This window comes from Lactuca virosa, chromosome 3 (assembly GCF_052849685.1).
Source record: "Lactuca virosa cultivar CGN04683 chromosome 3, Lactuca_virosa_CGN04683_v6, whole genome shotgun sequence".
NCBI classification, from domain to species: Eukaryota; Viridiplantae; Streptophyta; class Magnoliopsida; order Asterales; family Asteraceae; genus Lactuca; species Lactuca virosa.
In genome coordinates this window covers 52,126,980-52,199,068 of record NC_136428.1, presented here as the reverse complement: position 1 = coordinate 52,199,068, position 72,089 = coordinate 52,126,980, and the positions used below count along the sequence as shown (strand labels likewise).

Here is a 72,089-nt window from a genome sequence, read left to right as displayed (position 1 = left end):
AGCAAGTATTATATCAAGTATACACTTAAGTTGATTCTTAACGAGGAATGCAACCAGACCAAGTTAGTAAGTGAGATCAAACTTAGTGATTAAGTCAAGACTGACTTGCTCCGAAGAGACAACGATATTAGAATCTGAAGATCTTTAAGGTGAGATAGTAAGATGGAGATGTGAGATTCAAGATGCGTAGAGAGATGTGTATTTAATCAGAAAGAGAGAACTCTATTTATAGAGTCTCGAAGATTACAAAAGTCCTATCTGTTGAGAGTTGCCACGCAGGGCACATTGGATAAAAGAAAGTACTTTAAGAAAAACAGATAAAAGACTAAGACTAAGTGCTGATGATGATTATGACTGCGGTTGCGGTGCTTGACTGCTGATGAGAAAGTGGTTGCGGATAAGATAGTGGCTGCGGTTTGGATTAGGTTTAAGAGGGCCACTTCTATGTTTCAACAATTTCCCCCTAAGTGACCTCTTCAACTTTTCTTTCATGAGTTGAGCTTGAGAAACTTGATGAGAATCCATCAGAACTTCCTGACTTCCTTAAGACACGCAATCCTCCTTGAGGTTTCAAACTTCACCTCAGCAGTTGTGTGTTTTGATTTGTTGACTACGGTTTGAGTGATCTCTAATTGCTTCCTGGTCATGCGGTTCATGGCAGTCATTGGAATGAAGTATTTTGTTTCATCATTCAAGCGTTTGAAAATGACTCAAAGATCTGGGAAGTTAGTTGCTCTAAGAGATCTTTCTTGAAAGCCTTCAGTCAGGACCGGAGCTGGTTCAAGAGGAGGAAGGTTAAAATTCTGAGCAAGTACTGGGTGGATGTCCGCATCAATCCTTGAAAAATCACGCACAGTCTCCTTTAAAAAGGTACATGCCCTTTCATATGCAGTCTTCATCTTCGGATGTTTTTCAGACTTGTTCTGAAATACCTTTGCAATCAGGAAGATTTCTTCCGGGTTCATGCAAGGGAAATCAGCTTGAGTTCGGATGTAGTCTGAATTCCTTCTGGTTAGGGTATATTGGATGAATTCTGCCTTCATGAATTTCCGGGGCTTGTAGTTTTTGACTGCAGTGGGTCTATCGTTGGACCAGATTTTCTCAATAGAAGACCCATGCTTGGCATGAAAGCTGTTGAGTCTTTCAAACTCTAAGGGCAACCTTTTATCGTCGAGAAGAATGCGGTCAAAGGGTTCAAATACAATGAAGTATTTTGCATTGGGAGAGATGGGAATGTCCCTATAACCATCCTGAGGAGGTTCTGCGTATGTGAGATAAAGTTTGTAATCGTCATCAAGTAATCTTCTGTGCGGATTGACCCAGGAGTTGATGAGGGATTCATCCATTGTGATATCAAGGCCATTTTCCCTCCAGATCAACTCAGCAAATTTAGCTGATCTCCAGTCAACTTTCTTCTGTTTGGTTGCGGGAGAGTCGATGGAGTGTTCGTGTGACATCCCCAATTTCACGGCCAGAAAAGACCGATTTCGTTTATGCTTTTTAAAATAAAATCAGAGAAATTTTTTTAAAAGATGTTGCGGAATTTGTTCCCAAAACAAAACATGATAAAAATTTATCAAAACCTTTCTTTAAGAAATATATAATTTCCTTTTATATCAAAACCTAGGGTTGTCATGTTCCGATACAGATCAAAAGCATAAACAAGACATTATAAGCCTTACAACAATTATTTACAACTACTGGCCTATAATCCATAAATCACTCATCATCATCCGACTATGCTCGGGGTCCACTACCTGTAATATAAAAAGCTGAGTGGGTCAGGCTTGGAAGCCTGGTGAGCATATAGAGTTTTCAACCCACAATAAATAATAAACTTATTAAGTTCTCAATCAAAAATAAATTTATTAATTTCATCAACCAAAAATAACCCTAATTACCCATTCCCATTATCCTCACTATACGTCCCTAAAACAACTATCACAAGGGACCTAGCCAAAGGATTTTTATTAGGGGTGACAACATTGTTTTTCCTCAACAATTTATGTCAAATAAGGCAAACATTGGGGTGACAACATTGCTTTCCCTCAGCAATTTATGTCAAATAAAACAAACATCGGGGTGACAACATTGCTTTCCCTCAGCAATGACAACATTGCTTTCCTTCAGCAATTTATGTCAAATAAAACAAACACCTGGGTGACAACATTGCTTTACCTCAACAATTTATGTCAAATAAAACAAACACCGGGGTGACAACATTGCTTTCCCTCAGCAATTTATGTCAAATAGGCACGAAGTCACATCGTCGCCAAGGTTTATACAACAGGCACTACGTCACATAGTCGGCAGGGTTTATACAATAGGCACTACGTCTCATAGTTGCCAGGGTTTATCTAATAGGAACGAAGTCACATCGTCGCCAAGGTTTATACAATAGGCACTACGTCTCATAGTCGCCATGGTTTATCTAATAGGCACTACGTATCATAGTCGCCAGGGTTTATCTAATAGGCACTACGTCTCATAGTCGCCAGGGTTTATCTAATAGGCACGAAGTCACATCGTCGCCAAGTTTTATACAATAGGCACTACGTCTCATAGTCGCCAGGGTTTATCTAATAGGCACTACGTCTCATAGTCGCCATGGTTTATCTAATAGGCACGAAGTCACATCGTCGCCAAGGTTTATACAACAGGCACTAAGTCCATAGCTGCCAACATACTAAATCCGTAGCTACCAACGTACATCTATACTGTACTAAATTCATAGCTACCAACGTACATCTATACTGTACTTCTATCCCTCATACTTTATCTACCCATGTTTTACCCAACATATTTGAAGATAAAATATATATACATTTTAAATCATTTTAAACATGTATAAAACATTCATTCAACATCCATCTCAAATAAACAAACAACATATATACACATATCACGTATTTTATATAAAATACTTCATATCTATGTGTAAGATGAAAGTGACTACACACTCACCTGATTTAATGAAAATTGGGCAGCAATTCGTTTCCTAAAACGATCGTTTCTAATAAAACCGGGAGTTTTATTGAGAAACCGGGCTCTGCGAAGGGTCGGGCTTCGAAACCGAAAAGATTAATTTTCCGGGTCTTCGAGCACTTCGGAACGTATTTCGGGCTTTAGAAATGATACCGGGGCTTCGGGGGAAGTCAAAATGATAAAAAGGATGAAAAATGGGTGAAAAGTGGCAAATTTCGGATTCTACCCGGGAAGTCTCGCAGCCACTACTATATATAGTAGCGAGGCTTGGATCCGAACCGAGGAGGGAAAGGCACGCGTCTGCGAGGCTCGGACCAGGTGGCAGCAGGGCGAGGCTCGGATTGGTCAGCTGCGAGCTTCGGATTGGTCAGCAGCCTCGGTCCAATCAGGAGGCTACACGTATGCGAAGAGGTGTCCGAGGAGCATCCGCGGGGTGTCTCCTGCGAGGCTGTCCGAATGCGAGTGGACCGCAGACTTGGTTCAATCAGAAGACGACACGCGAAGCTCGGTCCTATCAGGAGGTGCCACATGGAGGCCTCGCATGCGAGGGATGACGTGTCCGAGGTGACTCAGCGAAATTTCCCGGTTTTGGGGATTTTTCTCGTTTTTCGCGCCAAAACTTCTAAAATCCATAACTTTCGCATACGAGCTCCGTTTTTGACGTTCTTTATATGCACGCGTAGGTAAAATTACGTTCTACAACTTTCGTTTAGACTTCGTTGGCTAATTTTGACTTTAATTTTTATATTATTATTTTTAACAGACCGAGACAGGAAATCCGTTAAAAATTCATAACTTCTTCATCCGACGTCCGTTTTCGTCTGTATTTTTACCGTTGTGCTACAAATGACGAGACCTTCGATTCTCGTTTAGGTTGTGTTGGCTAAAAATCACTCGATCTAAAATTCGAGTTTTTAGCTGTCTACTGCTAAGCTGAAACTTCGAAAAATCATAACTTCCTCATACGAAGTCAGATTTGGGCGTTCTTTTTATCGAACTTCTCGGTTTAACGAATACTACGAGTTTCATTTAGATCACTAACGCTAAAAAGTAGTTTATCAAAAACTCACTTTTTACGACATTCGGCACCGTGCCGGTTTTGTCGCGAAACTTCGACAGGTCATAACTTCTTCGTTATAACTCGGATTTCAACATTCTTTATATATCCGGAAACCTTGAGACATATACTACAACTTGGTTAAGATTAATCCTTCTAAATAATCTTCCATCAAAAAGTCATTTTTGATGCTTATCGTCTCTAAATTGACTAACCCGGATCTACAGGCGTTACAATTCGGATGACATATAATAAGCTAAGTTTTTGAAATGAGGGGGAGTTACGGGTCGCTCGGGAGAAAGATGAGAAGGAACAAGTGTTTTCTTCTGTGGAGATGGTTGTGGTGAAGGTTGTGGAGTAGGAACTTTTTCATGAATGATGGGGGAGTTTATATGTTGGTGCGGATGAGAATGCTGATGAGAGATTTGATCCGAGTTTTGGTCTTCACTTCTCCCTATTGAGGGAGGAGCAGTTGGTACTTCCTCAAGCCATTGCTTAAGACCATCAATCTTTCCACAAACTGCGTCAAATTGAGCCTTTAGTGCATCAACAAGCTGTTGGTTGTTTGGGATTGCGGTGTTAAAGAGTAATCTGTGAATCTCCTTGGTGAGGCGCAAGATTTCTGGACCATGAAAGTTGGAGGATAATGATCTGCGGAGGCTGTTGATAGTTGACTGTAGGACCGAAATGGTAGATTCATACGCATTGTGCGTTTCATCAACAAGTTTCTGGGACTGAGCAGATTGATCCGAAATGATGGATTGAAGATCAGATTTGATGGAGGATACTTCAGAGATAAGTTTTTCGGCGGTGGTGATGAAATGTTGATGATCAGCATTGCGATTGTTATCAAGGGCTCGGAGGCCCATTTCCACCTTAAGAGAGATGCGTTCTGCGGCAAGACGCTCTCTGGCTTCAAGTCTTTCGATGCGGTCGATGAGAGACTGCGGGCCAGGCAAGTCCTCAGATTGTGGTTGGGAGGATTTCACCCCAACAAGAATTTGATCCACTTTGTCTTGCAGAGACAGGAATTCTTTTCTGGAGACTGCTAACTTCTTTTTCTTCTTTTTGTTCTTGGGTTTAGAAGTGAAATGCTGGGATCCGCTCGGCTCTTCTTCTTCATCGAAGATCATCATGACATCATCTTGTTGGATTAGTGTCTAAGCCCATAATTGTTTTGGTATGTACTTGACCCGATTCCGGGCATGGTCCTTTTGGGTTGCCTTCACCAAAGCAACTTGATAGGATGATTTGTGGAGAAAGAGATTAATTATGATTTATTAATATATTATATGAATAATATATTAAAAGAGAAATCATATTGTTTAATTAATATTAGTCAAGAATTAAGCAGAATTAATTTTGTGGCTAAAGGACATTAATTAAATAAAGGGGACTAGAACTGTCAATTGTGTGATAGTTGGATATTGGGCTAATGGACTCCATAGAGGATGTAGTGGACGAAATCTATGAGGAAACCCATTAGAATTCGTCCAAGGCCTCTAGAGGAGGAGTCCATGGGCTGCTTAGGGCCTAAGTAGTGAAATTAGGGTTTCCTAGTTCAAAACCCTAATAGCCTCACATATCCCTAGGGCACTAAAAACGTGGCTAACTGATTCCTTAGGGTTTCTAGACGTTTTTGGTGTCTTCTCTCTCATCCTTCTTCATCCTTGTTGCTTATGGTGTTTGTGACTCCATTAGAGGTGTGACACTTGTGACACTAAGCTTTCAGAATCCAATTACAAGAAGGAATTGAGATTGTTATTGCTACATAACAATCAAGGTAAGATCTAAACCCTAATTCATATATTATTTGATTATCACATGCTAGATCTAGGGTTTATGGCTTTGGATGATTATTGCATGTTCATTAGACAAACTAGATCCAAAGCTTTAGGGTTTGCATGTACACCATAGGAATGTTGTAGTGCTCAAAACCCATCAGTGGTATCAGAGCCTTAGGTTGTTTGTTGATGAATTGATGCATATTTGATCATTGCTTGCTTGAAAATCGAATTTTTTTTGGGTTCTGACTAGCAGACTCGCCGAGTCGATGAATGGACTCGACGAGTAGGTCCTACTCGACGAGTTCCATTGTGGACTCGACGAGTCCAGGGCTCTGGTGCCGGGATTTTCTAATTTTCTGCCAGATTTTGTTGAGGATAATTGCCAAAACTCGTTTTTCTTGCCAAAATCCGAATTTTTAAGTTTGGAATGATTATCCTCATCAAAATTGATGGATTTGGTTAAATATGGATAATATAGGATTATTATTAGTCAAATATTTGACCTAGTAAGTTTGAAAAGTTTCAATTTTCACCCCTTAGGTTTTATAGTTTAAATTTGAACTTTAAAAATTTTAGTTTTGAAATTTAAATAGTTAAACCCGAATATTTTGAAAAGTTTCAAAATTTGTCCTCAAGTTTTGGAATTTAAATTTTTGATTAAAAGGTTAATTTGGAAATATTTAAATTCTAAACCCTAATGTTTTGAAATGTTTCAAAACTTGCCCTCAAGTTTTGGAATTTAAATTTTTGATTAAAAGTTTAATTTTTGAAATTTTAAATTCTAAAACCCTAGTTTTGAAAAGGTTCAAATTACACCCTTATGGTTTTATTAAGTTAATTAATAGTATAATTAAAAGAGAGCTAATAAATCCATAATCATATGGTTTATATTTAATTAAAAGTGTAATTTCTAAAATTAAACCACCTAGTATTTTAAAAGTGTAAAATACACCCTTATACTATATATAACATTAAAAGTCTAATATTATATATATGTATAACTTAAACTGCTAGTCTTACCGTTAGTAGGCCTCATTCACAAAGCCGATCTATAAGGGGGGTATAAGGTTATGGCCTATAAAATGGCCGTTTAATGGGTGTCCATTCTCACCCACCGCTTCCTTGATTGGTGGAGGGTTGTTAGCCGAACGGGTAGGATAGGGAAAACCCTCTCCTCATTAAAAGTATAATGAATAAAGTAACTAAATGTTTTACAAAATTCGCAATCTTAGTTACTTTAGGAAAAAATGAAATCGGTTCAATTCCATGGAATTACACTTTGTACCCTTGTCGAGACAATTAGTGGAGCGTGTGTGGTTAACTGTCACACTAAGTTAGGTTTGGCATTGGTAGCGAAGGGTGACTCGATGTTTGTCATAGATTGATGGAGCGTGTGTGGTTAACCGGCACGTCGATTAGGTGACTGTAACATTGAGGGCACCACGTACATTCGCAAGGTTATTCAAACCTTATTTGTGATCCTCGGCATCCCAGTCACAAATGAAGGGCATAATCGAGATTAAACATGACATTGAAAAGTTCAATGAATCTCAAAAGATCTAGGAGTTTCAATTCATTTAAAACTTAACCTTCTTTCGGCTTTCATGGTGGAAATTGGTAAATCGTCATTTACCTACCTTCAAATGTTCTGCGAGTTGGATTACGGCATCCCTCTTCCAATTTGTAGGATATTGTGTTGGGTCCTAGCCTTAATATCTCATTTGGGTGTTTTATTAAGGACTCAATCAACTAAACTTGAATTTTCTCCCGTTTCATAGATGTCAAAGTCTGACGACTATGGTCTTCCTAAACCCATTGGAAAAAGTTTTCCACGTGAAGATGATGTTCCACGATTATATTGTGGAAATGGAAATCGTGCTTCATTTCCTCCACCTCCTCCAATAATTCTCCCTGGCCCACGTGTTCGAAGACTTGAAAAGTTCAAGGTCACTTAAGTCCTATTGGCAAAAGACATGAAAATGGAAAGTCTATATGTGCTCATGTCTTAGATAAAAGGTTACATATTGATAGATTGGGATTGGTGGGTTTCGATATTTAAAGGAAGTTGGCTGTGGACTTGGTTCTTCAGTCACTTCCCGAATCATATGGTAAGTTCGTTAGAGAGTACCATATGATGGACCACGACATGACCCTTATTGATTTGACTTATTTGCTTATTGCTGCTGAATCAGAAATGATTTGGCGCACTGGTCAACAAATTTGTCTGGTAAATCAATATCCCAACCCTCTATGGGCAATGGTAACATTGGAAGTCCAGAAAAATTTTCTCTACGCAAGAGAAAGGTTGAGTCTGAGATAGTCCTGTGTACCATTCCATAAGAATCCATGCGTTTCTACTGCTAAAAGAAGGGGTATTGGTTACGAAGCTGCCCTGACTACCTGAGAGATCTAAGAGATGGGAGAGTCAAGATGTATGACTCTGCTTCAGGAAATATCCACTATCTAACTCTATTAAGTTCCTATTTGGAGATTCTTAATACATGATGTGATAAGATTACATTTCGATGTTTTGAAGGATCAAAGAAAGGAAAGGAAGCTTAAAGGAAGGAGCAAGTTGAGTCTGATCGCGAAGAAATGGATTTTGATCGCATGATTCAAGGATCAGATATTTAAGCTACTACTTTAGAGTTAGGATAAATTGCTAAGTAATATTTACATAGTTTTCATTTGTAATCGCATTGTAAGGACAATATTTTTCCGCAATAAAATAAATTTTGATTTATCTTATTTATGTTTTCTTGCGATGAATTTTATGAAAATTGGTGTTTGAATGGTTCTATTATTAGCAATATTGTGAATGGATTTGATTCTTAGTTATGTTATTTGTGGTAATGTCAGAAATTTACCAAATGGGGAAAGATTCTCATCGCCCAAGTTTCAACTGGATAGAAACTTGGAATTATGCAACTGGTATTGTGTGACGAATGAGAACCTTCGTATTTGGAAAATTGAGACTAATTCCTTGTTCACATAAATATGTGAGTCAAGTGAAGGATAATGAGATCTGGTACACAATGTTGTGCACTAGTCAAGTCCACCACAAAGAACGATAAAATGTTCGTTATGATTTGCTAAAAGATTAGTAAATATGATTATACTTAAAAGATTAAGTATGATTCTGAATCATTGAAAAGTTTCAATGAATGGCAGAACGAATAAGAAGAATCAATTAGGCAAGAAAGATAAAAGTTTCTCCAATCTAAGAAGAAGGGAGAATACTTTTGTATCATGTTTATGATTGTCTTAAGAACCATATTACAATTCATCCTCTAAGGACACCTTAGTGCACTAGTATGGCTAAGAAGAGGAGTCGAGAATTGTCCAAATGGGTTAAGTCAATAAGATGAATCATACTTTGTTCCAAAATCAAGTTTTAGAGTCGTACTCCAAAATTGTGATTTGAGTGACATCATCTTAAGAAATTTAACACACTCATCAATTGTAAAGTAGGAATGTTCTTACACTAGCACATTTTGGTAAGTTGTGATGTCTTGGATAAGATAAAGACCACCTAGTACCAAATTGTGTGTAGGTTTGTCTTGATAAAGACACACACTAACTCTTGAGTATTTGTTTGTCAAGAAATGTTTCTTGACAAGAGAATCTTATATGTCAAGAGGTCAGTGGGAGTCTAAAGATATTGAAAAGTTTCAAGAACTAATCAAGAAGTAAACCTATTAAACACTAGCACACGACTTGAGGATTGTAACCTATCGTGTTGACAAAATTTTATTTATGTGCCAATCCAGTTGAGTGATTATGCATATGAGTTCTACGAGTTCTCAATTGAATGCATAAGGGCAAACACCTTGATTAATGAAAGTACATTGACCGGCATAGGTGAGCTGCTAAATAACTTGGAAGCAATGGTGGGACCCTTGATGACAAGAAATTAAGAATGAACAAGTTCTGTTTATAAGAGGTTGAATTTATCACAAACATTATCTTACGATTATGCTTATGACAAATTTGCATGGATAGGAACACATGCACCATAAAATCTAAGTGTCATAAGGTTTCTATCCTTCATGAAAATTATTGCGAGGAAAAGCTTTCACTAAGAGAGATTTTAAGGAGATAGCGATTATGTAAATTGCATTCTCAAATTCGATTATGATTACGATATCCCTCTTCATAGTTCGAATTGTGAGATTTGGCAGTTAGTCTGAACATTTAGGACTTAGTAATATAAGTTCTGAATTAGTTTAGACACACATGTGAGCTATCTAAGGAAAGGTGTGTGAATTTGAGAAGCTTAGATAAAGGCTTATCGAAGCACATCGTATTGGAAATATGAACTTAAGAAATTCAATAAGCATTGTTTTCTAGAAGTTCAACTGATTTCTGAATACATGTCAAAGCTTATGGGAGCATAAGTGTTATGCTAGTAAGGAGATAATCATCATGTGAGTGGGAGCATGATTATTATTGCAAGTTAGAAATATTAATTATAGAAAACAAAAGTTTCACGTTGCAAAGTTGCATAGGTTGAAAAGTTGTTTTGCTATAATTAAGGGAGAGAATATTATACTTAGTTTCAAATCTAAAGGTTTAGATCGATAAATTTTAATCAAATTTAGTCAAAAAGATATATGAATGTTATGTTGAAAGGATTCAACATAAGAGAATTCTATATATGGAAATAATTGTTGCGTTCTCACACTCGATTATGATTACGACATCCCTCTTCATAGCTCGAATCGTGAGAACATGGCAAATAGAAATAGAAATATTATAGAAAAAGACTAGTAAAGTATCATGTCATTGTAATATTCGACCGTTCTAAAAGTTTCCAAATGCCTAGGGCATTAAGAGGGAAAGAGGACTAGAATCGGATTTGACTGAATTAGTTAAACAACTGTCAAGGATAATATAAGGTTCGCCAAGGATTAGTCACTTGTGGACAGTTAGAAGTATAGTCATGGATGGACCATATTGACATTATTATGAATAGATAAGATTCTATTTAAAATGAGTTGTCATATGGAAAATATGGAAATGTTTCCATATTGGGAGTTGGACGTTAAGAGTTTATGTCTAGATTAGAAACTTTTATGCAAGAAGGACGTTCAAAGGAATGTACTTTGAATGTGAGACTTCACATCTATGGAATTGTCTTGTAACAATCTCCAATATAGCATTTTGTAATTTCATTGGCTGAGTCTTGGTGACTTTTGTGCCGTGACATTACGAAAGGACCGTTGCATAAAGTGTTAGAATCTAACATATTCTATAAGTGGCAAGAATTGGGAATTGTGAAATGAGTGTGATTGAAAATGTTATTCAATTATACTATTTCACAAAGTAAGGACCATAAGTAAACATAGTGTGCATGCTAAGGACATGGGACAATTGTCGTTATAATTCAAATAAGAAGTTGATTACCCGAAACAACAAATAATGAGTAATCAATATGGTGATTAATAAAAGTGTTTTATTTATACTCAAAAGTTTGGGGCCATATAAGATTAGTATTATTCTTGTGTTTCAATTTGCATGTTTTGACGTCCTGAATAATAAGATTATTCGAACGTTCCACAGTCGCTCATACTTTGGAAGTAGGCATGAAAGAAGATTGTCATGAATTGGTGTGTAGATTGTCTAAAGTGTATTAGACATAGCAAAAGTTTGCTACAACGTTCATGAGTGCTTATGAATATTATTTGAGCATTGGATTAAACCCACGCTCACTTGGATTGCTTCATGGATTTTATCACGAGTGATTGGTGAGACGATAATATCTTATATTCTTGAAACCGAGATGTGTGAGTTGTATCTTGCGAGTCGGTTACACATTGATAATATGTAAACGCACCAGTAACTTGGTGTTGTAAAACGTATTGTTGTGTGTGATTCGGTGAGTAAGTACAAGCGAGCATTGAGTCGAATTTTATCCGTTCCTTTTACCCAAAGTGGATAAAAGTGAGATCTGTGGGCCCCTCGATGGTTTAGTGATGACAAACATAAAGTGCTCGGCCGGGCCAGGACTGATTTGATTTGTGCAATTGGTCAGTCGTCATAAATCGGAAATTGGGAAACAACATATAGACTGAGAGAATGATTTCAATCCATGTCTCACGTCTATACGATATCTAGAATGGAGGAATATATGATGCCTTATCTAAAGGACGTGTATATGATAAGATCAGAGTTGACAGCGGCTTTTGAAAGCTACGATTGCTGATCAGGATCTGAAGTCATATGCATAATAGTTATTAGACTTATCCAAGTGGGAGACTGTTGGATTAGTGTCTAAGCCCATAACTGTTTTGGTATGTACTTGACCCGATTCTGAGCATGGTCCTTTTGGGTTGCCTTCACCAAAGCAACTTGATAGGATGATTTGTGGAGAAAGAGATTAATTATGATTTATTAATATATTATATGAATAATATATTAAAAGAGAAATCATATTGTTTAATTAATATTAGTCAAGAATTAATCAGAATTAATTTTGTGGCTAAAGGACATTAATTAAATAAAGGGGACTAGAACTGTCAATTGTGTGATAGTTGGATATTGGGCTAATGGACTCCATAGAGGATGGAGTGGACGAAATCTATGGGGAAACCCGTTAGAATTCGTCCAAGGCATCTAGAGGAGGAGTCCATGGGCTGCTTAGGGCCTAAGCAGTCAGATTAGGGTTTCCTAGTTCAAAACCCTAATAGCCTCACATATTTAAGGATCCCTAGGGCACCAAAAACGTGGCTAACTGATTCCTTAGGGTTTCTAGACGTTTTTGGTGTCTTCTCTCTCCTCCTTCTTCATCCTTGTTGCTTATGGTGTTTGTGATTCCATTAGAGGTGTGACACTTGTGACACTAAGCTTTCAGAATCCAATTACAAGAAGGACTTGAGATTGTTATTGCTACATAACAATCAAGGTAAGATCTAAACCCTAATTCATATGTTATTTGATTATCACATGCTAGATCTAGGGTTTATGGCTTTGGATGATTATTGCATGTTTATTAGACAAACTAGATCCAAAGCTTTAGGGTTTGCATGTACACCATAGGAATGTTGTAGTGCTCAAAACCCATCACATCTGACTGTTTCGGTTGATTGACCTCATTCATGTCGAAGTCATCGAAGCCAAAGGTTGGTGCGGAACTGACTTCAGTTGCGGTTCCGTCATCTTGAGAGTTCTTAGCAGCAGTTGTTGGAGGGGGCCTGGATGAACCTGCACCATCTGGATTGGACTGAGCTTTGCGTATGGTTTCAGCCATTTCAGCCATTCAGTTCTGGACTTTTAGAATTGTAGCTACCGTGTTGCCATTGCTTATGGCATCGGCCCAGTATTTGGCTACGGTTTGAATGTCCTGCTACTTTTGTTGAAGTTGCTTGGTTTGTTGATATTTTCTTGCTTGAAATGCCCTAAGGAAAGCGACATACTTCTTGGCTTCGGATTCTGTGATTGGTTTGTAATGCCTCGAGGAATCATTAGATTCATCACCGTCAAATCCTTGAAAAGGCACCGAGGTGTCCCTCGGGTTCACAGATCCTTGCACATTTGTGCTCACTGTGCCTAAACCACCTAGAAAAGATGTAAGCAGAGTAGGATTTCTGGAGTGTCCTTGGTCTCCTTGACCCATGGTCAAGTGTGGCCTCGACTCCGTTCTGGCATGGGCTGAAGAATCGCCCTGCGGTTGGGTAAGTGTATCGAGTGTTTGGATTACAAGGTTTAGAATAGAGCGCAACTCCGGTTCTTGAAAGAAATGAAGTCTGGAAGCCCTAGAGACCTTAGGGCGAGAAGAACCAATTAAATCCTCTTGGGATCTAGTTGGGGGTGAGTCTCCATGGTGAGATGAAACGATCACACTTGCTGTGTTTGAGTAACTGGATAGGGTAGTAGCAAATGGGTCTGCGGCAACCCCAAGGACTACCAGAGCCTTTTGAGAGACGGTGGTATCAGTCCGGTCACACATTTGGCTAGAGGGTTTGGTTTTCCTTTTCTTGAGGATAGCGATAGGAGCAGAGTCGAGATCAGAATCATCAGAAGATTGATTGGACTCGGAGTCATCATCTGATGATACAACATGTTGGAGTTTTCGCTTCTTCGAGGGTTCTGCTTCCTTGGAAGCTTTGGCTTTCTTGGATGCTTTACTTTTCTTGTGAGTTTCACCCGTTGTATGTGTTATTCCTTTGCCGCGGGGGCCTTTCTTTGGAGAAACCAACTATTTGAGCCTTGAGGCTAAGGGAATATGGGATAGAGTAGTAGAAGATGGAGCTGTGGATCACTCTGGTTGATTGGGTGCGGTAGAGGCTAATATGTTCTGACTTGGGAGAGGCGGGGTAGAAAGGTATGGGTCAATACCTTCCGTAGCCTTAATGTGATCAGTGACGATTTGGGTCTCAAGTCTAACCGTAGTCAAGATATGAATGGGTAAACGTCTGATTGGTCCAAAGATAGATTGATCTTTAGAAGGAGCGTACCTTTTGAGATCGCGTGTGATAAATAAGTTGATGTCGTTGCCCATACTGAGGTTGGCGTCTTGATGAAGATCTGAGATGCAGAGTGCCCAAAACCTTGCAAAAGTAAGCTCGTTTGGATTTTCCTTTGGAGTCTCCTTAGGGATGTACTGGAGAAAATCATCCCATAGGATTTGGCCGTAGTTTACATCATGACCCGTGAAGATGTTCCATACTAGCTCAAGTAATTTGAGGCCCATGTTGTATGTTCCTCCGGTTCGTCCAGATAGACTGCAGATCACGAAATGGCACACAAACTGCCATACCGCAGGCAACTGGTTCTTCTTGAACTCTCCAATACCCTTGATCTGCTTTTGGTATCCCATTTGATACAGAGTGGAGGTGATGTCTGTGACACTTGGTGAAAAGAACTTGGTCGAGGGATGCACCAGGAGATTGATCGCAGTAAGAAACTTATCTTTGGTCAAGATTACCAAAGAGTCATCCACCAAGTTCAGATGAACTTCTTGCAGATTATCGAGAGGGCGATATGCTGAAAATACACATTTGAACAATGTAGAGATGGGAACCACATCAATGAATGCGTCGAATGGTCCAAAGAGTGGATGATTGGGGATGAACTTGATCATGAGACGAATCAAGTCATTGTAAGAAGGATAATCCTCGAAAATTGCTAGATGCAGTTGTAGGCGATTGGTTTCGTGTAGCAGAATCGGAACCAGTCGGTTGAACAAAGGCTGATGCTTTTGATTGCTTCTTTGAGATTCCTGATTTCATCATTTTGAAAAAACTTGAAGAACTTGCAAAAAACCTTGAAGTGCAAGAGGGAAGAAGATGAAGTTGTTCGTCTTTGAGAGATCAGAAAGCGTAAAGCTTTCTTGGGAATAAAGGAGGGTTTTTATAGTGGCGGATTTCAAATCATTATTGTTTTTACCCTAAAGAAAAGCGGTTAAGGGTAAAAACCTTTGAGTTTTTTTTAATTAACGAAATCATTATCAGCCACAAAAACATTTAACGAAAAGTATTTTTTGTTAATTTTCAAAAAGATGGCATTTAATGAAATGTCAGGCCCAATACCCCATGTGTGAAGAACGTGTGGTGAGGGGCGATAATCCGTTGAATAAATGTGGAATTTGTAACGGATTTGATGTTTTGGGGGTAAGAGGAAAAGACAGTTTAAGGAAAAGATTTTCTAAAAAGATTTCTTTTATTGGAAACTAATTTATTTTGGCATTACACCTAAAATAGGTCTGAAAAAAGGTTTATTTGAAAGGAAAAACTGAAACGATCATATGCGACAAAACGAATATTTTTGAGAATGTTTTTCTTATTTACTGAAGGATCATTAAATAGCACACAATGTTTCAAGAATTTATGAAGTAGTTGAAAGTTCAATCACTGAGATTGCGGTTTGAAACTTCATTGTGGATTAAGACTTCATTGCGGATGAATGGTTAGACAACTGTGGTAGAAGAAGCTGAGAAGAACACTTGAGCACAATCAGAAATAACAATCAATAAGGACCCTTGAAATATAGGTATGATACATGGTTACGGTATATATACGGTATATTGCGGTACATAAGATGTACTGCAGTACACAAGATATACTGAAACGATGTAAGATAGATATATTTAGTTAGGACCGCAATGGTGACCAAGAGTGGTCTACGATACCTATCAATTCAAGAAGAATTGAGGGTCCGGATTCATCATTCCTAACATTTGTAAGAAACTGTTGAGTTTTTTAGAGTCAAGTGCCTTTGTGAATACATCAGCAATCTCTTCATGAGTATGGACAAAAATTAGTTCAATGTTACCTTTCAGGATGTGGTCTTTAATGAAGTGGTACCATAGTTCAATATGCTTCGTCTTAGAGTGGTGAATAGGATTATGAGAAATCGCTATGGCACTCTCTGAGTCACAGTAAATCAGTATCCTCAACATCCTCTATCCGTAGTCCATAAGCTACGTTTTCATCCATAAGACTTGTGAGCAACAGCTGGCTGCTGCCACATATTCAGCTTCTGCGGTAGACAGTGAGACACAAATTTGTTTCCTTGATGACCAGGTGATGAGTCTTCCACCAAGAAATTGACATCCACCGGAATTGCTTTTCCTGTCCAATCTACATCCAGCATGATCCGCATCAGTGAATGCTTGTAGGCTGAAGTTGTTCCCTACGGGATACCAGAGGCCTAAAGATTTGCTGCCTTTTAAGTATCTGAGAATCTGCTTGGCTGCAGTCATGTGAGATACTTTCGGATCGACTTGATATCTTGCGCATACTCTTGTTGCAAAGACAATGTCTGGTCGGCTTGCGGTGAGGTACATCAACGAGCCAATTATTCCTCTATAAGTTTTGCGATCTACTGATTCTCCGGAAGGATCAGCAGAAATCTTATATCCGAAGGCCATGGGGACCTTGGCTGAGGAACAGTTGTCCATTGAGTATTTCTTCAGCAGTTCAGAGGTGTATTTTTCCTGATGGATGAATATCCCTTGAGGGACTTGTTTCACTTGAAGTCCTAGAAAGAAATTAATCTCTCTATTCATGCTCATTTGGAACTTGTTGGTCATGAGCTTTTAAAATTCATCCACTATCCCCTGATCAGTTGATCCGAAGATGATATCATCCACATAAATTTGTACAAGCATAAGGTGATTACCATTTGCCTTTCTAAATAAGGTGGGATCAATCACTCCTCTTTTGTATCCAGACGAGACAAGAAATTCAGAGAGAGTCTCGTACCACGCTCTTGATGCTTGCTTTAGACCGTAGACTGCTTTTTCAAGCTTGTAACAGTGATCTGGGAATTCAAGACATTCGAAGTCCGGAGGTTGCTGAAGATAAACCTCCTCTTTCAATTCACTGATATTCTTGTGAGCAGCATACGCTAGGAAGATGCGTATGGCTTCCATCCTGGCTACTGGGGCGTATGTTTCATCATAATCAACACCTTCAAGTTGACTACACCCATTAGCGACTAGTCTTGCTTTGTTACGGACTACCGCACCGGATTCATCCAATTTGTTCTTGTACACCCATCTGGTACCAACAATAGTGTGACCTTTTGGCTTCGGAACGAGTTACCACACTTTGTTTCTTTTAAACTCTTCCAGTTCCTCTTGCATTGCTGTAATCCAATCTGGCTCCATTAATGCTTCTTTGATAGTTCGGGGCTCGACCGAACACATAAATGTTGCATAGTGACAGTGATAAGATAAGTCTTGTGAGGATCGAGTTTGGATGCCTGCTGATGGGTTTCCGATGATTTGACCCGGTGGGTGATCCTTCGTCCATACGTGTTGTCGCACCCCCAAACCAGAACGGCGGAAACGTTCGGGGGCGGAGGACTTAAGGTAAGTATCACAACACATGTAACATAGTAATCAAAGTACAAACAACCATTGCATTAATAAGTATAAGTTTTACATAAGTGTTTAAACATTACATATTCAAACACTAAAGTAGGTACAGTAGAAGACAAGAGCCGCAGTACGGTACTAGGTAGTCTTCTCAAACGCTTCTGGAGTGTACCTGTCTACTGGATTCCTGAGAATACAAGTTATTTGGAAAGAGTAGATCAGCATTTAAGCTGGTGAGTTCATAAGTATTTTAGTTCTGTTAAGTATACCCTAAGTTCTTTGAATAAGTTCGCTGGTTTCTCCAGGAAATCCTATATTTCCTGAGGTGATTAACTGATAACCTCAATAGTTTCCCTCTGTAATTACTTAGTTTATACTGATTATACATAACACCATATCAAATGGACAGTCAATTGGGTGTATCTGCCCTAAGCCCACAACCAAACAAGGAACAGGAAGTAAGGCGGAAGTCACACACTTCACTGTCAATCGAACATTACTTATGTATAACTATGACGTAATAACTAAGGAATTATAGAATTAACCACTAAAGGTCTTTTATGTTACACTAGTTTACCGAGATTAAGTGACTACGTTCCATTGGATAAGTGGTTTAATCCCATAAACCGTTCTCTTTGTATTACTGTTTTATATTTGTATTCCTTTATGAAAACTTGAAACTGAGAGTGTGCCTGGCTCCACCAGGTGTTATGAGAACTGTATTAAACCATTGTATTTTGTATTCTACAAACTGGTACTTTGAAGGTGTACTTTCGTTTATTTTTTTATACACTAACGTATTATTAATACCTTTTTAATGAGTAGTTTTTATTATAACCATACTATGACTGATGGCCTGAAACAAACGCTTTGTGGGCGTTTAAACTGGTGATAATAATTGTTACTCATCTAACTGTAGCTAGCAGCCTGAGTGCGGGGTTGTCAATCCCGATATAGATCTACACACACTTGTTTCGATCCCCGGCTGGAGATTCTGGTTATAATGTCAGGACTTTCCTATGTTGTCTAAAATGAATTAAACAACCTGAATATAGAGTCTCATAAAAATCATATTAAACGTTACATGTATATTAGTTTTGAAAACCCAATCATTCTGAAATAATGATTGACAGTATATTCTTAGTTTTCCAAACATGTATTTGATAAGTGTAAACCCTTGATTTGTTTTGAATCAAAACCCTGGTTTCTTGTAAAACAATGTATTCTAGTATACTTGAATTATGAATTATTACCTCGCGTTTGCTAACTCGGGTACTCTGTATAATACCTTTGCTAATGCAAACCCGGCAGAATGTATTATTACCTCGTGTTTGCTAACTCGGGTACTCTGTATAGTACCTTTGCTAATGCAAACTCGGCAGGATGTATTATTACCTCGTGTTTGCTAACTCGGGCACTATGTATAGTACCTTTGCTAATGCAAACTCGGCATTACCACGTGTTTGCTAACCCTGGTACTCTGTATAGTACCTTTGTTAATGCAAACTAGGTATGATGTATCTTTACTTCTTTAATATGTTGTTCGTATATTAAAGGTATTATACATATCTTGGTATAGTTGAATGTATTTTGGTAATTTCCTTGGAAAGTATACAGTCGTGAATCATACTTGTATATTTAGTTTTGAATCATAAATTATACCTATTATAATTTATATGTTCTATCTGATTAGCATGAATTCTCATGGAATATCACCTTTGCTCAGCCTGATACAAAGGTAATGATACTAAAAGGAGTAACCTTTTAGACTCATATATGGATAATATATATATATATATATATATATATATATATATATATATATATATATATATATATATATAATTAAGAAGGAAACGACCTTCGGACAAATAACACAACCTTAATTCCACATCCAAACAAGGAAAAGGATATAAGATAATTCATTAGTCCTAAGCCCTTCAAGTCTTATTTATATATTTATACATATATAAACATGATTTTTGGCATTTATAATTTGAAATAGTTTATAAAACATTTTTCAAAGAATTTAACATGGCTTTACGTTATTTTGGAAGTATTTGGTAATTCTTAAAAGCATACGGAAACTTTCTGTGTGATTATTATCACACACAGTTATTAACACAATTTATTATTGTGCTAAACTTGTATCCCCCCCTAAAAAGCATTTAAAAACCATTTAAAAACCATTGAAAAGGTAAATTATAAGGGTATGAACTCACTTTGATAAGCGGTGATTCGGGCAGCGTTTCGTTTCCCGGAAAAGAGTTTGTTTGACGAAAAACCGGCTCAAACCGGGCAGAGTTTCGATAGGAGAGAGGATGAATTCTCGAGAATTCCAGGGCTCCGGGGCTTGCTTCGGGCTTTAGACGTGATACCGGGGCCTTGGGGGTTGTTTGTGAAGTTATGGAAGTGAGAGGAGTGAAAAATGGCCAAAAATGGGGTGAAAAATCCTTCTATCCGAGAAGGCTCGCACCCTTTATATAGGGGTGCGAGGGTTCGGCCGAAGCTACTTAGTCATCGGACAGGTGGCGATGCGAGACATGAGTCAGCAGCACACGCGTCGGAAGGAGCGAAGCCCACGTGCGAAGGTTAAGGCGGTGGAGCTTCTGATCCAGTGTGAGGCACGTGCCTCGGACAGATGGAGGCTTCGGATTTGACCATCCTTCGGTCCAATGGGAGACTGACACGCATGCGAAGGGGGTGTCTCCGGGGTGTCCGATGGGAGGCTGTTCGCTTCTTAGTGGACCTCGGCTGCGGTCCAATCAGGAGGTGCCACGCAAGGTTCGGTCATATCAGCAGGTGACACATGGAGGTTCGCACGTGATGATGACGTGTCCGAAGAGTGACATGCGAAATTTCTTGGTTATCCACAATTTCTCGATTTTCGTGCCAAAAACTTGCGAAAATCATAACTTCTTCATCCGACGTCCGTGTTCGTCTGTCTTTTTACCGTTGTGCAACTTTTGACGAGACCTTCGATTCTCATTTAAGTTGCATCGGCTAAATATCGATCGATTTATATTTCGAATTTTTAGCTGTCTACTGCTAAACCGAAACTTCGAAAAATCATAACTTCCTAATACAAAGTCGGATTTTCACGTTCTTTTTATGAACGTTCTACGTTTAACATATTCTACAACTTTTATTTAGATTGTTAAGGCTAAAGAGCTTTTTATCGAAAATTCACTTTTTACACTGAACAGTGTTTTGCCGGTTTTACCGCGGATTTTCGATTGGTCATAACTTCTTCGTTATAACTCGGATTTCAGTGTTCTTTATGTTTTTGGAAACCTTGTTACAAACTCTACCACTTGGTTCATCCCAATTATGATTATTGATCAATTCATTTTTGACCAAAATTTGACTGGTGTCACATTATCCCCCCGTTAGAGGGAATTTCGTCCCGAAATTAAGTCTAAAGTGATACTCATGGACTAGGTCTAATATTTTCTATCCCAAGTGAATTCAGGTCCCTGGTTTGTAATCCAGTGAACCTTCACTAACGGGATGAGACTTAGCGTGGTTCTTTAGATTTGCCTATCCATGGTTTTTATTGGTTCTACTACAGAGTGTAGACTTTTATTTAACTTGATTTCGTAGAGTGAAATAACAAGTGTTTCAGCGGGTAGACACCTCTTTAGATTAGATATGTGAAAGATGGGATGAATGTTATTAAGTTGTTGTGGTAGTTTAAGTTTTAAAAGTACAAGACCGATTCTGGTAAGAACCTCAAATGGTCCTATGTACTTTGAGTTTTGTATTTCACGCTTTCTCAAGCGCATCTTGTCCTTCCTGAGTGAGACCTTCATATGACAAGGTCATCAATCCTGGAATTCCAAGGGTTTTCTTTTATCGAAGCCGTAGCTTCTCTGGTTAACTCTGGAAGCTTTATGGCGTTTCCCGATTCGAATTTTGTTTTTGGTAGTTTCTCGGATGAATTCCAGATCAGCGAGGGTGCTGTGTGGAAATTGGATCTCTAGCTAGTTGCGTATTACCTACTTTAGTCCAGTGCAGATAGAATCTATACTTGTGACCACAAAAGGTTTCGAATGGAGCAACTTGAATGCTAGCGTGTTAAAGGACTAGACTAATTGGTAAACGGATATCCCATTCTTTACCATAGCCGATCCCATAGAATCATGACTACTCTGGTTCCTAGAGGTTTTTGAGTGACGGCCTGAACTGGGAGATGATTCTATTATTTTAGTGAAGATAACAGATATTGGCATACCGTGCACTCACACGTTCTAGTTATCTTCTCTACTTGCCACATTTTCAGGTTTCAAGGCTTCCTGTTGAGCCTCCTTACTTTGTGTGGAGAGATTTGAATGGGTTATCTGTTGGATTAATGTCTAAGTCCATAACTATAATTGGTAAGACTTGACCCGACCCGGCATGGTCCATTTGGGTTGCATGGCATCATGCATTTGGATAGACTATAATGAGAGAAATAACACTTAAGGTTGGTTAATATATTATAAGTTCTAATATATTAATAAGGTTATTTAATTAGTATTGATCAATAATTAATTTGGAATTAATTAAGTGATCAAAAGGAGACTAATTAAATATATGGGTTGATTGTGTAAATCATTCATTCTTATATATGTGGGCTTGTGATCCAAGATTCCTTATGTTGGACTAAGTCCATGGGGTGACCCATGGATACTCCATGGAGGTTAAAATCCATGGAGCATAAGGAATGGGTAAAGTTATGAGTTACATGGTGTAACCCTAATAGCCACCATATAAAAGAATCCCATGGCTCAAGAAATCGTGCACTAATGTGTGAGTGTGAGGGCTAGACGATTTCAAGGAGTGTTCAAGTTTCTCTCAAGTTATTCCAAGTGTATTTGGTGTTGTGTGAACCATTTGAGGTGTCACACTTGGGGCACTAGGCACTCAAGCTTCATGAAGACATTCTACATCAAAGAGGTATGTATTCTATCTTGTTATATTTATTATTTTGTATGCTAGATTAGGATAATACCTTGGATGTTCATAATTGTATGTATAATAGAGAAAACATAGATCCAAGGTATTTAGGGTTGCATGTACACTTAGGAGTGTTAGAATGCTCATAACCCAACAGTGGTATCAGAGCCTAGGCTTGTTTTCTTGTTATACTTGCAAAAGTAGCTGAAAAATCGAGTTGGATGCATATATTCGATTGTTTTGGCTGGAATTGGACTAGGAACATTACCCTAAGATGTTTTTGGACTTATAAACTTATTTTTGATGTGGTAATGTTCATGCTAATCCAATTTCTAAGATAATTGTCATAATTTCAAGATTTGTATTAGTTTGTATGTTCATGCTAATTTCTTGAAGATTGATGATTTGAATTATCTTGTTCTTATGAGGTTCTTAGATTAATAGAAAAGTTGTGTGAAATAGTTGTTTTTAATCTATTTTAATCTAAGAGTTGATTCCAAAGTGTGTTTTTGTAACTTGTCCTCAAGTTATATGAAAAGTCACATTTAAGAATCATAAAACTCATAAAAGTTGGCAAAGGTTACAAAATGAAGAGTCTCTTCATTAAATTAAAAAAAAAAGTGTAACCTTAATTAGTTCCATAAGTTACAATAAAAAAAAAGGTTATTTTTTTTTATTAATTAGTTTAAAGTCTTCCATAACTTGTCCTCAAGTTATGGAACTTGAAGAGTTTTTTTTAATTAAAACTACTTTAAACTCATAAGTTATGGAATTAATTAGTTTTGAATAGTTTCAAAAACTTGCCCTCAAGTTTTGGAATTTGAAAAGATTTCACTATGAATACTTTAATTCCAAGTTAGCCCTTAGAATTTTAAAAGTTAAAATTCAACCCTTATACTTTATAATATTATAAGTTAATAATATTTATATATATGTATAAGAGTAAAGTCAGTCTTACCGTTAGTAGGCCTCATTCACGAAGCCGGTCTATAAGGGGGGTATAAGGTTACTGCCTATAAAATGGCAGTTTAATGGGTGTCCACTCTCACCCACCGCTTCCTTGACTGGTGGAGGGTCGTTAGCCGAACGGGTAGGACAAGGACTATAATTCTCCTTTCATTAAAAGTATTAATGATAAATACTAAGTAACTAAACTCTTATTAATACCCAATCTTAGTTACTTAGGAAAATGTGAATTTGGTGCTAACCCATGAAATTACACTTTGCACTTTGCTTAAGTTGTTAGTGGAGCGTGTGTGGTTAACCGGCACACTAACCTGGACTTAAAAAGGTAGGCAAAGGGTAACTTAATATTTATCATAGTATCGGTGGAGTGTGTGTGGTTAACCGGCACACTAATTAAGGGGTAAATATTAAGGGTACCAAGTATATTTGCATGGTTATTCACACCTTGTTTTGTGATCCTCGGCATCCCAGTCACAAAACATGAAGGGCACACTCGAGATTGAAACATGCCTTTGAACAGTTCAATGAATCTCAAAGATCTAGGACTTTCAAATCCAATTAAAACCTAATAAATTATTTCGTTTTTCATGGTGGAAATTGGTGAATCGTCATTCACCTACCTTCAAATATTTTATAGCTTGGATTACGGCATCCCTCTTCTAAGTTATAAAATAGTTTGTTGGGTCCTAGCCTTAATATTTCATATTGGGTGTCATATTAAGGACTTTAAATCAACTATCTTGAATATCTCCCAAAAAGATGTCTGGTCTAGACATTTATGATCTTCCCAAATCTCTTGAAACAAGCTTTCCTAAATGAAGATGATGTCCCATGGATATCATACTTCTTTCACCTCCTCCAATTATTCTCCCTAACCCACAAGTTCCTAAAAAGTTTAAGGTCACTCAAGCCCTATTGGCAAGGCAAGGTCTAGGTGTGATCACATCTTGGAGATGTAGTCACAAATTGACAAGCCGGGAGAGTTGGGTGTCAAAGTCTTGAGAAAGTTGGTGGCTCAACTACTTTCTAAGTCACATAGTGAGTTCTTTTGGGAATCCTATGAAACAGACTAAGACAAGACCCTTAATGATCTTATCTATTTGCTAAGATCAACATCCTAAAACGCTATGGACATTGACAATGATGACATTAGATATCCAGTAAAGCTCTCTCTTCCTAATGGAAAGGGATCGGCCATAGTCAACTCGGTTGACCCAATGGTAAAGAGAGAGGCGAAGTCTGAGATAGTCACATTATCAAGGGTCCATAGGTAACTATTGCCAAAGGAAGGGGCATTGGTTACGAAGCTGCCAAATTTACCTAAGGATGTTAAAGTCAATAAGTTTGGCTCTACTTCAGGTAAAGTCCATTGTCTAACTCTATTAAGTACATGCTGATTCTGATCGCGAAGATGGATTTCAATCGCATGGTGCGGTGATCAGAATTTTGGGCTATTACTTAAGAGTTATGATATTTATATTGCTTAGGAATAGATAACAACAAGGTTTTCATATGGATTGTAAGGATAAGTTTTTCCGCAAAGTTTTAAAATAAAAGAAAAAGGTTTTGATTTTATTTATTTTAAGTATCCTTACAATGGCATTTGTGAAAAGTTGTTGCTTATAAGATTCCATTGATAGCAATATTGGAAAAATGGATTTGATTCTTTCGGTTGTGGTAGTGTCTAATATTACCAAATAAGGAAAGATTCTCATCACCCAAGGTTCAATTGGACCGAAACTTGGAATCATGCAAGTTGTATAGTATGATGAATGAGAACTTTCAGCTTGGAAAATTAAGACTAATTCCTTATGTGAATAAGGAAAGGACTAAGGGATCGAGTACACATTATTGTGCACTGGTCAAGTCCACCACAAAAGATCAAGAAGACTATTCGTCATGATTTACTTAAGTTCAGTAAATATGGTTATACTTATAAGTTTAAGTATAAGTCTGTAGCATTGGAGAAGTTTCAATGTGAGACAGAACGAATAAGAAGAATCCAAGTATGGTAGAAAGATAAAAGTTTCTCAAATCTGAAAAGATGGGAGAGTACTTTAGTATCATGTTTATGATCATCTTAATGATTAAGATACCATATCACAATTGGTCCTCTAAAGTCATCTTAGTGCATTCTTATGACTAAGAAGAGGAGTCATGAATTGTTGAAATGGTTAAATCAAAAAGATGAGTCATACTTCGTTCCAAAACAATTCTTAGAGTCATACTCCAAGATTGTTACTTGAGTGACATATCTTAAAGAGGGTTTGTTAACACTAGTCAAATGTAAGAGTAAAAGGTTATCTACTCTTGTACATTTGAAATTGGTAAGTTGTGATGTTTTGGATAAAACAGAGACCAACTTAGGCCAATTGTGTAAAGTGTTAGTCTTGATAAAGAATCCGCACTATCTCTTGAATATTTGACAAGGGAGTCTTATATGTCAAGAGGACAGTGGGAGTCTTAAAGCTCTTGAAAGTTTCAAGACTTAATCAAGAATAAAACCTAAAGTCCTTCACTAGCACACGACTTGAGGTTTATAACCTATCGTGTTGAAATTTTTGTGCCTATTCAAGTTGGATTTGCATAGGAGTTCTGAGAGTTCTCAATTGGTTGCACAACTACTTAGAAGCAATGGCAGGCACCTGAGCTGCCAAATGGCAAGAATTTAAGATTGCACAAGTTTAATCAATATGAGTTTGGATTTGTCACTAATCTTGTCTTGTGATTATGGTTTTGACAAATTCACATGGATAAGAACACATACACTATTAAATCTAAGTGTCATAAGGTTTCTCTCCGATTCATGAAAATGATGGTGAGGAAACACTTTCACTAAGTATAGATAGCAATTGTGATATTTGCATTCTCAAAGTCGTTAGTGGAGCGTATGTGGTTTACCGACACACTAACATGGACTTGTGAGAAATGGAAAAGGTCTAAACAAATGAGACTATGATTACGGCATCCCTTTTCATAGTTCTAAAATTGTTTAGACACACATGTGAGCTATCTAAGAGAGGTGTATGATTTTGATAAAGTTTTATCAAAACAATCTAGTATCAGAAATCTGAACTTTGGTATGAAAGTCAGCTGATTTCTGAGTACATGTCAAAGCTAGTGGGAGCATAAGTGTTATACTAATAATCATCATGTTAGTGGGAGCATGATAATTATGACAAAGGTTGCAAGTTAGCAATGTTAATTATAGAAAACAAAAGTTTCAATTCGTGAGGTTGCAGGGGTTGAAAAAGTTGTTTTGCTATAATTAAGGGAGAGGAAATTATAGTTCATTTCAATTCTAAAAGCTTAGATTGAGATTTTAATCGTATTTAATCAAGGATATATATATGAATTTCATGTTGGAATGGCTCAACATAAGGAAATTCTATATATGGGTCCATTATTTGCGTTCTAAAATTCGATTATGATTACGGCATCCCTTTTCATAATCTGAATTTTGAGAACTTGGAAAATTGAAATGGAAATATTATAGCAAAAGACTAGTTTAGTCTTTATGTGAGACATCATGAATCGTGTCCCATATGCTTCGGATATAAGATCGATTACATGTGCTATATTCATCCTTTCTAAAATTTTCCAAATGCCTGGGGCATTATGAAGGGAAAAGGTCTAGAATTGGATATGACTAAAATGATTAAGTAATTGTCGAGGACAATCTAAGGTTTACCAAAGATTGGTTGCTCAAGGACAGTTGGAAGTATAATGTTAATTCTGGAAGGACCATATTGACATAATCTGTAAGGAGGCAACTCTTGTTCAGAAGTGATAGTCAAAATGGAATATGGAAATGTTTCAAAGTTAGAAATTATTCAATCTGTGTAAGATTAGGAAAATTAATGAAAGAAGGATGTTTCCAAGGAGCTGATCTCCTTTGGAATGCTCTGTAATGATTGTTGTCAAGTCTTTCTGACTTGGTGCATAATCATTAAGAGGATCAATGCATATAAGTTTAGAATCTAACAGATTTCAGTAAATGGCATGAATTTGGAATTCTTGCATTTGCAGTAAGGATTTGGGACTGTGAAAAGAGGATCATTGGAGTGATGTTCAATTGATCTATTTTACAAAGTAAAGATCATAGACAAACATAGTATGCATACTTGGTGTATGGCATGACTAGTGTTTAGAAAACATAGTGTACATGCTTGGAGCATGGGACAACTATTGTTTTAAATTCAAGTATAAAGTTGATAAAACCGAAACAATGAATAATGAGTAATCAGTATGGTGATAAATAAAAGTGTTTATTTATATTCATAGGGTTTGATACCATATTTGATTCATTTATTCTTGTGTTTCACTTTGCATGTTTTGACTTCCAGAATAACTACGTCGCTCTTCCTGAATGATTACGTTATTCAAACCATCCACAGTCGGTCATATGTTGGAAGTAGATATGAATCAAGACTGTCATGGGTTGGTTTGTAGAGGTCCAAGTTGGTGGACAAAGTGGTGCTACAACACTCATGAGTGCTCATAAGTTCTGAGTATTGGATTCAACCCGCGCTCATTTGAATCACTTCATGGATTTTATCACGAGTGATCATGAGATGATAATATCTTATATTCTTCAAACCTAGAGATATGAGTTGTTACTATGAGTTGGTTATACATTGATTGCACGAAAACGCATTGGTAACTCGATGTTATAAAACGTGCCTTTGTGTATGATGCAACAAGTAGTAGAACAAGCCATATGAGTCGAAGTTTATCCATTCCTTTTACCTTCGGGATAAAAGCGATATCTGTGGGCCCCTCGATGATTTAAGGATGATACATGTGAGTGCTTGGCCAAGCCAGGACTGATTTGATTTGTTCAATCAGTCAGTCATCATGAATCGGAAATCGGGAAACAACAAATGGACAGAGAGAATGATTGATAATCCATGTCTCAGTCCATATGATATCTAGAATGGAGGAATATATGATCCCTTATCTAATGGACAAGTCATTGACAAAGGTCAGAGTTCATCGACAAGGTCAGAGTTCGACAAAAGCTTTTGAGAGCTACGATTGCTGCTCGGTTCCTGAAGTCATACGCAATAATAGTTTTAGACTTATCCAAGTGGGAGACTGTTGGATTAATGTCTAAGTCCATAACTATAATTGGTAAGACTTGACCCGACCCGGCATGGTCCATTTGGGTTGCATGGCATCATGCATTTGGATAGACTATAATGAGAGAAATAACACTTAAGGTTGGTTAATATATTATAAGTTCTAATATATTAATAAGGTTATTTAATTAGTATTGATCAATAATTAATTTGGAATTAATTAAGTGATCAAAAGGAGACTAATTAAATATATGGGTTGATTGTGTAAATCATTCATTCTTATATATGTGGGCTTGTGATCCAAGATTCCTTATGTTGGACTAAGTCCATGGGGTGACCCATGGATACTCCATGGAGGTTAAAATCCATGGAGCATAAGGAATGGGTAAAGTTATGAGTTACATGGTGTAACCCTAATAGCCACCATATAAAAGAATCCCATGGCTCAAGAAATCGTGCACTAATGTGTGAGTGTGAGGGCTAGACGATTTCAAGGAGTGTTCAAGTTTCTCTCAAGTTATTCCAAGTGTATTTGGTATTGTGTGAACCATTTGAGGTGTCACACTTGGGGCACTAGGCACTCAAGCTTCATGAAGACATTCTACATCAAAGAGGTATGTATTCTATCTTGTTATATTTATTATTTTGTATGCTAGATTAGGATAATACCTTGGATGTTCATAATTGTATGTATAATAGAGAAAACATAGATCCAAGGTATTTAGGGTTGCATGTACACTTAGGAGTGTTAGAATGCTCATAACCCAACATTATCATAGTCCATGATTGGCACTATGACCTGGGTACTCTTTCCGACTTAGGGTGTCAGCTACTATATTGGCTTTGTCGAGATGATAACGAATTTCAAATTCGTAGTCATTTAGTAGCTCGACCCACTGTCGTGGTCTCATGTTGAATTCTACCTGGTAGAATACATGATGCTGGCTTTTGCTCCGAAGTTCATGATTAGACTCATACTTGGCTTATCCACCAATACCTCGTGTATACAAGTCGTATATAATTTAGATTTCACAAAACGTTCGGATGGGTGACTCTGCCCCAGGTCCACAACCAAACAAGGAACAGGAGATAGGGCGGAAACACACATCCTTAATCTTGTTAAGTCTAACTTATATACCACCCTCGTGTATACACTTAGCAGCGATATATTAACTTAATGAGTTCTTAGTCTCTATTCTTGAACTTGACCTACGGTACAATGATTTTCCTATGAGATCTATTGAGGTACTTCGGTAGTTACTGACTTCTAAGACTACTTCAGTGCTTTTTGTTTGAAGTTTCCTGTCTACTGTGTAGGCTAGAATGGCGTGGTACTCTTCGCATGGGTACTTCTGAAGTTTTGAAACGAGAGACAACCTAAGGGTTTTGTGTTTTGGATTGGAAGAATTTTATCTTACGGCTGATTAAGGAAAAGTTCTCTTATACCGCATAAGAATTTTCACATGGTAAGGGCCAGGCCAAACCATGTCGAATGAGGATGTCGGAAATTTTCTCGATGAAATAGATATTAATTCGTTCTGGGACGAATGATTACTAGGTTGATATCTTATGTACCTAAGTTTTCAGCGCTTCTGGTTTTATCCTGTTATTATCACTACGAACCCCTTTTGATTCGATATTGGCGGGTACTACCAATAAGAGGGTTATGATAATTTGAAATTATGAAATTTCATGAAACGATCCTTACTAGGTCTCTCTATAATCGCTTGGTGTATACAAGTCATGTATAATTAAGATTGGTAAGACCTTTGACTGAGCAACCCTGCCCTAAATCCACAACCAAACAAGGAACAGGAAATGAGGCGGGATTACTCACTCTAAGTCTACAAATCTTAATTATAAATGACCCCTATGTATATACTAAGTCATCATAGTTTACCTGTTAGGGTTTCAAATTTTATATAAGTGTTATGATTTAATTTGAACGGAAGAGTAATCATAATTATAGATAATTATCGGGGTTTGGAAGCATACCAAAATATAGCAGGGTTCTTTGATGCTTTCCCATGTATTGGGATCAAAATCCTCCTGCTCCCCCGTCGTTTTTCTCTGTTGGACAGTCCCTCTTGTAATGTCCTATTTCACCACAAAAGTGACATATGGAAATGGTTCCAACATCGGTAATTGAAGTGATGAACTCAACTGGAGTTCTACAGATGCGGGCGGTATGCCCCTTCATGTTGCATCTATTGCAATGCAGCTCTCGGCAAACTCCATGATGATGGTAGTTGCACTTGCTGCAGTGTGGGAGGTTTCCTAAGTACGGCTTGGTTGGTGCTAGAATAATAGGGCTGACGGGGGTATTGACTGCCCCAGTTCGTTGCCCTCTGTTAGGTTCTTGAGTTGAACAACTCCCTTTCGTGTTCTCGAACTTTCGTTTAAGGATATTAGGCTTAAGGTTCGAGGTGTCCTTACAAGTAGGTGCTCGTTGCTGTACTTGGCCATCACCACGATCGGGGTTACCGATAGCATTACTACTAACATTTGCATTGTTAGCATTAAGGTGTGCCATGACAGCTGCTACAGCTGCTGTGACCGCAGCTTGAAACGTAGCCGCATCTATCTGAAGAATTGGTGTTTTGCTGGTAGGTTGGTTACACTTCTTTGAAGGCATGATTCTGTTACATGATAAGAAAATGGGCTCGTGAGCGACTATCGTGTCTCTAGATGTATTCTAACCATTTGTATCTATGTATTAATCTTTTGTTTTGTTATATTGTTCTCAATGATTCGACCTGCATCCCTATGATGCCGTCCTGGTAAGGAACAAAATTAAGTTTCTAGAATGGTTAGGAACCGAGTATCATCCGAACTAAGTTACCTTCGTTTGGTGGATATCGTTTCCTAATTTTCGAAAATATTTGAAAATAATTCATAACAGTGTCTATATAAAATAGACTTATGAATTTGAGAAGTAATCACTATCAATTAAGATTCCGTGATCTGATTTATTGTTATTAGCCGTGACAGGAAAAGAGGATAAGCTCCAAACCTAATGTGAGTAATGAAATCACTAACTCACTAGGTTGAACTGATTTACTAGTTATTACTTAGATGAAAAGGTGCTCGAACACTTCACATGAATCATGCGTGGTTTTCCTTTGTTCTATTCTGGGTGGTAATGATTTGTTCTCTCCTGGTATCTATAGGGTGTCCTTCTCCTCTGTCGGTATATTGAATTCCCGGGCTGTCTTACTTCCGATTCTGACACTGATCCCCATTACTTCGTAATGAAGATTTTGGATCTCGGAAGTTCATGCGAATATCTCATTGGTGTCCTTAATAGGGTAAAGGTACTAAATGATTTCTATAGTTTATCTGTTTCTTTCTTGGAATTCTCCTAATGAAATTCTGTTGGATCCTCCTTGATTCTTCTATTGATTGCGGGAGTAACTATGTTTATCTAACGAGTTTATACGAGAATGGGAATGTCTAAAGAATCTATGAGAAAATTTGAATTTTTACGAAGGTGATTCTTTCTGGTCCTTCTATAATCACATGGTGTGTACCGATTATATATAATCCAGATCAAATAGACCTTTGAATAAGTAATCCTACTCTAAAACCACATCCAAACAAGGAAAAGGAAGTAGAGTGAAAATCACATATTCTAAGTCTATAAAATCTCGGCTATATATAACCTTAACGTATCCACTTAGTAATTATAGACTTATCAGGAAAGATTTTTTTAACATTTCCCCAAAGGTATGTAACATACCTCCATGTTATTTTAGTTATGAGTTTGATTCTTGGACTTCTAGATATAAGAACTTGACAAGTTTTTAGTTTTCTTGTTATAGCATCCTAAAATACTCCCATAGTATTTTAGTCTTTATGTTTGGTTCTAGAATTCTTCTGGTACTTAGGTAAGTTTTAGACCAGTTGCAACACTACAATCACTCCCCAAACACGTGTTGGTCATATCTCGGATGAATATAGTTGATCAGGCTATATTGATCCCAGATATGATTACGTCACTGTCTAGGTTTAACGGCAATGTCCAACATCCAAATACTTTAGTTTTGTTCTTCTTGTGATACTCATTCTGGTATATATACTCTGCATGTACTTATACTTTTATAAAATATTGATATATTTTTAAAGTATAACTCTTGGTCAGAGTGTTTTTATCCCAATGGGTTTATAGTTGTATATCTTTTATGACTGATATACTGAGTTCACTATAAACACTGCTCTGATACCAATCTGTCGCACCCCCAAACCAGAACGGCGGAAACGTTCGGGGGCGGAGGACTTAAGGTAAGTATCACAACACATGTAACATAGTAATCAAAGTACAAACAACCATTGCATTAATAAGTATAAGTTTTACATAAGTGTTTAAACATTACATATTCAAACACTAAAGTAGGTACAGTAGAAGACAAGAGCCGCAGTACGGTACTAGGTAGTCTTCTCAAACGCTTCTGGAGTGTACCTGTCTACTGGATTCCTGAGAATACAAGTTATTTGGAAAGAGTAGATCAGCATTTAAGCTGGTGAGTTCATAAGTATTTTAGTTCTGTTAAGTATACCCTAAGTTCTTTGAATAAGTTCGCTGGTTTCTCCAGGAAATCCTATATTTCCTGAGGTGATTAACTGATAACCTCAATAGTTTCCCTCTGTAATTACTTAGTTTATACTGATTATACATAACACCATATCAAATGGACAGTCAATTGGGTGTATCTGCCCTAAGCCCACAACCAAACAAGGAACAGGAAGTAAGGCGGAAGTCACACACTTCACTGTCAATCGAACATTACTTATGTATAACTATGACGTAATAACTAAGGAATTATAGAATTAACCACTAAAGGTCTTTTATGTTACACTAGTTTACCGAGATTAAGTGACTACGTTCCATTGGATAAGTGGTTTAATCCCATAAACCGTTCTCTTTGTATTACTGTTTTATATTTGTATTCCTTTATGAAAACTTGAAACTGAGAGTGTGCCTGGCTCCACCAGGTGTTATGAGAACTGTATTAAACCATTGTATTTTGTATTCTACAAACTGGTACTTTGAAGGTGTACTTTCGTTTATTTTTTTATACACTAACGTATTATTAATACCTTTTTAATGAGTAGTTTTTATTATAACCATACTATGACTGATGGCCTGAAACAAACGCTTTGTGGGCGTTTAAACTGGTGATAATAATTGTTACTCATCTAACTGTAGCTAGCAGCCTGAGTGCGGGGTTGTCAATCCCGATATAGATCTACACACACTTGTTTCGATCCCCGGCTGGAGATTCTGGTTATAATGTCAGGACTTTCCTATGTTGCCTAAAATGAATTAAACAACCTGAATATAGAGTCTCATAAAAAGCATATTAAACGTTACATGTATATTAGTTTTGAAAACCCAATCATTCTGAAATAATGATTGACAGTATATTCTTAGTTTTCCAAACATGTATTTGATAAGTGTAAACCCTTGATTTGTTTTGAATCAAAACCCTGGTTTCTTGTAAAACAGTGTATTCTAGTATACTTGAATTATGAATTATTACCTCGCGTTTGCTAACTCGGGTACTCTGTATAGTACCTTTGCTAATGCATACCCGGCAGAATGTATTATTACCTCGTGTTTGCTAACTCGGGTACTCTGTATAGTACCTTTGCTAATGCAAACTCGGCAGGATGTATTATTACCTCGTGTTTGCTAACTCGGGCACTATGTATAGTACCTTTGCTAATGCAAACCCGACATTACCACGTGTTTGCTAACCCTGGTACTCTGTATAGTACCTTTGTTAATGCAAACTAGGTATGCTGTATCTTTACTTCTTTAATATGTTGTTCGTATATTAAAGGTATTATACATATCTTGGTATAGTTGAATGTATTTTGGTAATTTCCTTGGAAAGTATACAGTCGTGAATCATACTTGTATATTTAGTTTTGAATCATAAATTATACCTATTATAATTTATATGTTCTATCTGATTAGCAAGAATTCTCATGGAATATCACCTTTGCTCAGCCTGATACAAAGGTAATGATACTAAAAGGAGTAACCTTTTAGACTCATATATGGATAATATATATATATATATATATATATATATATATATATATATATATATATATATATATATATATATATATATATATATATAATTAAGAAGGAAACGACCTTCGGACAAATAACACAACCTTAATTCCACATCCAAACAAGGAAAAGGATATAAGATAATTCATTAGTCCTAAGCCCTTCAAGTCTTATTTATATATTTATACATATATAAACATGATTTTTGGCATTTATAATTTGAAATAGTTTATAAAACATTTTTCAAAGAATTTAACATGGCTTTACGTTATTTTGGAAGTATTTGGTAATTCTTAAAAGCATACAGAAACTTTCTGTGTGATTATTATCACACACAGTTATTAACACAATTTATTATTGTGCTAAACTTGTATCCCCCCCTAAAAAGCATTTAAAAACCATTTAAAAACCATTGAAAAGGTAAATTATAAGGGTATGAACTCACTTTGATAAGCGGTGATTCGGGCAGCGTTTCGTTTCCCGGAAAAGAGTTTGTTTGACGAAAAACCGGCTCAAACCGGGCAGAGTTTCGATAGGAGAGAGGATGAATTCTCGAGAATTCCAGGGCTCCGGGGCTTGCTTCGGGCTTTAGACGTGATACTGGGGCCTTGGGGGTTGTTTGTGAAGTTATGGAAGTGAGAGGAGTGAAAAATGGCCAAAAATGGGGTGAAAAATCCTTCTATCCGAGAAGGCTCGCACCCTTTATATAGGGGTGCGAGGGTTCGGCCGAAGCTACTTAGTCATCGGACAGGTGGCGAAGCGAGACATGAGTCAGCAGCACACGCGTCGGAAGGAGCGAAGCCCACGTGCGAAGGTTAAGGCGGTGGAGCTTCTGATCCGGTGTGAGGCACGTGCCTCGGACAGATGGAGGCTTCAGATTTGACCATCCTTCGGTCCAATGGGAGACTGACACGCATGCGAAGGGGGTGTCTCTGGGGTGTCCGATGGGAGGCTGTTCGCTTCTTAGTGGACCTCGGCTGCGGTCCAATCAGGAGGTGCCACGCAAGGTTCGGTCCTATCAGCAGGTGACACGTGGAGGTTCGCACGTGATGATGACGTGTCCGAAGAGTGACATGCGAAATTTCTCGGTTATCCATAATTTCTCGATTTTCGTGCCAAAAACTTGCGAAAATCATAACTTCTTCATCCGACGTCCGTTTTTGTCTGTCTTTTTACCGTTGTGAAACTTTTGACGAGACCTTCGATTCTCATTTAAGTTGCGTCGGCTAAATATCGATCGATTTATATTTCGAATTTTTAGCTGTCTACTGCTAAACCGAAACTTCGAAAAGTTATAACTTCCTCATACGAAGTCGGATTTTCACGTTCTTTTTATGAACCTTCTCGGTTTAACATATTCTACAACTTTTATTCAGATTCTTAAGGATAAAAAGCCTTTTATTGAAAATTCACTTTTTACGCTGAACAGTGTTTTGCCGGTTTTACCGCGGATTTTCGATTGGTCATAACTTCTTCGTTATAACTCGGATTTCAGTGTTCTTTATGTTTTTGGAAACTTTGTTATAAAATCTACCACTTGGGTCATCCCAATTATGATTATTGATCAATTCATTTTTGACCAAAATTTGACTGGTGTCACACATGTAGACGGGGTTGAAGGTGGTCAGCGGCTGCGGTGGATGGGATGTCTTCAATATCTGAAGACTCTGCGGTTGGGGATGGCCGTTCCCCCTGGACTTGTGAGCAGCCCGCTGAATTGTCTTGATTTGGGAAAGTGGGATTAGAGTTTTCTTGAGAAAATGGAGGTTCCCCCTGGATTGCAGACGGGAGTTCCCCTTGAACCTGAGAAGGTTCCCTGTGGATTGTTGGAAGTGTGATAATTCTTGGGTCAGTTATTGTGTCAATGTTCTCTATATTTTCATCATCTGAGTCAGAAGAAACATTTGAGGGTAGAGATCCTCTGCGGATAGGAACTGGAGCTACATCATCAAGTACTGGAACCTCGATGGTTGTCACTTGATCTGGAGTGGAGCTTTCCCCCTCAACCGGCAAGGTGGAAGTATTGAGTGATACTTCATCAGATAGAGATGGACCAGATACATCGGCATGCTGCTGTTGAGCTTCCGGGGACACAAGAACTTCGGATAACTTAGCAGTCTCTACGGGGTCAAAGAGATCATCATAGTTTACTTCAACTATGTTTAATGGACCCGAAGAGGCAGGAATATCACTTTCCAGGATTGCTTTGGTTTCGATTGATGGAGCGGTGTTGCGGACGCAATAGTCATCGAATTTGACGTCGAAGCTTTCGACTATTAGTCTTGTGCATCTATTGAGAACCCTATAAGCTACCTTGTTTGTTGAGTAGCCAAGAAAGATGCCTTCATCAGACTTTTGTGCAAACTTGTTAAGATGATCTCTATTGTTGATCACAAAACATCTACACCCAAAGATATGGAAGAATCAGACATTTGGTTTGCGGTTGTTAAGGCCCTCATACGGAGTTTTACTGAGACGCTTGCAAATAATGCTTCGGTTTTGAACAAAGCATGATGTGGCCACTGCTTCAGCCCAGAAGTAGAGAGGAAGGTGTGCGAAGTTAAGCATAGATCTGGCTGCTTCTACCAGAGTTCGGTTTCTTCGCTCTACTACTCCATTCTGCTGCGGTGTGTAGGGAGCTGAGAAGTTGTGACTGATACCCTTTGAAACCAAGAAACAATTTAAGAGATGATTGGTTAACTCGGTTCCATTATCACTTCGGATGCGGCGCACTGGTAACTTGATCTGAAGTTCAATTTCTTTGATAAAATTGATCAACATCTGCGGAGTTTCGGATTTGAGTCTTAGGAAGAAGACCCAAGTGAAACGAGTGAAGTCATCAACTATAACCAGTATGTATTTTTTGTGATGAAGACTGGCTACGGTAGATGGACCACAGTGATCAATATGTAGGAGTTCCAGTGGTTCAGAAATTGAGGAATCAATCACCATTGGGTGACTTGCCTTTGATTGTTTGCCACATTCACATGTTGAGCAGAGAGTTTTATTATTGAATTTAAGAATAGGAAGACCTCGGACGAGTTCTCCGGTGACCAAATTGTTGATATACCTGAAGTTAAGATGAGCTAGCTTTCGGTGCCATAGCCAGCTGACTCCAGATACTGCTTTGGATAGGAAGCATAGCTGCGGTTTCCCAATGATCAGAGAAACGTCCAATAGATACATGGTTCCTTCGGACTTGGATTTGATCAAACATGTGCTTCTATCGCTTGTCATTACGTAGCAGTATTCATTGTCAAATTCAACTCTGTGGCCTGCTTTACATAGTTGGCCTACATTGATGAGATTGTGTTTGAGGCTTTCTACGTAAGCAACCTTCCGGTCATGTGTAAGGAGCAGGCACTGTTGGTTAACCATTCTTCTTCTTGTTCCTCCTTGCACATAGCCTGAGAATTACACAGTTAGTTTAGGCATCCAAACGAGTTTGGAGCCTGGGATAAATGATGAATTTCTAATTGATGCATGAGCCAAGGTTGCAGGGACAGGTTTTGTGTCAACTTTTAGGCCTAGTCCTGGGTGTTTGTGAGTTTTTGGAGTGTTGCGAGATTTAGAAAAGTTACGAGGTTTTTGAAAAGAACGAGATTTGACATGAGATGAATTTCTTTGACAACTACACTGACATACCGAAGATTTGTCATTTACCCTGACACTTTGTTTGGTCAGCGGTCTGGATGAAAAAGTAGGCTTGTGACCAGTCCGAGAGAGGTGAGATCTGACAGTAGTGCTGTTGGAATTTGAAAAAAGTACGTTTTGCAGGAGTGGGAGTACGTGTAGATCTTTTGGAAAGTGATTTCTTAAAACTTTGATGTGATTTTAAAAGTATTGGAGTTGGTAAAATCCCCTTCCATTTTGGGTCATCTGAGGAATAGATTTGAAAACCATTGCTTCGAAAAGACTTTACTTTCTTTTGGGTTGTGTCAGATGTTTTTGAAATGGTTTTAGAGACTGTACATTCCGTTTTTTTGTTTTCTTGATTGAAGAGTTTTTAGAAAGATAATTTGAAAAAACAAACTTTTCTGGACTCTTCGATTTTGGAATTCTGACACGTTTTTTGTTGTTTGAAAAGATTTCCCGATTTTTGCCACAGGATCGAATTTCCTCTTTGAAAGCCTTTTTAGCCTCGTTTTTTGGAGAACCGCAATCATTGATGTTCAACTGCGGTTTCTTGGAAACCTTTGATGATTTTTGAAACTGAGGGCTAGATTCATCCGAACTAGAAGATTCAGGATTTTGAGAGCATTGACCCCCTTCAAAGTTTTCTATGGGTATTTCATGATGAATTGGCTGAAGAGTCACGGTGCTTTTGACGATAGTATGCGGTAAGGAAGATTTGATTACCCCTGAGTAAGTCTGAGTTGAAACTTTTATGGGACATTTGATAATAGGCAGATGAGTAGACTGTGGTCCATGACTGCAGTGAGAAACACTGCGGTCTAAGGGCAGAGATGGAAAGTCCATTGAGACTTTGGGACCTTCTATGACAATTTTCTCATCAACAACTGATGAAGTCTGCGAATTGGGATATATTGTGCCACAGATAGGGATTTGATCACTTGGGTGACCCGAAAATTCAGGCATAATTTCCTCAATGACATAGTTGTTACTCATACTATGCAGTCTACCGAAGTGAGTTCTGATGTCTTCGAGAAAGGTTTTGTCATTGACTGGGAAATGGAACTCTCGGTCAGGAGGGACATAAAGTCAATCTTTGTTAAACCGAGGTGAGGAATCCTTTGCGGTAGGATATCCATTGGACCAACCCCAATTATAGGTGTTATCTATGGTTCCATTGTTCACAAGATTTTCAATAGCTTCACTTTCATTGAACAGTTTTTCTATTAAAAGATTTAAACGTACAATCTCACTCTGAGCTAAATCTCTTTGGTTCAAAGCTATTTCTAGTTGTGATTCACTCAACATTCTTGCATCTTTCTCTAACTCTAAGTCCTTTTCTAACATAGCTACATTGAGTCTTTTGTTATCTAGTCGTCCTCTTACGTGAAACATCTCTTGGGATGCTATGTTCTTCTCATCTAGAGCTTTGTTATAGTCTGTAAGGACGGCAGCACATGTGTCATTGAGATTGTCTATGAAGGGTTGATAGTCATGCATGCTATAATTTAGAGTTTGAATCATGAGTTTTACCTATTCGACGATGCTTAGAGTCCCATCCTTTGCCATGTAGCAGTAGTTCTTTTCCAGCTTTGTAGACCCATCGTCATCCGCAGTTGCCAGCATGCAAATCTTGCCTTTTCCCTTGACGTTGCTGATGTCTTCATCTTCATCTCCGGATGACCAAACTTGATGGTCTCTTTTTACATGGGCTACGTATGCCCGTGCTTTTTTCCTTTTCCTCCAATTCTTGAGCCATTCTAAGGTAGAATGCTCTATCTTTCACTATATTAGCTTTGCAGTCCTTTGCAAAGTGATTCTCCTTGTTGCACTTGTGACAAATTATAACATCACTTTTATCTTCTGAAGAGGTACCGGAGTCAGTTGGATTTATGGGCTTCGGTGCCTCTTTGGGTTGAGTGGTCTGAGGTTGCGGTGGTGGGTGAGAATTTTTGGGATATCGAGAGTGATTATTCTGAGGGTTGAAGTTGCGATTGAATGGAGGTTTATTGAACTACTGATTTTTACGAAAAGAAGGAGGTGGTAGCCGGTTGAACTGTTGGCTAACAAGAGCAATAGCATTCTGAAATTCTTCTTCATCATCATACTCTGAGTCAGCTTCGTATGACTGCAAAGGATTGTCATACGAGGGAGAGTAAGATTGAGTATGTGGAGCTTGTGCTATAAGAGCAAGTGGTCCTCCAAAGTCAGCACAATCTTTGAGTACAGTGGATTCTTGTGCTTGCATTTCCCCGTAGAGCTTGTACAGAGATAAAGAATGGATCTTTCTATCTCCTTGAACTATCATCTTAGCAGTCGTCCAGTGTCTTCCTAAACCATTGATAAATTGAAGATTTGTCTCATGGTTGCTTCGGACCGTGCCGACATTAGATAACTTAGTGACAATCAGGTTGAACCTTTTGAAAGAATCTTCCAAACTTTAGCCAGTATGAGCTTTGAAATTGTTGAACTCATTGAGTGCGGTTGTGAGCTTCTTATCTTGAGCTTGTTCTGTACCCTCATATAAGTTTTTAAGAACATCCCATATCTCTTTTGCTGATTTGCAGTTTATGATAATGCCGAAGTTGTCGGGAGCAACTCCACAAGAAATTTCATAAAAGGCAATAGCATCATTTTCCATTTTATCGAGATCATCTTTGGTGGGACGATTCAGGGCTGGCTGACCTCCTCCTAGTCTGGCTGTGGCGCCATCAGTTTGAACTGGTGTAAGAACATGGACATGTGGCCCTTCTTCTACAGATCGCCATATATCTCTACCAAGTCTCCTTAAGTATCTTTCCATCCTCTGTGACCAGTGATGATATTCGTTTGCCACCGATATTAGGGCTCTATTAGAACCACCAAAACTGTTGGAAACATTGAGAGATAATGCTTGTGCCATATTTCCTTGTTTTGAAAATATTTTTTTTTAAGAAATGAGCTTCAGTGGTATAGAAGGCCGTTTGAAAATCATAGTTTTGCTTCAAAAAGCAACCACTTTGGCTCTGATACCAATTGTTGAGAGAAAAAATTGAGAGACACACTTGAACAAACGTTAGAACAAGTTTATATTGCGGAAATTAAAGTTTATCTCAAAGGATCATAAAGCTCAGCAATAATATAAGTTAGAGTTAGATAGTTAGATGATTAGTTGCGGAAATATAAGGAAATATAAAAGACAACAAGTATTATATCAAGTATACACTTAAGTTGATTCTTAACGAGGAATGCAATCAGACCAAGTTAGTAAGTGAGATCAAACTTAGTGATTAAGTCAAGACTAACTTGCTCCGAAGAGATAACGATATTAGAATCTGAAGATCTTTAAGGTGAGATAGTAAGATGGAGATGTGAGATTCAAGATGCGTAGAGAGATGTGTATTTAATCAGAAAGAGAGAACTCTATTTATAGAGTCTCGAAGATTACAAAAGTCCTATCTGTTGAGAGTTGCCACGCAGGGCACATTGGATAAAAGAAAGTACTTTAAGAAAAACAGATAAAAGACTAAGACTAAGTGCTGATGATGACTATGACTGTTGTTGCAGTGCTTGACTGCTGATGAGAGAGTGGTTGCGGATAAGATAGTGGCCGCGGTTTGGATTAAGTTTAAGATGGTCACTTCTATGTTTCAACAATAGTTGGAAACAATGTCCCCAAGCAGGGTATTTAGAAGGGAATAGATAGAAATGACTTTTTAGAATGCTGGAAGATTCGGGTCACTGAAATTTTATATTCATTTTATGGTTCTTTTGAATTTGGAGTTTGGGTGTGATTGAGCATTTACTACTCATAAGACCGGTTGTGTGTTCCAAGGACTAACCTATACCTATTGTTATGCTTCGGTGTTGATAACCTTATCATTTTTTGTTTTGCACGAGTAGCTTCGGGAGACGTGTTCGTGTGTGATTAGATTGCTTCAAGATTTTTAATGAAAAAAACGAAGAAGTTCTAGTCTCAAGACACGACTAATTTACCACTTCAACTGATTCAAGAAGATTAGGTTCCTTTAGATTGATTTTTTTTATTTTATTTTTTTATAATGCTAAAAACAGAAAATCTTTTTGGATTTTTTTCTTTTTTTCATTTTTTACTTTTTTTGAATGCTTTGAAATGAATGCATGAATAAAGATAAAAAAAAAGTAAAATCTTTTTGGATAATTTTTTTGAATGCTTTGAAATGAATGCATGAAAAAAGATTAAAAAAAAAAGAAAAGTAAAATCTTTTTGAATTTTTTTTTGATGAAATGCATGTGGGAACTAGAACCTAATGTACAAAGACCCTTCCCCAAGCTTAAGATTAAGAATCGTCCTCGAGGCTCGGAGAGGGTAGGACAACCTACTGACCGCGGGGGGCCCAACGTTGCATGAACTGCATAGCTTCTTGTAACGTTTGTGTCAATTGCTGAACGGAGGCGTTGGTTGCAGACAAATCAGCGCGTATGTCGGCAACAGCTCGATCAAGGTGATCAAAACGCCTCATGTATGTGTCATGGTACTGAGTCGCCTACCGAGTGTAGAAGTAACGTGCAGTCTCTACCGGGGCAACATAAGTGGATCCCCCTGTAGTGGGAGCAGTGGAGTGAGCAGGAGGAATAGGGGTGTCGTCTTCGTGGTCGACGACCAGCCGCTCAGGAGCTCTCAGGGTGGGCTGGGGAGCGCATGGAATGGAATATACAGAAGTATTGTTTGGTAGACACCACCGAGTCTGAGTGATGTCCTGCTGGAGCTGGAGGGAACTGAAGTCCCCAGCAGGAACTCAGAAATGTGGCTCACCCTGTATCAACCATGTGACATTGCTGTCACTTTCTCTGTGGAAGAAAGATGAGGCTACAAGGACATTGGATGTGATGGTATTGGAGCCTTGCGTGATTTTCTCGATATTCGGGCGCTTTCTCTCAAAAAGCTCGACACAAGTAAGGCGGGTGGCAAGATAATTGATAATCCCGCGACAATGGATAGGGACGGAATCTCTAGTAGAGACCTTGAGAAGTTTGGAAGCAAGGAAGGCACCAGAATGTGGTCTCTCCAAGCCGGTGACCATGCACCAAAGAATTTCTAGCTCCATCTTACCGGCTCTGCTAATGTCTTCTTGGGGGAAGACAATATTAGCAATAATTCGGAGGGCCACCCTAAAGACTGGATGGACGATTTGGGATACTTTGGCGGTTCGAGCCTCATACACATCAAGTCCCGTGATTTCCTTCCAAAAGGCTTTGGCCTGGGTTTTGAAAGGGGTATTTTTCTCACGCATGTAGCCTAATTTGGGACCCTAAGTATTGAATGTGGAAATCCCAACAAACCCACTAAGATCGTTTAGACTTGGAAAAAATTGCAACTGCATGAGACAGAATAAGAGACATTTGGCATTGTCATTGAATTCCAGAGATTGTAAGAATTCAATGGTTGTGTTTTTATACGATTCCATTTGTACCAAAGTTAGAAGTTTCTCCCAACCGATGTTGCTAAACAACCTAAGGACGCCATCATAAACTCCTAGTTCTTGGAGAGTGGGAATATCTACAAACCGTTGATGAGAGTATTCGCGGTCCTTCCGATGAAGGTAGCGGTCACAGTGCTCAAGACAATTGTGAATAATGATGGTGGCACCATATTTGGATTCCAATTGTTCCTTTGGCTTTGGGTTTTTGCGTTTTGGCATGATGACAAACCGAATATATGACAGACAAGTGGTGACCAAAACTATAGCACAAATAGACAAGCACGAATGAACAATTATATGAAGTACAAGAACAGATTCACAACAATTATAGCCAAACAAACTTAAAAATCAATGCGTAAAACTTGAGATATGGAAGGAATGTACTATTCAAACGCTTGAATTTGTGGTGTTTTGCTTGAATTGTTCACTCCATCTTCAATCTCAAGAAAAGCTTGAACTCATCAATGGTGGAATGCCCAATTGGAGATGAAAGCTTCCAATCTTCCTTCCAAAACGCCTCCCCAAGCTTGCTCTTGAAACCCTATACAAGAATTTTGAAACCCAATACAAGAATCAATTCAAAGTTTACAATTCAAAAACTAGGGTTTATAAAGAGAAATCCGATTTTTACCCAATAATTGATGAATTCTACCTAGATGATGAATGAAGTGAAGTTAGAAACTTAAAACAACATACCTTTAGGCCTTAATCTTGGATTAATTGAAAGAAATATTGAGACTTGATTAGGGTTTTGGAGGTTCAGCTGAAGAGTGATAGAGAGGACACGATCATGAGAAAAAAAAGAAAGAGAAATGCACGATTAATTGAAAACCGATTGAACTTGTGTTTATCGAGTCGCACGACCCAAGTCGCTAGGAGCCAGTGCCTTCACCACCCGTGAATTTCATCCGTGAGTTCAAGTGTGGCCATGCGTTTTAGTTGGTTCTCGGGAGCTTGTGACTTCGACTTGGCCGTGTGTTTTTTTTGAACTCACCGTGCGAGTTTTTTTTTCTTGCGTCACAAATGCACGGTCCAACTTAAGGCCGTGCATTTTTTTGTTTAGCCCGTGCGATTTCGATAATGTTTGTGCGCTTCTTACCTGTTTCGTTGCGATCCTCGATGACACGCACAGTCTAAAGCTTAGGCCGTGCGTTTTGGACCTTACCCGTGAGTTTTTATGCTTGCCCATGCCAAATTTTTTTTTATTAAAAACCTCGAAGTGTGGGCACGGGCTAAAATTTGGACCGTGCGTTTTCTAGCACAAGCCCGTGCAATTTTGGCCTGACCTGTGCGTTTTTTTCTATAAACCTCAAAAATCACAATTTTTTTTCAAAACCAAATTGCTCTTGACCCTTAAATAAGAAAATTGATTGTATGGACCCCTCGAAAAGACTCAAAATTGCAACACGGAAGAAATAAAGTAAAATAAAGAAAATGGAAAGAAATACTCCCGAGTTGCCTCTCGGTTAGCCGCCATTGTTTCAAGTCTTTGGCTCAACTTTGCCCTTTAGATTTACTCAATGTAGTCCGGGCGTTCCAAGCTATCAACCTCCATGTCTTTCTTTTGGAAACCTTCATAAAAGACCTTTAACCTGTGACAATTAACCTTGAACACTTTTCCTGTTTTGTTACTTTTGATCTCAACTGCACCATGATCAAATACATTAGTAACAATGACCGGTCCAACCCACCGGGACCGTAACTTACCGGAAAACCATTTAAATCGAGAGTCATAGAGTAATACCTTTTGACCAATCTCAAAGGTCTTACGGGAGAGGTACTTATCATGGAATGCTTTGGTCTTGTCTTTGTAGATGTGTGAGCTCTCGAATGCTTCATTTCTTATCTCCTCCAACTCTTGAATCTCTAACTTTCGGTGAACACCCGCTTCATCAATCTTCATGTTTAGCTTTTTGACAGCCCATAAAGCTTTGTGCTCCAGTTCAACTGGGAGATGGCAGGCTTTGCCAAACACAAGTCTATAAGGTGACATCCCAATTGGAGTTTTATATGCAGTTCTGTATGCCCAAAGAGCATCTTCTAGTCTCAAACTCCAATCTTTACGGTTTGTGTTCACTATTTTCTCAAGTATGGACTTGATTTCTCTATTTGACACTTCAACTTGTCCACTTTTTTACGGGTGATAAGCTGTGGAAACCCGATGCTGGACTCCATACTTCTTGAGAACTGATGCAAGAGTTTTGTTGCAGAAGTGTGTGCCTCTGTCACTGATCAAGGCTTTTGGAGTTCCAAACCTACATAAGATGTTAGCCTTGACAAAATCTACAACAACTTTAGCATCATCAGTTCTTGTTGCCTTTGCCTCTATCCATTTGGAAACATAATCAACAACCAAAAGGATGTATACGTTCCCAAAGGATGAAGGAAAATGACCCATAAAATCAATGCCCCATATATCAAATATTTCACAAACCAAAATGGGGGTCAAAGGCATTTGGTTTGGGGAACTCAAAGAACCAGTCATTTGACATATCTCACAACTTTTACAAAAAGTGTAAGAGTCATGAAAGAGTCGAGACCAATAAAATCCACAGTCTAAAATTTTCCTGGCAGTTCTCTGAGGACCGAAATGCCCTCCACAAGCATAACTATGACACAAGTTGAGGATAGATTGGACCTCATGTTCTTCAACACATCTTCTTATTACCTGATCTGCATAATGTTTCCAAAGGTACGATTCATCCCAAATGTACCTTTTCGCATCTTTCTTGATCTTATCTCTCTGTGACCTCATGAGATCGGGTGGGAACTTCCCCGTGAACATGAAATTGCATATATCCGCATACCAAGGTGGTGTTTGGATAACAAACAAGTGCTCATCTGGGAATGTGTCATGGATGCGTGAACATGAAATTGCATATATCCGCATACCAAGGTGGTGTTTGGATAACAAACAAGTGCTCGTCTGGGAATGTGTCATGGATGGGTGTCGCATCTTCGGGTTGAACTGTTCAGCTCAAATGATCGGCGACCAGGTTCTCTTTCCCGCTTTTATCTTTGATCTCAATATCGAACTCTTGCAAAAGCAGCATCCACCGTATTAACATCGACTTCGAATCTTTCTTGGTAAGTAAGTGCTTTATAGTTGCATGGTCTGAATATATGATCACTTTAGTTCTAAGGAGGTATTGCCGAAACTTCTCTAGTTCAAAAACAATAGCAAACAACTCTTTTTATGTTGTGGTGTAGTTGGTTTGTGCACTATCAAGGGTCTTAGACGCATAGTAGACGACATGATGTGCTCGATCCACCTTTTGACCAAATACCGCCCCAACAGCCATGTTGCTCGCATCACACATAATCTCAAACGGGAGATCCCAATTAAGTGGTTGGATGATTGGAGCGGAGGTGAGTAAATCCTTCAAACGATCAAAAGCCTCCTTGCATGGCTGAGTAAACTAAAATTCAGCATCTTTTTGGAGTAGTTGACACATCGGCACCATAATCTTTGAGACATCTTTGATGAACCGCCGATAGAAACCTGCATGACCAAGAAACGAACGAACTTCCCAAACATTTGTCGGGTAAGGAAGACTCTTGATAACATCTATCTTGGCTTTGTCAACTTCCAAGCCTTTTTGGGACACAATATGACCTAAAATCAATCCTTTGTCCACCATGAAATGGCATTTTTCATAGTTAAGCACAAGATCTGAGTCAATGCACCTTTGCAGATTTTTTTGTTAGATTGCTTAAACATTCATCAAAGGAGTTTCCATAAACCGTGAAATCATCCATGAAGACTTCAATGATGTTTTCAACATATTCAGAAAAAATGCTCACCATGCATCTCTGAAATGTTGTAAGTGCATTGCATAGACCAAAAGGCATACGCCTATAAGCAAATGTGCCAAAGGGACAAGTGAAAGTGGTTTTCTCTTGGTTTTCCGGGGCTACCGAAATTTGATGAAAACTCGAGAAACCATCTAAGCAGCAGTAATGAGATTTTCCTGCTAGTCTCTCTAACATTGTCAAGGGAAAATGGTATTTTCTCGTTGAGGCATTCCGCTTTCTATAGTCAATACAAACTCTCCACCCGTTTTGCACACAGGCTGGCACCAAATCTCCCTCAGAATTCTTTACAATTGTGACCCCGACTTTTATCGGGACTACCTGAACGGGGCTCACCTATTTACTATCTGAGATGGGGTAGATCATATATGCATCCAAAAGCTTCATGATTTCTTTCTTTACCACATCCATCATGGATGGATTCATTCTTCTTTGTGCCTCTCGGGTTAGTTTGAAGTCTTCCTCCATGAGAATCTTATGCATGCACAAGGAAGGACTCAACCCTTTTATGTCAGCAATTGTCCACCCAATAGCCTTCTTATACTTTTTCAGCAAAGTCACAAACTCATCTTCTTCTGCAATAGACAACTTATTGGAGATAATGGCAGGAAAAGTCTTCTCTTCTGCAAGGTATGCATACTTCAAATGATCTGGAAGAGTCTTCAATTCTAGCTTAGGTGCCTGCACAATCGAAGGAAGAAGTTTTGTGTTAGAAATGGTCAATTTCACATTGGTATTATCATACCTCATTTTCTTCCTTTCTTCCATGAACTCCACAATTTCCAGCAACTCTTCATCTAACTTGAAATTTTCTGCAATCTCTTTGACTGAATTGTTATCAAAATTCATGCTCAAAACTAACTCCTACAAATCATGGTTAGTCAACTCAAAACACTTTTCAGTCAAACGTTGGATCATATCAACAAAATTTATACAACGAACATCACTTGGGTACCTCATTGCTTGATAGATATTGAAGTTGATGACCTTCCCATCGAATTCCATAGACAATGTACCATTATATCTCATTGGAAGATTGCAGACTCGACTAAATCACTTAACTCATCCTATTGATACAAATGAGACTTCAGGCATTGCTAGTGCATACTCACTATTCGAAACTATATCTTCAGATTCATTCCTACGCATTCCATTAACATTGGATTTCCATTTCAGTATTCATATAAGCTCAGTAAGGGCATAATAATCATCTTTTCCATTTTTGACAATTTTCACGTTTAGGTATTCCACTATATCTAAATATGATATCTCGAGTTTTAGCATGTCATTTCAAAACCTTTCTATCCTAATATGTTTATATTACATTACCAGGACGTCGATTTCATAACATCTCTTATTTTAGTCATTTATGTCACTTTTCGTATTATAAATCGTAAAAGTTTCCAAAACTAGAAAATTTTTAAAATTTTGATATATATATATATATATATATATATATATATATATATATATTCATAGAATAACTACCAATATGCTCTTAACTATTTTTTAATTGACACATGAAGTGTATATTATCTCTTATTCTGAGTATCTATATATGTCAAGTTTAAATTTTGAACGATGAACACGTATTTTTGGACATTATACATTTAACTTCTTCATCCAAGCCTGTTATTTCCTTCCCTCGATAAAATTTTCTTTGTCACAAGCAAAACATAGTATAAAACCTTGGGTCAGTTTCAAGATATTCAATTTCAGATTTTAAGAACAACTTAATTCGTTTCCTTATGAAATTTCTAGCATCGTTCTTATCAAACTATAAGTGTTTACTTCCATTAATGATCTCGCATCCTTATCAACCCTTTATGATTCATTCTCTCTATGTAGTAAAATATTCTTACTCCATCCATTATGATCAACTTCATCATTAGCACGTACTTTAGAGGTAGAAGCTTCCTCCATATAGAGCGTACCTTGTTTATGATCTCTAGAAACCACTAAATTTCTTTATGTTTCTTTTCATGGCTAACCACCATAAATAGCTTGGTGACCCTCACCGTCAAGTTCGTATACCTTTATCGACATTATCTTAAGGACTGGAAAGAACTTGACTTCCTGCAAGTTCTAAATTTGTACCAAAGGATGCTTTGGGGACCGCATCCCCAATGAGATTGATACCTTAGCTCATATTGTGTGCTACTCAAACTATCCCATTGTAGTTCTTTGGATTCTTTATGGAACTAACGGAATGAATAGAAGGAAACGACACCCCATGTCCTATTAATTAGAATTCTATTGAGACATTACTATAGTAAATAAGAGCATCATCATGAGAATTGTTTGCAACATTCACCTCTTTCGTACTCTTACATCAGAAGCTTTGGTCATCGTTAGAGCTCCAACATAAGATGTCTTTCCCATTGTTCAGTTAACATCTCCTCTCGACTTGGATGTTTCCCTTGGAACTCTATCTATACATGTCCTTATCAAGGATCCAATCTTGAATGTTGTAAATATTTAGCTATCCAACCCTAATGGAGCTGCTAACTACTGCCTCGGTACTGGACAAACTATCAAGTAAATGATAATAGTGGCAATAACTGTTAGAACAAAGTTCTATTAGGATCGTTAGATTCTATGCAAGCAAACAGTTAAGAATGTAATCAAGAACACAAGAATGGCTTTGAATATGTCGTATGATTAATACTTCAACACCTCAGAAGAGCTCGATTAAGAACTTCAACTGTAGAGGCGTTTAGGGTTACAAAACAATGAACGTAATAATCAACATCGTCTAATGCATACATGCATGCATATTTATAGTATAACCCTATCAGATAAACACGGATGGACAAGCCCAATCCGGATACAAAACAAAAAGCCCAAGACGCAACACAATTAGACTCAACAATCTCCCCCTTTGCGTCAATGGGACCGAAAGCTCACTTCGGTTGAGCTGCAGAAGTCTTCTTTATTGTTTTGAACACCTTCGGAATGATAGCCAACAAATGATGATGGAACGTTATGTACCACCGAAGCATGTCAGTAAAATTCTTCTTGTCAGCCTCTGAGTTCTGCTTGCACCGATGTATAATGTTGATGATGTGCTCCAAGCAGTCAGTTGAAAATAAATGTTTATCAACAAGAGCGAACAAAAATTTGTGAGCTTCGCCTTTTGTAAACATCACAGTAAGATGTTTTGAATCTATTTGGCCCATATTCATCTTATTCACATCTCCTGGTTTTGATGTTGGCTTGATGGTCGGTTTCTTGTTCATTACTTTCGCTATCTCTTGATCCATAGCTGCGACCTCATGGATGTAAGAAGCCAACATCCTCTTCAAGTGCTCCAAAATAGGTTCATATTCCCTCGGATTTGTAAGCATAATATTGAACAATAAAATCCAATCATGAGGGTTTAGATTCGGAAGATCTGCTAGAGATATAATCGACACCGAGTTTGCAGTACCTCGAGTGATTTTGAAATTGATATTTACAAATCTCCCAACAGACGTAGGTTTCAGTACCTTGACAGTGATTATTTTCTGTGCGCTCCATGTCATGTACTGAGGTTGTCCATACTTCAGATAGAAATCAATAAGCTCTCGGTCAACCTTTGGATGAGGAAAAGGAACCTCAGCAGTCGAATCAAAGCAGTGAAACGTGAACGCTTTTCTTGTTATCGGCATATCGAACTACGAGTCCTTAGAATTATCACAGTCAAACGAAGCAACAGGTTCCAACCAATAAATACTTGGAAACTCTATAGCTTGATTGATAAGTGCCTCTCTAGTCCATAAGGGAAACAAGGCCTTCTTGCAATTCAAGGCTTCTTCTTCTTCCTTGTTTCTCCTTTCCCTCTCCTCTGCTTCCCTTGCAACCTTCAAGGTTTCATCAAGCTCTTTATCTCTCTTCTTTCGCTTGAGAGCCTCAACAATAGTTTCATCAGATTCATCATTGCTATCATCATCAATCTCCTTTTGTTTTTCTTGTGGACCAGAACCTGAACCTACATTATCCTTCAGTTCGGTTGTAACTCTGACCTTCGGTTGAGCAGTTTTGGTTTCAGTCTTAACCTTCGGTTGATGAGCACCCTCTCCCCCTTGTTTTGGAGCAATAAATCTCCCGAAACACCCTTCATCTCGTGTAACAATGCAAGGGCGGGAAGAAGTTTTGTTGTAAGATGATTCTGAATGGTCAAAGTGAGGATAGGATCATGAGCACCAAGAATGTTAGTGAGCGTATCCTTCACATCCCCTGCACAGCTACGGAAAATAGCTCTTTTGGTCTTCAATAAAGAAATTTCTTTTTCTGCTTGGGCGAGCTGCACTTTCTGTACTTCAACTACGGATGTTTGTCGAGCCAGTTCTTCTTTTAAAGCACTTTCTTTGGCCAGATCATCGTGAAGAGATTCAAGTCTAGAATTCACTGAACTGATAAGTGAAGAGTTCTCGGCTTGGATGGAAGAACACACATCCTCAAACTTTGTTTGTTCTTCTTGAAGAGACTTGGACAAAGAATCAACAGAAGCATTTATGAAGATTTTTGAGGATTGTGACTTTTCAAATTTGAAGATTTTTGATAAAACTTGTGGTAGTAATATGAAGGTAGCTTTTACAGAAGAAGTTCTTCATCGAGCTCGTCTAAAGCTTTTACAAAGAAGTTGCTATTACAGAAGTAGTTCTTCATCGAGCTTGTCTAAAGCCTTTATATATCTGACTTCTAGTATTTTCTCGATCAAGTGGCTTTACGAATCTTAAAATTTGGGTTGCTACATGATATTTTTTGGTGGCTTATATCATTAGCTTATTGGAAGATCATTGTGACTTGGAGGGGGAGTTCTTCAAAGACAAGAAGTGATTTGGTTTCTTTGTTCTGAAATGGGTTTTTATGGAGAGTTTGGCTTTATTGAAGATTCTTTGGGATTACATCAGAAAATGAAGTTTAAATACATTACTTCAGCGCTTAGTTCTTATATCCTAGAACCCGTTTGTGAAGACTATTGAAGAATCAAGATTCATGGATTGCTTCATATATTCCTCGTCGCGAGATCATTTCTTATTTGCTAGATGCTTGTTTGGAAGTTGAAGCATTGTCATCCATTCCATACTTTGAGGGGGAGATTGTAGGGTTTCAAAGTACTCCATGGATGATGACAATGGACCCCCTTGATGAAGTGTAGGTTAAAAGCCCAAGACTTGTCTTTTCCTTATAAATAGTCATGTATTATTAATAATTAGGGTTAAGAGTGAGGCAAAATGTAGCCGCCACGTTGTGAGGTTTCTTATGTAGTGTTAGATTCTTTAGTCTATGCTGAAAGTGTAATTTATTCCTCATGTTATCAATAAATCGAGTGATCATTCGACATATCTTCTTTTAACTCTCAATGAAGTTTGCTCAGATAAGCCTACGGTTTCGTCTGCGTTGTCGATAGGGGCAGACCAGAAGTAATCGTCGCATCCTCAGCATTGTCTTTGTCGACCAAGATCTTTAATTCTGCCGTTTGTTTAGCAGTGACCCCTGTAACTGCATATACCTGATTCGGCACAGTTTGAACCTTTTGATAGATCATAGCTTTTTCCTTGAGTTTCTGTGGCTTTTCTTTCGACAAGCGAGCGAATTCAACCGAATTTTCAGAAATGAGGGGTTTCTCATTCTCGGTTTCACTCTTCATGAACTCAGAACAATCAACTTCGTCTTTGACTGAGATTTCGCTCATCTCACTTTCCTCATCAAATTCAGACGTATTTTCTAAGTTCATTTTATTTTCTGAAATCAATTTTGAGTTAGACGAGTCAAAGGATTTAATAGTTTTGGACTTTATTTTTAACCTATCATTTTCATCTAAAAGATCTTTGAGCATATATTTATGTTCCTTAGAGTCAATGAAGGTTTCTATCTTGTCCAATCCGATTTTGTAATGAATTGACGTTTCTTCTGAGGACACTACTGATTCACATTCTGCTATAACCTCATCCTCCTTAAATTCAAGGAAGGGTAACATCATCTTATGAATCTTCTTTCCTATCTCACAACTTAAATGCAATTGAGCAATATTAAAGTATAAACGCTTAGCAATTAAACAAAAAACATTCCTTTGTTTTAAAAACTTTAAATTGTCTCTTTGTAAATAAATACTTTCATCCCTAGCCCTAATTAACTCCACCTCCTTCAGCTCAATCCACATCCTTCTCTCCTCACTTTTTGAAGACACCCTGCTGAGTTGGTCAGTTAGGTTAGAATTCGCTAAGCGAGTTTGCATGAGACTACCACTTAAGTTAGAAAATTTAAATTTTAATTCATTTAATTCTTCTTCGTAATCTGTTATTGGAACTTTAAGTGATTCAAGGATGGATTGTACCTTTTTGATCAACCGATCGCAGTCGTTGATCTTCTCACTCACAGGCTTGGCCGCAAAACACTTGTCCTCAGTCAGGTTCGGTTCCTCATTTGCACTTTCGGTTGATGAACCAGCTGTGACAATTAAACACTTTCCAGCCGAACCTACTTCCTTTGCCACATAAGCCTTTCCATGAGTGGGCTTTCTCACCTCTTCATCTTTAGAATCGGTTGACCAAACTTCGACGCCACCGAACTCATCTTCACCTGCATTCTCCTGCACAATCAGGGCATTCATAGAGCCGTTAGTTGCCTTCTTTTTCTTGATCTCTTCCAACTTGCGCATGTAGTACGTCTCATCATCTTCACCATCTCTTTTCTCAGCCATTTTCCTTAGCATGATGCCTTTGGCAAAGTGGTTCTTGTCGTGACAATAGTTGCAGTCGAACCCAGAGTCTCCTGCAAGTTTGCTCTCCTTCTTGTCTTCATCCTTTTGAGAAGAGACTTTCGCTTCGTCCTTCACCTTCTCAGAACTGTAACTTCCCTGCCAGTTTCGGTTCTTGTTGACAGGAAATTTTCTTCTTGCAAACTTCTTTGGATTGGTGACCATCATAGCATACTCCTCGCTTGTAAGGTCACACTCTGCATTTCAGAGTCTTCTTCTTCTTCTGCAACGCTTTTTTCTTTTGAAACAAGGGCCAACGATCCCACACCAGAAACTACTTTCGCTTCTTTGGTTACTACACTTTCATGGGACTTAAGTATTCCCACAAGTTTCGCCAGTGAGTAAGATTTAAACTGTTCATGCGCTTTCACGGTTGAAACCACAGCCATCCATTCTGGTCTCAGACCGTTCATGAAGGTCACCTTCTGCTCGATCAACTTTCTTTCTATTCCATGCTTGATCATCTTACTTAGGAGATGATTGAACCGATAGAAGGTTTGTATGAGTTTTTCTTCTGGTTTCTGTTCGAAAACTCCAAATTCTCACAGCAGCAAGGTTTGAATGGAGTGTTCCAGATCTTCATCAGTTGAATAAAGTTCTTTCAACCTATCCCAGATTTCTTTGGCCGTCGTGCATGATCCAACCAATCGAAAAGTGTCAGATTGCAAGGCGAATCTGATCATTCTCATGGCCTTCACGTTACACAGCAACTTGTCTTTCTCATCCTGTGGCATCTTCTCTACATTCGCCACCAGCTTGTTATGTTCCTTTTGGGACTTAACTGTCGTGTTCGTTCCTGAATGAACAAACGGCCCAAGTGTGATAGCTTCCCAGATGAGATAGCCATTATCTTCAAATCCAACCATGTAGTCTTTAAAGTGATACGCCCATACTTCATAGTCTTGAGTGTAGAGAATGGGTATCCTGGTTGTTGATCCAATGCTGTTTGAGATGTTGATGGGATTTTTTTGCGAATCTTCGTGAGACATGGTGAGCTGCTAGAATCAAACCTGTAAACCTGAGATTAGGGTTTTATCTGAAATAGAGTTGCCGTCGATACGAGGAAGACGACTTCTATTTATACGATAAAAGCGGAAACCCTAAAGAATTCTGAATACAGAAGGAATGTGTATTGATCACACAGTCTCCTGCTCTGATACCAATTGTTAGAACAAAGTTCTATTAGGATCGTTAGATTCTATGCAAGCAAACAGTTAAGAATGTAATCAAGAACACAAGAATGGCTTTGAATATGTCGTATGGTTAATACTTCAACACCTCAGAAGAGCTCGATTAAGAACTTCAACTGTAGAGGCGTTTAGGGTTACAAAACAATGAACGTAATAATCAACATCGTCTAATGCATACATGCATGCATATTTATAGTATAACCCTATCAGATAAACACGGATGGACAGGCCCAATCCGGATACAAAACAAAAAGCCCAAGACGCAACACAATTAGACTCAACAATAACAAGACTACGTTTTCTAACCCAATGGCAACAGAGGCCAGTCTTGAGGTAACTGAGTTGTGTTTATTCTCACGAATCATCACAGAGCTATCCTTTCATATTCATGTTCCATAGCCAACGAATCAAGTGCACCTTGTTTGCAATAGAGGATGTTTTATGCATTTTGGACAATGCTCATATAAAATTTTGGGTTTTCTCTATACTGGCAAGGATGTATGCACATCCTTCACCATTAATAATTTTAGGACTCCAAGTGCTTGTTGGTCCAGATTGTGCCGATCCTCTTGCGATTCATATGAGGTATTTAAACCACCAGGATGGTAGATATAATTCATTTTAATGGAGATTGACAAGGACTGCTAAAGGAAACGATCCGATTTGGGTAGAGGTGGATCTATTGGCATAATCTGCACACTTGCTTCCCATTCGAGAAGATTATTGAATGGAAAATCTTACCTGGATTTACGTAGACGAGATTTTAGTATGTCATGAAGTACCTATTTCCATTATTTTAGATAGAGAGTTTCCTTTTGTTGGTAGACACTTCAAAAAAAAGCCTCGGTACATGATTAACCATAAGTACTACCTACCATCCTCAGATGTATGGAAAAGCAAATGAACTATCCACGCTATAAAAGACATACCCCAAGCCCATATAATCAGTTTATAAGGTAGTTGGAAGACTCATTTATGATTAGTTGAGGTTTCGTATAACAACAACTATCACGCTAGTGTTAAATGTGCTCCCCTACGAAGCACTGTATGGGCTTAAGTGTCGATCACCACTTTGTTGGTTGGAAATTGGCGATACCAACTAATGAGGCTTGATATAGTTCAAGAAACCACCAATAAAATCATGATAATACATGATAGACTGGAAGGTGTTTGCGATCGTAAGAAGAGCTATGTTGACAAGCATAGAAACCCTTGGTATTTCAACTGGGAGATAAGGTACTCTTAAAAGTACCGCCAGGGAAAAGAATTGTACGCTTGGAAAAAGAGGAAAACTAATTCCTCGCTATGTAGGACCCTTCGAGATTATTGAAATGATCGACCCATTAATATATAAGCTCAAGATACCAGAAGAACTTAGTGCGATACACGACATATTCCATGTGTCGAACCTCAAAAAGTGCTTGGCGGAGGAATCCATGAACGTACCTCTCGAGGACCTCCAAATTAGTAATCGCCTAAAATTCATGGATGAACCCATAGAAATCATCAATAGAGAAGTTAAGCAACTTCAACAAATTAGAATCCCAATTGTGAAAGTTCATTGGAATTCTAAGCACATACCTGAGTTACATGGAAACGTGATGATTTCATGAAGAACAAATATCCTCAACTATGTTCTACGTATGAACCAATGGTACTTCCAGTTGAATTTCGGGACGAAATTCACACAACTGGGGGAGATTGTGACAACCGTCAAATCTCAGGTTAGGACTCATCTAGAACCTTGTCATTTCATTGTGTGCACTTAACTTTTCTTTAGAGTTACAAGTTGAACTAGGGTCGCGACCTAATAGATCCTTCGGAACAATTAGTGTACCTTAGCTTGTGTGGAACAATCACATTGACATGTGAATGAACCAACTATGTGGTAAAGTGCCAAAGTTCAACCTTAAGTCTAAACACAAAACTATGTTTGGTAGATCACAACTCAAGGGTATGCTATCAACCCAAAATTTCCATATTGGAACAATCAAATGCTTAACAAGGTTAAGTATTCTAAGCAAATATGAACAAAATTAAATCATAATAATAACTAATTACAAATTTGAGACAAAGTTCATGCAATTCATAATTTCATTTATGAATCAAAAGTACAATTCAAGGATTGTCTAATCCTACGTTCTTATATTATAAACCCTTATTCCGTTTACATGACCTATATATTTGATTTTTTTTAGAAAATTTAAATCACAAAATAATTAATTCCTACAATTATAAATTAAAATGCAAGTCTATGAATTTATTTCAAAAAAAAAAGTACTTGAATGAAAACCAAGAAATAAACTCTTGGAAGTTTATATAATATATCTAGAACTTTTATAAAAACTAAAGATAATTTTTATAAAATATGAAATGGGATCATATTTATAAAGTTTACCACTTTTCAACAAGCCTTTAATCCCTTCTATCCTCCCAAAATTCGTTCATAGGCTCTTCCATCCCTTCTCTCTCTCTCTCTCTCTCTCTCTCTCTCATTATTACTCATTTATGCAAAATCCCGAGGTCAGATTTTTCATGTCAATGTGAGAGGGAAAAATCGACCTTAGAAGAATTTTATGTGGGAGAGATTTTTCCAATTCATTTTTCAGATGTTAAACAACATTTCTGGAGTTTTGTGGCCGATTTTAATGAAGTATAGACCCAAAGAGATGACGAGAGAGATGGTCTATCCAGAGAGACAGAATCTCAATTTCTCTCTTCCTTCTCTCTAGAAACCTCACTTTCTCTCTCTAAAAATCAGCCCCTCAACCACGAATTTTCAGCACTTTTTTGGGTGTTCTTGAAGCTTCATATCAAAGGGTAAGTGCTTATCATACATCTCTTGAAGATCCATAACAAATTTTACAAGTTCTACTCACTTTCTCCTTATAATTTCCGATTTCAAAGGCATGTTCTTGCAAATAACCTTTGTTTGATCTTGATGTTTGTATATCACCACCAAAAACAAGTTGCATGTTCTGTAAATGGTGATGATCCATGATCAAACCAAAGTCAAGAGCAAAGGTGAGCACATGCAAGCCTTATCTAACACCAAAAACCAATTTTTCAAAAGTTTAGACTCATCTAGCTTGGTTGCATGTAAGGTCAAATGGTTAGAAACAAGTATTTCTACAGAATATCTTTAATATAATGTTTTTCTATTTCAATCTATGCAAAATAAACCCATATCATTCGGTAAAATAGGAATTTGAACTATGTTTTCATGAGTTTTAGCCTTCAACATTCTGTCAGATTTGTTTACTCGACGTTAAAAGGTCATAACTCACTCATTTCTCAATGAAATCTTAAGATTCTTTTTTTGAGACATAGTAATTTGAGTTAACTTTCGAACCCAATTGGTCTCAGTGTAAAACATTAAGATTTCGATTTTAAGCAATTTTTACAAAACAGTTGCACCATCAGCACTTTTTCTGTGATCACTAGTATTTCATTACATGATCAAAGGCCTTAAACCGCAAAATAAATCTGGATAAAATTATTTTAGTAACTTAACACAATTACCTCAGAGTACATAAAATATTATGAACAAAAACATTATAGAATTTTCTACAAAAATTGTTGAACTTCCAGCTATATTTGGAACTCATGCCTTAGTTGGTGCAACATTTCTAAACTTGTTGGGGTTGAACCATAATGTAAAGTTTTACAATTTTTGGAGTTCATTTTCATGCCTTTATAGATTTTTGAACACAATGCACCGTGAATTCGATAATACCGATAATGAATCGTACACACTTTGGGCACTTTTACGACACCACTAGTTGGATAGGTAGTTATTAGATAATGGATTAGTGAATTGTATCTCACTAGAAACTATTTGTTCCATAGGGCACTAGTAGAAATCGATCTCTACAACACCGAACCGCGAAGCTCGAACCGCAAACTCTCCCTAGTGAGTATTCACAGCCCCCTTTTTACTGTTTTCATGTTTTGGGGTGGAAAGCATGCTACTGTTTTATGAGCTATCCGTACTATATTAATGAACTTGGAATGATCTTGTTTTATGAACTTAATGAACTTGGAATGATCTTGTTTTATGAACTTAATGAACTTGAAATGATCTTGTTTTATGAACTTAATGAACTTGGAACAGTATGGTTTTATGAACTTAATGAACTTGGAACGATTTTGTTTTATGAACTTGATGAACTTGGAACGATACTCTTTTATGAACTTTTTGTTATGAACTTGTGCTATGAACTTTATACGATGAACTCTTGATATGAACTTTGTGATATGAATTTGTTATGAACTTTGTATGTTAAGTCCCCGAGAACCGAACTACAACCTATTAACTCGTATTTCGAGCCGACGGTCTTATGGATAACGCTATTTGGGGTAGACAGCCCCCACTCACCCAGAGCCGTGAGTGCATATTTCCGTGAACTGACATCATGGCAACCATGGACATGATGGAATGGGGCAAGAACGGTCGTTAGGCTTGGTTGTGAACGGAGTGCTTTGGCATTCAACACTCATTTTGAGTTTGAACTTTTTTGAACAAATCTATATTTTCTTACTGAAATGATGTACCTATATAAACCTGTGAACTCACCAACTATTTTATAGTTGACCATCGTTTTTGCATGCTTTTCAGGGAACGGTCAGTGATCTAAATTAGACATCAACAAGAATTTGCACCTGATGTTTCTTTTGTTAAGTATTAGACTTTGTACTAGGGAACTGAAATGTAAATTTGCTTCGAACATGATGTAAACTTAAAATTCTCAATGATTATGGTTGGTAATCCTATATACCTTGTCTTATGAGACCTTAGCCTGTCACCCTTCGTGTTTCCGCGTTAACGGGGTGTGACACTCATGAACCGCGTGTGCAGACTGATGCTGGATTGGTCTGTAATAGTCTTCATTGATGACATCTTGGTTTACTCCAAGACTCAGGAGCAGCATGAGGAGCACCTGAGGGAGGTGCTGGAGACACTGAGGAGGGAGCGACTTTTCGCAAAGTTCTCCAAGTGTAAGTTCTGGTTGCGCGAGGTGCAGTTTCTGGGGCACCTTGTCAACCAGAAGGGTATTCTGCCCGATTCGGCCAAGATAGAGGCCGTGATGCAATGAAAGATTCTGAGGTCTCCAACTGAGATTTGGAGTTTCCTGTGTCTAGCGGGTCATTATCGGAGATTTATTCAGGACTTCTCCAACATTGCTGTTCCTTTGACCCGACTGACCAAGAAGTCGGTGACATTCCGCTGGGGGCCTGAGCAGCAGGCAGCCTTCGAGACCCTCAGACATCGGTTGTGTGAGGCACCGATCCTAACTTTGCCGGAAGGCGCCGATGATTTCGTGATTTATTGTGATGCTTCGATTACGGGCATGGGTGCGGTATTGATGCAGTGGGGTCACGTGATAGCTTACGCTTCGAGGCAGTTGAAGCCTCACGAGGCTAACTATCCGACTCATGATTTGGAGCTGGGGGATGTAGTGTTCGCCCTCAAGATTTGGTGGCATTACCTCTATGGGGTCCGTTGTACCATTTACACAGACCACAAGAGTTTGAAGTACCTCATGGATCAGCCGAATCTGAATATGAGGCAGCGTCGGTGTTTAGATGTGGTGAAGGACTATGCTTGCGAGATCCTTTACCACTCGGGCAAGGCCAATGTGGTGGCCGATGCCCTGAGCCACAGGGCGGTAGCGGCCCCGATTCGAGACATCTGTCTGAGGATGACAGTGATTACTCCATTGTTGGAGCAGATCAGAGAGGCGTAGGTAGAGGGCATGAAGGAAGAGCGCCAGAAGTGAGAGCGGATCATAGGCTGAGTGGCCTCATTTGATTATGATAGCCGTGGGTTGCTGACCTTGAATGGGAGGTTCTGGGTTCCGTACTGGGGCAGAGTATGACAGGTTTTGATGGATGAGTCCCATAAGTCGACATTCTCCATCTATCCTGGGGCGATGAAGATGTATAGAGATCTTCATCCTAATTACTGGTGGCCCTGCATGAAACGGGTTGTATCCTGGTACTTTGAGAGATGCTTGACCTGCAGAAAGGTCAAGGCAGAGCACCAGAGGCCCGACGGCAAGATGCAGCCGTTAGACATACCCGTGTGGAAATGGGAAGATATCACTATGGACTTTATCACTAAGCTTCCCATAACCGCACATGGGGTTGATTCGATCGATATGGGTCATCGTGGATCGGTTGACCAAGAGTGCTCATTTTATCCCGATCCAGGAGAGCATATCAGCTGAGAAGCTGGCCGAGATTTACATGCGTGAGATAGTGGTACGACATGGGGTGCCTGTCTCGGTGGTGTCAGACCGAGATGCCCGTTTGACTTCTAGATTCTGGAAGCGGTTTCATGATGAGATGGGTACTCGTCTCCACTTCAGCACCGCTTTCCACCCTCAGACGGACGAACAGAGCAAGAGGATGATACAGACTCTCTAGGACATGCTACGCGCATGTGTCTTGAATTTCGATGGCAGTTGGGATACGTATCTTCTGTTAGCGGAATTTCGTATAACAACAGTTACCACGCCAGCATAGACGGACCTCCCTTCGAGATGTTCTACGGGAGGAAGTGTAGGACCCCAATCTCTTGGGGCGAGGTCGGTCAGAGGGTCATGGGGAGTACTGAGGTGGTACTCAAAACGACGGAGAGGATCCAGCAGGTCAGGAGCAGGCTTCGGACTGCTCAGAGTCGACGGAAGAGCTACACCGACAGACGCTGATCGGACCTGGAGTTCCAAGTCGGGGACATGGTCCTCATGAAGGTGTCACCTTGGAAAGGTGTCATCCGGTTCTGGAAGCGGGGCAAGCTGGGCCCCAGGTATATCGACCCTTTCAGGGTTATAGCCCGGGTGGGCAAGGCGGCATACCGATTGGATGTAGCAGTAGAGCTCAGCCAGATCCACAACACTTTCCATGTTTCTCAGTTGCAGAAGTGCTTAGTGGATGATTCAGCGGTTGTGCCTTTAGAGGATATTCAGTTTGATGACAGCCTGAACTACATCGAGAGGCCAGTAGATATTCTCGACAGAAAGACGAAAGAGCTGAGGAACAAGAAGGTTGAGCTGGTGAAGGTGCAGTGGTAACACCACAAGGGCTCGGAGTGGACCTAGGAGCCCGAGGAGGAGATGAGGGAGCACTGCCCGGAGTTGTTCCCGGATGCAGCGGACTTCGAGGACGAAGTCTGATTCAAGTGGGGGAGAATTGTAATGACCGTCACTTGAGGTAATGATTATTAAATATTTCTTAATTAATTGTTGGGCTAAGTGTTATTAGAAGGACTAATTGAGTGGACTTTTAGTAAGTGGGCCGAAGACTTGGGCCGCCCATAAGATGTATGCTGGGCGTAGCCTTGGTGTATGCGGGGCGTAGAGAAGCATCGGATGTGGGGGACGCATGCACGTACGCACATCGTACCAAGGAGTACGCGCAACGTACGTGAGCAGATTCCAAAACCCTAATTTTTAGGGTTTAAGCCATATAAATACCACATTATGACTCAAACCCTAGCCTCCTTACCTGCCCCTTATTCTCAGAAACCCTAGATAGCCCCCCTTTCTCATTCTTGTATGTGTTTTGGCCTTGTAAAGCTTGTTTGGAGATTTGAAGCTTGAAAGAAGGAAGGAGAAGATAGTGAAGAGGAACTTGAGTATCTTGAGCTCATAGATCTAGGATAACATCAGGTTTTGGGACTCATTGGAGATATAAAGCTTTCAACTTTCTTTTTGAATGCTTAGATTTAGTGTAGTGTTGTTTTGGAGTCTTTTTAGTTCCAAGAATGGAACTTTATGACTCAAGTTCATTTCTAGGCCAAGAGGTGCCACTCTTAGTGATATTCATGCCACATAAGCAGTAAAGTTTCGATCTTTAAGGTCCTTTTATGACCATGCATGAGTTTGGAGTCATTTCCATGAAGTTAGTAGCTATTTTCCAAGTTTGGTCTCACTTTCTGGGTTGCAAGCCACCAAGTAATCGACTTTATGGGTTAAGACGGGTTATTGGACTCAGATCTATAGTTTGGACTTAGTGTCTTAATGGATTAAGCAGTTTTGAAGAAAATGGCTTAACAGAGTAGTACGTTGGGCATACACGCTAGTACGCGCAACGTACAAGCAATGCAAGCTGTACGCGTAGCATACAGAGGAGTGCCTCATCGTACTCTCAGATTGTGGGCTTTGCGACATTTGGGACTCGGTTTGGGCCAATCTTTGGGCTTAGTAGATTTGGGCCGAAATGAACCATCAGAAGTTAGATAATGGACCAAGGACATGTTTGGGTTTAGGGGGAAAGCCGATTTGAGGAGATGGGCCCACTTTAGAAAATTGGGCCATTAGTGGGCCTTAGTGGGCCATTAGTGAGTTTGGAAAGATTAGAAGGAACTGGGCCTGGGTCACGGTCCAAATTAGATCAGGGGGTAAAATGGTCATTTTACCCTTAGAAGGATTCTCAGTTTTTGACTAAGTGTTTATTGTAATAGCCAAGGAGTTGTTGGAGCAGCCACTAGAGATTCCTCACACGAGATTTCAGCAGCCAGTTTGAGAGGTGAGTCCTCTTCCAGTAGGAACGAGTCTAAGGCACCAATATCCTTGCTTCATCTTATGTCTCCAACCGAAAAAAGACATCTAATTTGTTATGGCTAGATAATCTTTTATCATCACTCTATAGAATCCAAATACTTCCAATTTGTCGATCTTAATCTTACCGTATGTAACCATAGATCTGATACTATTTGTTACGGAATAACGAGGATATTAAGATTGAACTCAAAAAATTGTCTTAATACTACAATGCAAGAACTAACAACAACACATGTAACACCTGTTTTCCAGATTGGATTAGCGTAGGGCATAAAGGAGTCAAAGGCATTTTTGGGAAAAATCATGTGTCACGACGTGACCATGGGGAGGTCACGACATGACCAACTAAACGAAGAATGCGTATCTGAAGGATAGTCACGGCGTGACATGTATGTGGTCCAGTGTTGAAAAACTCGCCGAGTTGGCCAATTACTCCTCCGAGTACTCGCAACTCGGCCCCTTACCGAGGCGAGTTACAGAATCCCGAGTACTCCCCGACTGGCCCATTACTGAACTGAGCAGTGTTGTAAAACCCGGTCAACTTGGTGATTAATATGTATAATATACTTAATGATTTATTATTTAACACACACACATGTGATTATTACAATATATATATATATATATATATATATATATATATATATATATATATATATATATATATATATATATATATATCTTAATTTTTCAGTAATTATTCACGAAGTGAGACCATTATATGTTTTTCAGTTTTTGTGTATTTACATGTATCTAATTTTGTTATATATTTCAATCAAATTAAGATTTTAACTTATGATTTTGACATATATAAGTTCCTTAAAAATATTTATACATGAATTACCGAATCCGAGTACTCCCCGAGTATTCCCGAGTACTCCTGAGTACTCGCTACTCGGTAGTCGGCCGAACAAGTACCGAGTAACGAGTTCTACCACCTTGATGTGGTCACGACGTGACAAGGGCTGCAGCCCAAGCCCATGATCTTTTATGGTTTCGTTCGTATTTAAACCCTCTAATCTTGGATTTAGGGTTCATTTTTCAGCCTCCATCTCTCTCAAACCTCAGAAACCCTAACCCTAATCCCTCTTGGTGGTTTTGGCTCATTTTGGTGGTTTTGGTGCTCTTTGAAGGAAGTAGAAGGAGAATTGGTGCAAGGATCAAGCAAGCAACACCTTCTCATCTTTGTTACCACCTTCTGGACCATTTGTAAGGATTCAAGCTTCTACCTTTATGGTTTATTCTCTTAGATCTAATTTGTGACAACCCGAACCTCCTACCTGGTACATCTAGTCATTTAATCTAAGTTAAACTCGTTCCATTTAACTCCTAACACTGATTAAGGGCTCATTTAAGCATCTAAAGCCTTGAGTACAACCAAAGTTTGAATTAGGAATGGGTTGGTTTAAGATTTAGGGTTGCAAATAGGCCAAACACTCCATCAAAAGGAGTGTGTGGCCGCACACCCAAGTGTATGGCCGCACACATGAGTGTGTGGCCGCACACCCGAGTGTATGGCCGCACACCCGAGTGTATGGCCGCATACACAAGTGTGTGGCCGCACACCCATCCTCCAGCCGCACACTCATCCCTATTTATATAGGGTGACCCCTTCACTCATTCCTTTCATTTGGCTGCACTCTACTTTCTCTCACTACTTTCTCTCTCAAAAAACTTCGTCCAAGAACACTCAAAAGCCCTCAAAAACGTGAACTACTCCATCATTCAACTTGTTATAGTGGTAAGACACCTGAATCTAAGCCTAAAAATCATAGTGTTCTTCGTGTTCTTCATCCTTTGAAGGTGTATGGCCGCACACCTTCATAAGGTGGCCGCACACACCTTAAAGCTCTCCAAGGTGAAGAGTTTGGCCTTCATTCACTAGTAGGACTTGGTATTAGCACAAGAACACCTCAAAATCGACATTTCGGGCACAAATGAGGAGTGTACGGCCGCACACTCCTATGTACGGCCGCACACACCCTCTGTACGGCCGCACACTCTTGTGTGTAACCGCACACACAGCCTGGCCGCACACCCTGGCCGCACACCCACTCAAATGGCCGTACACCTCCCTTGTTTGATCATATAGGGTCCCGACAAGCATTTCCGAGCCTTTAGGGTGGTTTCCCGTCATGTTTAGTCATGAAACACGCTAATTCTAATACGTATATATGTCATTACTTGTTAATTAGGATCAAATCGGGTTCAAGGCTTCACTTGAACACCCAACTTTTCGTGTCGATCCTTCATTCAAATCACCCGAGGTGAGTTCATACCCTTACGTTTTTCCGAGTTTTTCATGTTTTCAGGGGGGAATACAAGCAAAAGTACAAGGAAACTTGTGCTCAAAATATACTATTTTGTTTAAGATAATCATATTTCAGTATGCTTTTAACACGGAAAACAGTTTTACCAACCGATTAAGAAATCAACACGTAGAAACAGTTTTCAAAACTAGAACAATGAACTTGTGAATCATGTAGTAAAATGTATTATTTTATAAAGGATTCATGCAAATCATAAACAGGATTTTCTGTATTATTACTTGTAAATTTGTTAGGCTAAGTTTGAGACACGTCCTTGGTAACACTCCCACAGAATCAGGGTGTAGGACTAGCACTTGTGACCAGAGTCTCTTGTAGGGAGAGCGTGACTGTTGTGTATAGATCTATACGGGACTGACAATCCCGCACCTCACTGCTAGCTACAGTCGGACCGACAGGTCTGCGGGTGACAAAGTCATTAAGGATACAGGCCGTTGCGGGCTATATCCAGTCAGTTATGGTCATGAAACTCAAAACCTAGATAGTAGAGATTTAGTTTTGTAATAATGAATCAAGTGAACTAACCTCAAAGTAAGAACCGATTTAATTACTGGAGGGTATTACTAATAATATCCTTAGGACTTAGTTCATCACGGTTTTTCTTTTATTTAGTTTTTAAGGCTAATATACCTCTCTGGGTGTAACCAGGGTTTTTAAAAAGGAAAACTGCTTTTATCAACACGAGTATGGTAGATACTTGCAAACCTCAGTTTAAAACGGATAATCAACCATCAACCTTTAGGGAAAATATAGGATTTTCCCGGGATAAACCGAATATTCAAAACGAACTGTTTTACAACCAACGGATATTCATATTCATTCCACGACTCCTTGGATTGTACATGTCTTGTACGAATTTGGAAGTCATGGAAGGAATGGGCTTTCAAAAACGCTTTTCATAAGAAAATGTAGGATTTTCTTGAGGAACACTTTTCAAAAGGATCAAAGAACATTTTTCCACCAAAAACTAAACACTTATGAACTCACCAGCTTTATGCTGATTTCTTCAAAACTACTTGTATTCTCAGGAAATTAGTAGACAGGTACTTCCAGGAGTTCGGAGAAGTCGGAGCATTAGAGTCGCGTCTTTACTATTTTACTTTTGATATGAACAAAACTATGTATTAAACAATGTAAACCTTTTTCATATATGTATTCAATGTCTGGTTGTGTTTACTATGCTTGCTATGATACAATTGTTGTGATACTACGCATGACGTCAGCCACCCCCGAACGTTTCCGCCGTTCCGGTTTGGGGGTGTGACAGATTGGTATCAGAGCCCTTGTTTATAGCGAACTAAGTATACCGAACCTTACATGGTATACAACTATAAATATTAAGGGGCCTAAGTGCTCTAAACTAAAAGTATACTTTCAAAAATACAAGTATTTTTATATAAGTATACCCGAGTATCAGAATCCGTGTCGTAAGTAGAACAAAACAAAAGTATTTGGATGTTGGACATCGCGGTTAAACCTGGGCAGTTATGTAATCATGTCTAGGGTGAATATAGCCTGATCAACTATATTCAGTCGAGACATGACCAACATGTGCTTGGGAGTGACTGTAGTGTTGCAGCAAGCCTAAAAACTTACCTAGATACCAGAAGAGTTCTAGAACCGAACATAAGGATTAAAATACTATAGGAGTATTTTAGGATGCTATAACGACCAAACCGGAAACTTACCCAAGAATCCATCATTGGAAGTATTATTAGAGTCGATGCCTATCCCTTTACCATCACCTCGTGTAGATAGCATGGCTGGATTCCACCTTCCTGGCAACCCGTACTTTCCCAACCAAGGAGATGATGGATGAGCCAGAGCCAGAAGGAAACCATGAAATCCCTTTGGAAATGACCTTGCCGAACCATTTCCCAAAGAGACTGACTCGGTACCCGAATTTGAAAACCTACCTCAAGTGACTCCAATACCAAATCCTAACCCTCGAGTTGAACTCTAAGGTCCAACGCCTATGTGGGTCGGGAGTTTGAATAGGTGGAGCTATGAGCAAGACCAACCCCTCCCATATGACGGAAACCGCAACTTCTACAATCTAAACGAAGGAGGCCCCGCGGACAGGGCCCTTCCAATCCTGATACGCTGAGTGGCTCATAATGTGGAGCTATGTATGGCAACCCTTCAGCGAACTATAGAGCTCGAAGCTGATTCGAACACCAGCACGGACCGCGTCCGTTGCTTCGAGATTGCTCATACGCGAGCTGCAAGGAACAATGAAGCCCTACAGCGAGAGTTAGCTACCACTCGAGCTGAGGTCATAGAGCTCCGAGCACCCCAGATAGTATACGAGAGCCGCCGGCTTGACATGGAGCGCCAACTGGCTAACTTAAGGATCCGTCCGAGGAGTGCCCGTCGCTGATAGGAGAACACTCTACTCATCCTCCCTTTTTAGTCTAAGGAATAACCTTCATATCTATGTTCTAAGTAGCTCTTTTCTGTAAACATCTCTTTTGTCTTTAAAAGCATGCGTCATAGGAAGTACTCTTACCTTAAGACGATCATTCCTTTTTCCCATCGATTTCATATCGGCCTCCATAAAAAGCTACGACGTCATAATCGGCATGAGATGGATGAGCCCAAGTCATGCGGATGTCCTTTGCTTCGAGAGGGCGATTCGTCTCAGTCTTTCTTTCTAACGAAGTCCTCACTGGTCATAGTAATAAAATTTGTTCGAACCTTCGTATCATTTCCTGCGCCAGAGCCCAGAAGTATCTGCGAAAGGGATGCCATGCATTCCTGGCTCATGTTGTCGATGAGACGCAAAAAGTTAAAGGTCTCGAGAGCATCTCCGAAGTCTGCAACTTTCCTGATGCTTTCCCCAAAGACAGTCAAGGGATTTCTTCCGAGTGTCAAGTTGAATCCCGTATCGACTTGACCCCCGGAACTATCCGTATAGCTAAATCTTCATATCGTCAAGAGCCGACGAAAATGTGAGAGTTATCCAGCCAGCGCAATGAGCTGAACAACAAGGAGTTCGTAAGTTTATTGTATGAGAACTTTACTACGTTCAAAATTTCTATTCTTGCTAAGACCACATCATGGGGATGTGGGTCGAATCAATGAAAGTCAGATAGCAAAACGGGAAATCTTAATGCATAGATAAACATTTGGGATACATCCAGAGGCAACCATTGTTGCTCACAAGCTTCTTTTCTTGACATGTACCAGATCATGCCTCCGAAGAAACAGAACCAATCCACCAGTAAGGCACCAATCCTCCAGATGGACTCAGCTACGTTCCAAGCTACTGTCACAACAGCTGTAGCAGCCGCTCTAGCTGTTCTTAATGCTAACAACCCAAATGGGAATGGGAACAATTTCCACACCTCGAATTGTAGCAGCACACCAGAAAACCAACAAGGACTTATCCAGGAGGACACTCCAACTCCTAGACCCAAGAGCGCCAAACGAAAATTCTGGATAGGGGTGAAGCGCAAATCGTCTCAGAAACTAGCTAAGAGACGACAACCCGTGATAACTCCTACAACCACCACATCCGCCAAACCAGTGCCAACGCCAGTGCGACAATATGCTGGAAAACTTCCAAGCTGCGAGAAATGCAACTTCCACCATGTAGGAAAGTGCCGGACATTTCAATGTAAGAACTGCAATAGACAAGGACACACCACCCGTTACTGCAGGGCACCTGCACAACCAAACATCTCGAAGATGGGTCAGGTTTGCTACAATTGTAGCGAACCCGGACATTTCGAAAGAAATTGTCCAAGGGCTAAGGATGGCAAGGAAGCCCGCTTCGCAAAGACCCCGACCCAACACATCACTTCCACTACTGATGCTAGCATAGTCCAAGTGTGCTGCATATGTGGCAAAATGGGACATCTCAAAAGAGACTGCCCAATAGAGAAGAACAATGAGGAAACAGGAGGAGTCTAACCTCAGGGAATGAGGAAGCATCAAAGAAACCTGTTTTGTATTGGTACGTTCCGAAAACCTCAATAAATATTCATAATCGTGATTTCTTTCCCGTCCAAATTTAATCATGACGTACTTTTAAAAGTTGATGCCCTAATGGGTAAATCATGGTAGCCTAGTGTTACATTAGAGTCAGTTGTGTTTATTCATGACTTGTATACGCCAAGCAATCATAGGAAAATCTAGTGAGAACCATTCCATCGAGAGTTCATAGTTTCAAAACATCAGGACCCTCGCATTAGTAGTACCCACCAAGCTCAAAATGAAACACAGAAAACACCAGAGACGTTCATCTAGGAACATCAATGTTCTAAAAAAACGATCCTCCCGGACTAACTTAACGCGCGATTCTACGACATCATCCTGTCTAGTTACTGAGTCTATGTTATATCAAACCCTTTTGTCTTAAATCGTTCGAACGCGAAACTCTCATCGCTCGTGACGACAAACTAGATGCGAACTTCGAAAAATTCATCTCTCTTCGAAACCCAAAAGTATTCATACGAAGAGTATCGTCCACAAAGAGAAGAGCAAAGTAAGGGAACCATCCGGACAATTGAAGATGCGTCGTAGGACACACATCTACCCTTAATTGAACTTTCTTGCAACAACGGCGACCTTTCCCGTAGCAAGGCTGCGCCGTTCGAAGCCCTCTGCAGCCATAAGTACAGACCCCATCTGCACTGGGCTGAGGTGGGCAACACACAGCTAGACAAGAGTCAAGTCCACAATAGCACTCTCGTAAGTCATCATCCGAGATACGGCATAAAGGATCGTACGAAAGGGTTACGCCGATGAGAGACAAAAACCCTTGAAATTCCAAGTTGGTGACCGAGTCCTTTTAAAGGTCTCACCCTGGAAAGGCCTGATACGCTTCGGAAAGCATAGAAAGCTAAATCCAAGATACGTTGGACCGTCTGAGATCCTAGCTAGGATCGCTTCCGTAGCGTACAAACTCCAGTTACCTCGAGCGTTTACCAACGTCCATCCTGTCTTTCTTGTGTCGAACCAAATAAGTGTCCGTCCGATGAGACACTTGTGGCTCCCCTCGTCGAGATCGAGCTAGACGCAAGTCTACGTTTCGTGGAAGAACCTGTCGAAATCATGGACCGAGAAGTCAAACCCAAGAAGCAGAGCCGCATCCCGATAGTGAAGGTTCGCTGGAATGCCAAGCGGGGACCTGAATTCACTTGGGAGCACGAGAATCCAAGGAAACAGAATTACCCCCATCATTTCCAAGTCCACGGGTTACATCTTTATTCTTGAATTTCGGGACGAAATTCCTTTTAACGGGGGGATGATGTGACAACCCGAACCTCCTGCCTGGTACATCTAGTCATTTAATCTAAGTTAAACTCGTTCCATTTAACTCCTAACACTGATTAAGGGCTCATTTAAGCATCTAAAGCCTTGAGTACAACCAAAGTTTGAATTAGTAATGGGTTGGTTTAAGATTTAGGGTTGCAAATAGGCCAAACACTCCATCAAAAGGAGTGTGTGGCCGCACATATGAGTGTGTGGCCGCACACCCGAGTGTATGGCCGCACACATGAGTGTGTGGCCGCACACCCGAGTGTATGGCCGCACACATGAGTGTGTGGCCGCACACCCGAGTGTATAGCCGCACACACGAGTGTGTGGCCGCACACCCATCCTCCAGCCGCACACTCATCCCTATTTATATAGGGTGACCCCTTCACTC

General features: G+C 39.1%; 1 protein-coding gene across 1 annotated transcript; it reads right to left on the bottom strand.

Moving 5' to 3' along the window:
- Positions 1–44,215: 44,215 nt before the first annotated feature.
- On the bottom strand, positions 44,216–46,276 carry LOC145163506 (uncharacterized). The gene is made up of 3 exons (XM_079082344.1): positions 45,930–46,276; positions 45,536–45,809; positions 44,216–44,332 (listed from the first exon to the last, which is right to left on the bottom strand). Exons 1-3 carry the CDS (start codon positions 46,274–46,276, stop codon positions 44,216–44,218), a joined length of 738 nt encoding a protein of 245 aa, XP_078938470.1.
- Positions 46,277–72,089: the final 25,813 nt, after the last annotated feature.

Bases quoted from the DNA above. Each gene is read 5' to 3' on its own strand.
- LOC145163506 (XM_079082344.1), bottom strand. From the start codon at position 46,276: ATGACTGGTTCTTTGAGTTCCCCAAACCAAATGCCTTTGACCCCCATT. The intron at 45,810-45,929 runs GTAAAAAAGTGG...TTGGGCATACAG, and splicing joins GTTTCCACAGCTTATCACCC to AACTGCATATAAAACTCCAA. The intron at 44,333-45,535 runs GTATTACTCTAT...ATTCTTGTATAG, and splicing joins CCTTTGAGATTGGTCAAAAG to GGTTTCAAGAGCAAGCTTGG.